The 69766-nt window shown below is 39.4% G+C and overlaps 6 protein-coding genes and 1 long non-coding RNA gene across 13 annotated transcripts; all 7 read right to left on the reverse strand.

The window, feature by feature from the left end:
* Positions 1 to 3992: 3992 nt before the first annotated feature.
* Positions 3993 to 7693, reverse strand: LOC146572171 (uncharacterized). Its single transcript, XM_085276183.1, has 8 exons — positions 7594 to 7693; positions 7286 to 7519; positions 7073 to 7177; positions 6669 to 6881; positions 6229 to 6570; positions 4489 to 4834; positions 4354 to 4411; positions 3993 to 4232 (listed from the first exon to the last, which is right to left on the reverse strand). The coding sequence occupies exons 1-8, from the start codon at positions 7655 to 7657 to the stop codon at positions 3993 to 3995; spliced, it is 1602 nt and encodes a 533-aa protein (XP_085132309.1). The 5' UTR covers positions 7658 to 7693.
* Positions 7694 to 14249: 6556 nt separating this feature from the next.
* On the reverse strand, positions 14250 to 23400 carry LOC146572172 (B-cell receptor CD22-like). 6 transcript variants are annotated; one of them, XM_085276175.1, is made up of 10 exons: positions 23332 to 23400; positions 22794 to 22936; positions 21395 to 21691; positions 21087 to 21320; positions 20893 to 20997; positions 20494 to 20706; positions 20050 to 20391; positions 15432 to 15777; positions 15297 to 15354; positions 14250 to 15197 (listed from the first exon to the last, which is right to left on the reverse strand). In XM_085276175.1, the coding sequence occupies exons 2-10, from the start codon at positions 22846 to 22848 to the stop codon at positions 14955 to 14957; spliced, it is 1893 nt and encodes a 630-aa protein (XP_085132301.1). In that variant the 5' UTR covers positions 22849 to 22936; positions 23332 to 23400; the 3' UTR covers positions 14250 to 14954. The 6 variants fall into 6 exon arrangements, with proteins under 6 accessions (XP_085132301.1, XP_085132303.1, XP_085132306.1 ...); XM_085276177.1 differs by lacking the exon at positions 23332 to 23400 and adding an exon at positions 23302 to 23323; XM_085276180.1 differs by lacking the exon at positions 23332 to 23400 and adding an exon at positions 23267 to 23298 and having other exon boundaries at positions 22819 to 22936.
* Positions 23401 to 26838: 3438 nt separating this feature from the next.
* On the reverse strand, positions 26839 to 30715 carry LOC146572173 (uncharacterized). Its single transcript, XM_085276187.1, has 8 exons — positions 30638 to 30715; positions 30330 to 30563; positions 30139 to 30243; positions 29740 to 29952; positions 29296 to 29637; positions 28326 to 28671; positions 28185 to 28242; positions 26839 to 26976 (listed from the first exon to the last, which is right to left on the reverse strand). The coding sequence occupies exons 1-8, from the start codon at positions 30699 to 30701 to the stop codon at positions 26839 to 26841; spliced, it is 1500 nt and encodes a 499-aa protein (XP_085132313.1). The 5' UTR covers positions 30702 to 30715.
* A 2453-nt stretch (positions 30716 to 33168) lies between these two features.
* On the reverse strand, positions 33169 to 36423 carry LOC146572174 (uncharacterized). 2 transcript variants are annotated; one of them, XR_014892664.1, is made up of 5 exons: positions 36166 to 36423; positions 35682 to 35717; positions 35173 to 35325; positions 34716 to 34806; positions 33169 to 34121 (listed from the first exon to the last, which is right to left on the reverse strand). It is a non-coding gene; the product is annotated as an uncharacterized LOC146572174 (long non-coding RNA). The 2 variants fall into 2 exon arrangements; XR_014892663.1 differs by having other exon boundaries at positions 35682 to 35745.
* Positions 36424 to 42148: 5725 nt separating this feature from the next.
* On the reverse strand, positions 42149 to 47363 carry LOC146572175 (B-cell receptor CD22-like). Its single transcript, XM_085276185.1, has 7 exons — positions 47309 to 47363; positions 44708 to 45013; positions 44400 to 44633; positions 44259 to 44312; positions 43802 to 44059; positions 43359 to 43697; positions 42149 to 42498 (listed from the first exon to the last, which is right to left on the reverse strand). Exons 1-7 carry the CDS (start codon positions 47361 to 47363, stop codon positions 42149 to 42151), a joined length of 1596 nt encoding a protein of 531 aa, XP_085132311.1.
* A 5320-nt stretch (positions 47364 to 52683) lies between these two features.
* LOC146572176 (B-cell receptor CD22-like) lies at positions 52684 to 57854 on the reverse strand. Its single transcript, XM_085276186.1, has 7 exons — positions 57800 to 57854; positions 55204 to 55509; positions 54896 to 55129; positions 54746 to 54808; positions 54298 to 54510; positions 53854 to 54192; positions 52684 to 53033 (listed from the first exon to the last, which is right to left on the reverse strand). Exons 1-7 carry the CDS (start codon positions 57852 to 57854, stop codon positions 52684 to 52686), a joined length of 1560 nt encoding a protein of 519 aa, XP_085132312.1.
* Positions 57855 to 63697: 5843 nt separating this feature from the next.
* Positions 63698 to 67295, reverse strand: LOC146572177 (uncharacterized). Its single transcript, XM_085276184.1, has 7 exons — positions 67069 to 67295; positions 66520 to 66810; positions 66203 to 66436; positions 66007 to 66111; positions 65682 to 65900; positions 64794 to 65132; positions 63698 to 64534 (listed from the first exon to the last, which is right to left on the reverse strand). Exons 1-7 carry the CDS (start codon positions 67121 to 67123, stop codon positions 64179 to 64181), a joined length of 1599 nt encoding a protein of 532 aa, XP_085132310.1. The 5' UTR covers positions 67124 to 67295; the 3' UTR covers positions 63698 to 64178.
* Positions 67296 to 69766: the final 2471 nt, after the last annotated feature.

Consider the following 69766-nt stretch of genomic DNA (forward strand, 5'->3'; position numbering starts at 1 on the left):
AGATATACAAACGTGTGCAGGGGTTCCCTGGCCTCCAATTCCAGGATACGCTATACAAAGGATGAGAATAAAAAAGTCTGTAATGGTGCATTTGGCACAACAGATTGTACAGTTGGAATTGTAAATAGGATTACAGTAACATGCATAAATGTAAGTGCAGTACATGGCCTAAACTTTTACAGTAAACAGAGGTACATATGCAAACATGTTTTACCTGTACATACTGGTGACGGAGCTCCATCACTCGATCACTGTTCCGTTCAAATGGTACTTTGTACAATTGCTTCATGGACATTTCATTCCATCTGAGGACTCAGTCTATGGTGGAAATTGATATTGACTGAATATTTCCGAAGATGGTGTCATCTTCTACGACAGTTCTTTGTATTTCTCTCAGTCTCAAAGCGTTGTTTGTAGCCACCATTGCACAAATTCTTTCCTCTTGCTGCGGAGTCAAAAGTGGACCTCTTCCACCTCTTCTAGGTTGTGTGGCAGTCCTTTTTGAGATGCAGATGAAAAAACACAAACATAAATAAGCGCAAACATGCTTACAGTAATTGTTACAGGACTATCATTCAAAACTCCTTTCTTTACAGCATTACTGTATTGTACCACAGCACACTATGCCACACCTGGGCCAAGTCTGCACTTCAGTTACAGTACGTCTATATGTAAAGATCTATAAGGTCATGTCCTAATGCAAGTCTCCTGTATGACTATGAAAGTGCAGAGCAAATTAGTTTGTGCTGAATAACTACATTACAGTATGCTCACCTGTTTTCCCGACGAAATGTCTGAATAATAAAACTTACAGTAGTTCTCCCAACATTTGGCTGCACCCTTCGACCAGCCTCGGCCATTGTGAGGCCATGGTTTATCACATGATCCACAAGTGTTGCCCTGATTTCGTCAGGAACGTGTCTATGTGGTTGGTCTCTTCTTACCCGGTTTTGTCCTCGTCCTCCACCGATCCTCACCCCTCTTCCACACAGCTGACGTTCCATGTTCTGCAGTTTTGTAGATTCAGTATGCACCTCATGCCAATCCTGTCTGTTGGTTTACATTATATATATACTTGTAGAGTAGGGGATACTGTAACGCGATTCACTTGTGACTGGGTAGAAGAGGCTTTTCATTGGTTGCGAGTAAGAGTAACACACACCAATTTTCATTAGTGTGAGATAAGGTTCACCTGAGAAAAGTAATTTATGGAGATTTTCATGGAAAATCCTTAAAAATAGGGTTTTCAAAATGGGTGTACAAATTGTTTGACAAGATGTTCAACAATTTTGAGTGCACTGACACAGCAATGAAATGAAAACTATTAGTTGTAAGGACAATGACTATTCAGCTGGTACAAGTATAAATAATTGTGACACTCATGATAAAAGCAAGGAGATAGTGATGAATAGCAAGTCAAAAGTGACCATTCTTTAGATATTTGTACTTACTCAACTGCTTCATGTCCAAAGGCATTTGCCTTTGGATGAAATGAACATGAAACCGCCACAAGGTTGTGCCAAAACGACTACATGTTGTGGAGGTTGAACTAACTATTGTGCAAAGTTTAATTCAGTTGTGAGAAATGCACCAAAGCAACTGAGAAAAACTGTAATGTTTCTGACCTGGAATCTACGGCTGTGTCCAAATTCAGGGGAAGGATGCTTCAAATGCTGTATTTGGAGGTAATGATGTCACAGCGACGCAACGAAGGCTGTCCAAATTCGAAGAGTCCTCCAAATGTGGCGACAAATGCATCCTTCATTTCCCCAAATTTCAAGGATGGGTTGGGTGTATCCTTCATGTCCTACAATATCCCAGGATTCATTGCAGGCCATACAGGAGATTTTTTTTTCTTCTGATGACAATAGTGGTTGAAGTGGGAGAGAAAAACACTTTCAAATGTAAGTATATGAAAATCTGGTGGTACAACAAAAATTATGCTCTTCATAAAAATATCTAATATAAATGATACAAATTCAAAACATGAACATGATGCAAAAAAACCTGGAAATATAGATAAAATTAAAAAAAAGAACAAATCATAACATTCAGTTTTCTTTGCTCTTATGCCATTTTGCCAGAGCTGGATGCTTGGCATCTTTTTTGGCAACAAGTTTGTTTAAGTTTGGTGCGAGGTCCTGTGTTGTAGAGATTCTCAGGATGGACTGCAGGTGTTCATCAGTGAGATGAGTCCTGTGTGCTGTTTTGTTAATCTCCATCACTGAAAACAGCTTCTCACACAGATATGTGCTACCAAACATACACAAGGTTCGAGCCGCATGTAGCTGGACATTGCTTCAGGAATTGAACTAATAAACTGTGCGGGCCCTTCAGTGTTGTACTTTGCCTTGAGGGTCCCATCACACTGCAGCTCAGTCAGCTCCATCTGAATCTACACAGGTGCAGTTTCCACGGCAACTGTAAATGGGTTGCGAAGCAGCCCGAAATTCTCTTTTTGTGCTTCAAAGTCACCAAAGCGCTGTGCGAACTCAGTGCGCACTGCACTCAGTTCAATTGTACAGTGAACCATTTGCTGCTTGAAGTCAGATGTTGATGTGAGCAGTGCAGATCCACTGATGAACCTTTGAGAGCACAGATCCTGGTTTCTTCTCCTATTCTGGTTTAGGTTTTGTTCTTATGCCCTCATGTTTAGTATAGGTTTAGTTGTTGTTTCTGGTTTCCTGTTTTACTTTGAAAGTTCATATCTTATGTCACTGTGTTCAGTTTTACCTCTCCCCTGTCTCATTAGCCTAATTTCTCCCAGCCGTGTCTCCCTCCTGTTGCCCATTCCCTGATTACTCCCCTGTGTATATAAGCCCTGTGTTCTCAACATGCTGTGTTTGTTATATCCAGTTTTCCTGCACCTTTGTTCTGAGTCTTGGTTCTGCTTTTGTGAGTTTTATTTTACAAGAAGGTTTTGCCACAATACATCGCAGTAGCACTGCAACACTCACCGGCCAATTTATTAGGTATGCCTGTCCAGCTGCTTGTTAAGACAAATATTTAATTAGAAAATCACATCAGTGCATTCAGACATGTAGAACACACATTGTCAAGAACTGGAACTGCTCAACCTCAGATCAAACAAAGGTTAAGAAGGTTATGAAATAATGACATCCTACAACAAAAAAGTGTTGGAAAACACACAGGGTTATTTCTTTTAACAATCCAACCACAGCCCAGTTGTTTGTCGCAACATTCTTGTGCTAGAGCACCTGAAGTGAAGCTTTTTATCCCAAACAATAATCTGTTACAGCTGAGAAGAGAAGCAGCTCTGACAAAGATGTAGGAGGCTATATATCAGGTTGAAGTAAGAGTCAGAAGAACTCAAAGAAATGAAATTCAGAGTTTGGAGGAAGGATTGTACTCATAATCAACCTTCAGATGTGTTTTTGTAGTTACACTCGCAGTCTGAAAATGGAGATAAAAGCGCTGCGGGCTGAAGCACAATATATGTGGACTAGAAAGGTAAACTGGTTCTTATATAGCGCTTTTCTACTCTTCTGAGCACTCAAAGCACTTTATACAACTTGTGCATTCACCCATTCGCACAAGCACATTTGTCTAAGTGCTTTTTTTAAGCTAAAATTTACACACATTCATACTCCGATGGATGCATCGGAGAGCAATTTTGGGTTAGTGTCTTGCCCAAGGATATGGGCAAGACCCCAGGCATGCAGACTAGGGGAAGCCAAGAATCGAACCACCAACCTTCCGATCAGTAGATGACCTGCTCCACCGCCTGACCTACAGCTACGCCATGTAAAAGAGACTATGCACACATCATTCATTGTAACAGCTGTCAACAACTGTGTTGTGTCCTGTAATGTCAGATAGTGATAGTTAAGATGGCGAACTGAACTCAGCCAACACTACAAACTAACCATTTTTTTCTGATTAGATTGTTGAGTTTCTGGTGAGCTCTTCAGGTTGTACTCTGACATGGCTGCAGGGTAATGGATATGTGGCTGTTGAACACAGCATCTCTCTCAAACTTTCACAGTAGAGTAAGTCTGTAAGTCTGTGTCTGCAGGAGTGACACCAGATGCTCCATCAGAGCTGAATCTGACAGCAGCATAATGAGAACACTCCTGTTGTCTGGGCTGATCTGACTGTACGGTGGAACAAAGATTAACCACATGTTTATTTTTAAAGTAGACTCTGCTGTAGTGGACTTCATCCTCCTGCTTTGGTTGTGTTGAGATGTCATTAACAGGACCAAGGCTGAGCTGATGGAGACAAACAGCATTAATTTATACTGTACTTTAAACTTGACTCCTTTTACTGTATGTTGAGAAAAATGAAATGACCACTGGAACGTTAAGACAATCCACAAACTCCAATCTCTACCTGTTCAATTTGGTCAGGCCTTTCAGTTGTTGGAGGCTGACCAGAAGTTCTCTGTTTCCTGGTTGAAGTGAATGAACTGAAAAATTAGTGACTTCAGAGCAGAAATTGAATCTACTGCTGTGAACCAACACTTACCTAACACACCAGCAGACAGTGAGAAGTATTAAAACCAGCAGAGCTGCAGAAACTCCTGCAGCTGCTGGTGTCCATGTTCCTGTGATACTTTGGACAGTGAGAGTCTTTGGAGCAGAGCTGATATCTTTGTTGGTTTTCACAGCACAGGAGTAGCTTCCTGCATCCTCCCTGCTGACTGGGTCTAGGATCAGATGTTTGTTCTGGTTCTCTCTCGGGGTCAGAGGTCGACTGTTCAAGTACCAAATGTAGTTTGTGTTGTCAGTCAGAGGACAGCTGGTACTGCAGGTCAGTGTGACTCTCTGACCCTCTGTCACCACTGCAGAAGGACTCATCTTCACTCTCAGCTCTGAAAGAGGAACATTGGCAGTGTTGTGTTTAATGTATTGTTGTAAACACAAAACATTTTTCAGTAACTCAGTAATGTAATGTGTTACTGTACTAAATTCACTAATCACATTACAGTTACAATTATGTCATTACTTGCATTACAAAGGTAGATAACAGAAAACTGTTATCTGCACACCGGGTGGAGAGAAAGAAGAAAAATTCCAAACAAACTTTTCCTTCCTGCCACAATCAGCTGATTTCAGTTTGTGTGCAGGATTAGGAAAAAGGTAGAGCGGTCTACAGCCTCTCCGGATTGTAGGCAAAGACATTACTTTTATCTTTATTGCACGTAAAGAACAGAGCGCGATGATAAAGTGGAAACTGCATCTAGAACAAAAAACAACTGCATTACGTTGCTAACACAACTTTGGGTCTTTGCAAACATCTGCACAGACAGCATGCTAGTGCAAAGCCAGTCAAGAACCCAGACTGATGATAAAGCTGAGTGAATGCTGACTCCAGCCCAGCAGCCTGAACTTCAATAGGTAACAAAGGCAGTGATGAACAGACAGGCTGCAGCCTCTGTTTCTACCTGTTTATGTTTCTAAAGTAGAATCACTGGGAATCGCTATAAAGTTTCTTTGTTCTGGTTTTCATCTTTGCTTTGTGTTTTTAGCTTTGTGTTCACAGAGTAACGAGCAGGTGAGCAGTGTAACAATTTACTTTATCTGGTGAGTAATCAAGTGACATACTGTATTACTTTTAAAAGGTGTAACAAATAATGTGTCATATATTCTTTTTTTGAGTAACGATACCAGCACTGATCAAAAACATTTAATCTCAGAGTAAATCTCCTCTGTGACTCACACACTAAACATGGATTTTGACTAAAGCTACAAACTGGTGCTTTAGTCCTCCTGTTCAGTGGAGAAATGTATTTATTAAAGAAGTGTATTTCACTACAAGTTATACATACATATTTGTACTTTCAGTTTTGTCAAAGTTCAATCTAAATTATCTTAAAAGAGAAAACTTTTTAGTCCACAACTTATTTCTGACGTCAACTAACACAAGTAATTTTACAGATGACAAGTTTTTCCACAGTTTTTGTCATTTTTAGTAAAGATAATATTTTGTTTCTTCTTATAGTCGATCTTTCAGTGCAGGAATTTGTGTGGAGTATTTTAACATAGTGGTAATGCTGTTTTAGATGAAGGACCTGAATATTTCTTCCACCTCTGTATCTCCGAATTGGACCGTATCTAAAATTTACCCTTGCATTTGCTATGATGGACTATTTACTCCATGGTGTAGCTATTTTCTCATAATTAAAAAATCGGAATATTTCTTCCACCTCTGCTCCTGTTCAGACATTAATGAGTAAAGTCTGCTGAGTGAAGAGTTTAGATTTACCTGTGACAATCAAAAAGACTCCAGGCAGATCAGACTGTGTCCATCTTTTATGATCTTTCTTGAATCTGAATGTGTATCCTCCTGAGTCATTCTTCTTCAGGTTGTTGATGGTCAGGATGTGTTGGTTCTTCATGTTGTCCTGATACTTCACACGACCTGCAGCCTCAATCAGCTCTTCAACTTCCACTTTATCTTTCCTCCAGTTTTTACTCCAACATTTAAACTCTGGCTTCCTGTTATCAGGATGTGAGTATTCACTTGTGATGTTGACTGAAGATCCTTCCAGAGCACAGATTCTCCTGCTGACATAATTCACTCTCCAGCAGTTTTTATCCTGAACACCTGAAATAAAGATGGAAGATTTAGAGTTGTTTGATTTTCTGTATGCTGACACTTTTATTCATAATTAACTGAAAGAAAAAATGAAATGAATTACTCACAGACTTCTGCAGACTGAAGATGCTCGTGGTCTTTTACAGCACAAGAGAACTTGTCTTTTGCAGAGATATGAATTGAAATATGTTGATTCTTGACGTTTCTGCTTCGGTTTTGGTACCACGTGTATGTAGTTTTAGGGTCGGTCAGATTACAGCTGTTGTTACAGGTCAGTGTGACATTATCTGATGTGTAGGAAGTTCTTTGAACACAAACCTCTGAAAGATGATTAATAAAGTTTTCATAACACACAATGACCTATATCATTTTATTTCTGTTTTTAGGATGTGTGCTAACAGATTTATTAACAAAGGTCATATTTAGTGTAATCTTATAAAAGGAAAATTGACATTAAACAAAAATGTGAGAGGTTAGGTGAAAGATGTGTGTTTATCTGTGGAAACTTCACCTCTGGGATATGTGATGGAGCACAGCTCATCTACTGATCTCTGCTTGTAAGAACACATGTTCCCTTTAGCATAGGTCACACTGAAGCAGGTCGCTGTGATGGAATCTGTACAACAAAAGATGTATTGAGATATACTGAGATCATTCTTACATTTATACTAATTTACTTAAATTATTCTGTTTGTTTTGTTGAACAATAAACATCATGACTCACCCACAGAGACTTCAGGGGCTCTGAGATGCTCGTAGCCTTTGACAGCACAGGAGTATGTGACTGCTTCCTCACTGCTGAGCAGCTCTTGGTACCAGGGAGACCAGTCCTCATAGAGAAACTCTCTGTTCTTGTACCAGATGTAGGCTGCAGGCTTTTCAGTCAGAGGACAGCTGCTGCTGCACATCAGTGTTACTGTCTGTCCCTCTGTGGCAGGAATCACCTTTACCTGCAGCTCTGAGAGGATGGTGGAGAACAACTTATACAATGATGTCATTTGGAAAGTTATTAATGAGTAAAAGTCACTGTACCTGTAACTACTTGAAGAGTAATATTACTGAGTGAACAGTTTCCTGCACTGTCTGTAGTCTTCATACAGCAGTAAGTATTTGCATCACTCTCTCTTAGATCATTGATGGTTAAAGTTGATTTTTTCTCTTCAGACATGTTGTACGTTACACGTTGTCCATCCACAGAGAGCTCACTCATTGATCCAGTCAAGTGTGCAGTGAACCATTTGCTGCTTGAAGTCAGATGTTGATGTGAGCAGTGCAGATCCACTGATGAACCTTTGAGAGCACAGATCCTGGTTTCTCCTCCATTAAAACCTTTAACAGGAAGTTTATTAGTAACAGATTTATTAGAGATTTGCTTATTAGATTGCTGTTATTACCTGTTTTTTTTCTTTTTTTTTTCCATTAATCATTAAATAATAATGTTATATATTTGTACTGTAAAATCTTAGATGAATTTACAAAGTGTTGCTTAAATGATGCAGTATCAATCTAAAATAATTCAAACAATACAAACAGCTCTAGCTCCATCTTGCTGGGTCAACTTCTCTCTTTGAGTGTGAATGATGAAAATGACACATTCAGCTGTCTAACACATCGTAGCAAAGTTTAACTTCCTTCTTTCCTTTTGTCTTTTCTTTGTATGTGCATGTTGTGTCTTTTTACCTGAAATATTTTGTGCAATTATTCCTCCTATAATGATGTTTTGTCTGTATTTTACTTATTATAGGTTGTCTTTAATCACAAGTTATTGTTCAAAGAGCAGAAAGCTGCAGAGGTGTTAAAACTATTGTCTGTATCTGGTTTATGATGGAAACACGTCTGTGGTGACAAAGAATCTCCAGGCTGAAGCTCAGTGATCAGCATGAACAGCTGTGATGATGTAGACCTTACTCTGCTGTCAAGCTGCAGCTGCTCTTTGTATCAATGTAAAGGATCATATTTATTATCGAGCGACCTAAAAACTAATCTAGCCTAAAAAACTCTGACATGTTTCCGCAATCAAACCTCTGTCATAGAGTTTGAAAAGTTTTTGTTGACATCACTGTTTTCTGGTTGTTTTACTAGAATAACTGTCAGGGCTCGGAGTGGACTATTCCAGTAATGATGTCGTACCAACAAAATATTTATACAGTGAGCTGAAAGGAGGCCATTTCTGATGTCTTTGTATATTGACATCATCTCAGACTCCAGCTTTCTGCTCGGTTGTTGTTCAGTTTCCCCTGAACTGCTTTAACATTCATTAGCTCACTTCAAGAGCTCATCAAAGCGGAAACTTTAAGTCCTGCTGATTAACAGTGAATCTCGTGTTTTCTAACATCCTTTAATAACTTTCCAGAGTTTTCCTACGTTTAAAACATTCATCCATGAATGCTTTAGGAGGAGAAACATTCCTACCTGAGACAAACTGAATGAATCCCCAAACCAAAAATCCATCTTCTGCCGAGATCATGACTGTCAGATTTCAGCTTCTAGTCAGAAAGTTAAGTGCATTGTTCGTCACACAGGAACTAAAGCTTAAAAACCCGAACTGACACGACTAAAGTTAGTTCAGCCAAATATAAACTGCAGCTTTAACACCATCAAACTTCCTCCTGCATGGTGTTTTTTAGAAAGAGCAGACTTCTTAAGCTTAAATTTAACTTGTGGAGTTTTTTTAAACAGCAGAAATTTCTCTACATTTGCCTGACTGAGGCTGGAGAAGTGTGAAGCTTAGTGTTTTTCTTTCTTTTAAGTAAACAGTTCCTGCCAAGCAAGGGAACAAACATGCTTTATTTGTTTTGAGAACAGCAGTAATCAGTAGTATTATTTTCATACATACACAATTTAGAAAAACAATGAATGTAAAGCTTAAAAAACACCTCATCTGATCTCAATGGGGAAAGCGTCACAGTGGATATCTATACTGATACAGACTGATGGCACATTGTTTGATGGAAATGAAAACCATCAACCTTCAGAGGGCTGAATTTGATGGAAGTCTGTTTCTAATTGTTTGGTTAATAACATTAACATCAGATGCCTACTGGAGGTCATTTTGTAGGGCTCTGGCAGTGCTTGCTTTCCTAGTTCTCTCCCACATGGTTGCCCACAAATGTGCCCACAAAATGAAACATTTCAGTGGAAATTTAATTGCTTACCACCAATTTTTCGTGGTTTCCTGGTGGTTGGCCTTTTTTTCCCTGTAGTGTGACCGAGGCCTAATCTACAGCACATCGCTGAACAATTCTGGGAATCTGGAGAAAACACTCTGGGCTAGGAACAAGACAAAGACAACACTTAAAGGCCTGTGATCTTTGGGCTTTCAGGCAGGGCTGCAATGAAAATATGCAAGATTCTGTCATGGAAATCACTGCATGGGTTTGGGAATAATTCCAAAAAACACTGTCAGTGAACAAATTTCATTCCTTTACGGTCACTCAAAGTAAAAATCAGCCATACAAACAGAAAATAGAGACCAATGTCAATTAATATGTCCGACCACCTCCTTTCACAAAATGTACTTCAGGGCAGCTGGATAGTATAATGGTAAGACCACACACCTTTAGAGCAGAGATCTCAAGTTTGATTCCCTCCTGGTATCCAGCAAGGGACCTGGCTAGGTCCCCCATACCATAACACCACGTCTGCTGCTCAGACATGATACATTTAAAGGCATGTTGTACTCTGTATGTGACCAATAAAGCTAGTTTCTTCTTATTCTCTGGGAATCACACTTTCATTCCTCACTTCTTCTCACTTATCAGTTTTTCAGGTAGATTTTCTCTGACAACAGACTTCACTTCATGCCTGTCACTGTGTGTGTGAAGGGCAGAATGGGGTGGATGTACAGTAGGCTAAACAGATTGTCTCCATCAGATTTCAGGTACAGCATCAGAGATCTCTGTACAGAAGAGCACAGTCATAGGAACGGCAATAGAAGATATTGCAGAGAACCCTCAACCTCATCAGAAAGAAGACTGTATGATGATTTTAAAGACCTGATTACTGCTGCTGCTCTCATCAGAGATTAGAAAATACCAAAAATATTAATAAATGTTAAAAAAATCAACAGCCGTCTAACATGAAAGGCTGAGAACTGACTTGTGTGAGTGTGTCTGCAGACAAACTGCATCCAGCTTTAACACCAGCACTTCCTCATTTCTATTTTCCTTAAAAGAAGAGCCCTCTAGTGTAGAATCATTGTACTGCATGAGCCAGTTCACATAATACAGAACCATTGAATGAATTGCTTCATATTTATCATCACAATTATGGGCTTTATTGTTTTAGTTTATCACAGTATCCCAGTTAAACGTGTGATACGACCACATTTTGTTATATTGTCATTAAAAAGCTGTTAGTGCTCACAGTGAGAGGAGAGAGACATGAAGCTGTCAGGGATTATTTTGAGGTTTAAAAAAAACAAAACTTAATATATGTTAAACTTGCCGACATGATGACTTTAAAGCTTTAACTTCTCGGTTAAACAGTCCTAATGTTTTACATTCAAAGCTGCAAATCACACAGAAAGTAACTCAACCCAAAGCATGTCATTTATTTTACACAACACTAACACCACATACAAACACTGGCAGACAGCTGTGGTGTCTCTGCTATGATACTGAAGTTATTTTAGACACAAAACATTTACAGGAGAAGGTCCCTTTAAATAAACATGAAGCTATTTAGTGATGATCATCCTGCTCTGCTCACTGAGCTGAGATCATTTCATGCATGAGATCAGGGTTAATCTGAGGAGATGAGACAGTTGATGCATTTATTTTGAACTTCTTCAAACATTTGGTTCATTAAAATAATGTAAATAACGGTAAATGGACTGATTTTTTATAGCCCTTTTCTACTCACCCTGAGTACTCAAAGCGCTGTATACAACATTCCTCATTCTCCCCTACTCATACAAGCACTTCTAAACTCAAGTGCAAACTAATAAACATTCACACACATTCACACTCCGATGACTGGGGAAGCCAAGGATCGAACCCAGCCCATCGTTCCTTCAGTGGGCTGGTTTCAGTCATTATGCAAATGTACTGTTTATAAGATTTGGGGAAACCTGGAGTCAGCTGAGACTGAAGAAGTCACTTGGATGAGTGACGAAACGTTTCTCACACAAAACGTTACGTCCAGATGAACAGAATCAACTTTTGGAGATATATACCTAACCATGTAGAAATGTTGCCCAATCAGAAGTCTAGAAGCCTGGGTGGGAAAGAATAAACAAAGATGGCTCATAGAAGTAGAACTGAGTCCTATGTGTGGAGGGACAGTAACTGTGTGTGTATATGTAAGTATTTAAACACTGCAGAGAGTACAATTAACAGTAACAGTATTTTTTCTAAGTCCGCCATTGTAGAAATTCATTTCACCGAAACAATAACGTGGCGCACAGTGTGATGTCAAAAAAGGCGCACACCTTTGACGCTGCATTTTCTCTGTTTTCCTCATCCACACGTAAATGCAAAAACGGAGTTTTTAAAAATCTCTGTTTTACGTGTGGACGAACGGTGCAAACGCATAGAGAAATCTGCGTTTTCAAAAATACCCGTGTATGTGTGGACGTAGCCTTAGAAACTAGGATCTGTTCTGGTTTTCATAAACTGTTCCAAATCTGAGGCCTTTAAATGAAAGTGAGGATTGACCAAGGAATGTTTTGTATTTTGCTAGTTTGCAGTCTTCATGAGCTGCTCCTCTTCTTAAACTCTGCTGCTGCTGACTTTTGAAATCATTCTCCTCCAAACATTCTCATGTCACACCTCTACTGATCTCACTGCACTGGTTCTATATTACATTTAGGCTTTGTATGGTAAAGCATCTGTGTCAATAGACTTTGCAGCCATATGTCACCAGTAGGACTCTCAGGTCATCTGATCAGGGTTTATTGTCCATTCCTACAAACTAAAGGTGACAGACCCTTTACAGATGTGGCCCCCTCTCTTTGGAATTCACTGTCCCATCAGCCTAAGACCTGTGAGTTGAGTGGATTCACTCAAAAAGCACCTACAGACTCATCGTTTTAAAGTGCCATTTGGGTAGTTTTTATTTTGTTCTGTTTATTTCTGTTGTGGTCCTTTTTGCAGGCCAAATCAGTCAATGTGAGTGTGTAGTGTGTTTGTTGCAGATGCAGAGTATTGTGGGGGTCTGCTAATCCTGGAAGACGTTCCACACCTGCACACTGTTGAGCTGATTAGGGTCCAACTGTAAGAGGCTGGTGTTTCCATTTATTCAACACCAGATTTTATTCTGCATGTGCTAAACAAGCTTGGCTCCTGCGATGCTGATGTGTATGCTGTCGTTTCTGCTTTACTCACATTTGGCTTCTTTGCTCTTGCACCTCAGAAAACCAACTTATTTGGGAGTCTAGGTCACTTTCTTTCCAAGCTCCTTAAATAAATGTGTACTTCCCATTTGGTTGTGACTCTTTGTGTGTGGTCTGAACCTGCATTTTACATCTTGCTACTATATGCTGGATAGTCTCTGGGGCACCTTTGCACAGTTTAAAGAGCATATGTTCTTGTGCCGCCAGTTCAGAGCCTCTGTGCTGTCCTTTAAGCCGGCCTTTTCTAGCCACTGGTGGGATTTCTTGATGTGAACCAGTTCCTTTATCTATCCATATATCTCATGCAGGGGCTTGGTCATCTATGACTGTTTGTCATCACTATCTGTCTTCAGCTGCCTGAGGCATTCTTTTAGCAGCTTATCTAAGAGGCCGTCTTCCTGAAGTATTCATGGACGCCTCTCAATATAGCCGATATTTACAAAACTAAAAATGGTTGGCATAGTAATGTCCTACAATTCTCAAATTAATTTGTGGGACACAACAGATTTAGAAAAGAACATTTTAAACATTTAAAAGTTAGAGAAAACCAACATAAAAACTTAGAGAGAAGTTAGAGAGATCATCTTGAATGACTGTTTATATTAACCTGCATTCTGCTGTGGTGAGCAGAGATGTTTTCATATATGGGATCTGGGTTCATCTGAAGAGAGAAGGCAAATAATATAAGCACTGGGTTATTTAAAATGATAGAATAGACGGTGCTTTACAACAATGTTTTGTTAGTGTGCGTTAAGTGGGAGTGCAGGGTTGACATAAACTATTGAGGTAAGAGATCATCATAATTCTCAGACACATGAGTTGCAAGCAAAGAGTCATTGTGTTGTGCATGAAAGGTTTCCTCTATCAGTCTTTGTGGCAGGAGCAATGTGACAGGTAGATGGAGCATGAAGATTCACACTTTAAATCTCAATTCTGTTCTGTCATTCCCCCTACAGACTCTCTTTCATGCAACCATCTTCTTCTTCATCTCCACCTCATCCAAGTCACCTCGAGTTCCATCTAAGCCTCATCTTCATCATCACCAGCATCTAGACTCTGGGTCCTATCTTAAATCCTGTCACCACTGGCTTTTTGTTCTACCGTGATGGGTCATTGGAGATTAATCGCAGAATACCTTAATTAATTCTCAATAAATTATCTTTAATTCTTCCAAATGATCGCTCCTTATAGAGGATGAATTTGTGGAGTCTGCTATATCTGCAAGACTGAGCTGAATTCTGCTTTGGTGGCAGTTTTCTCATTTGCAGCTTCATTAAAACAGTAAAACTCTCATTACTCTGTTAGATTATTGATTGTTAATGTGGAATTACACTTGTTAGTTTAAAATGTGCATCTTGGTTTATTACCACCAAATTCTTCAAAAGAACATTTCATTACCAAACACAAACACTATACTATTTCAATATTCTTTTCTAACAGGATGATCATAGTTTTTTTTTTACTTTAATGAAGTTTAAAACTCTTATCACAACAAAAGAATTGAAAATATACTTTACTAACAGTGCATCTCCTATTAGCAACTTATACAGTAATAACACTGAAGTCGTTGCTTATGAGACAACTATTAGGATAATAAGCATACAATGAAAAGCATTTTCAACAACAAATATTCAATATGGCTTAAAATCACATAATTAAGTTAGTGACAGGTATATTTATTGTGGGGTTTTTGTATGTTGTTAAAAAAGGACACAGAAGGTGTGTCCTGCGGTAGAAAAAGAAATTAGGAAATTAAACTCAGACTTCAGAGGAAGGATCAAATTTGTGTAGTTCTACTTGGTGGATTCACGCTTATCAAGATCCTTTAAATGTGTTTTTGTAGTTACTTTTATCTCTCTTCTGGCAGTGAGTATAATAAATGTACTTCTACTCTCCTAATAAATGCAGACCAGAGAAATAGCACGATGCACACATCATTCACAGTAACAGCTTTCAACAAGTAAATATTTTTCCTCTGATTAGGTTGGCTGAGTTTCTGGTGACCTCTTCAGGTTGTACTCTGCCATGACATAAGCAGTTATTGACCATGACATCTCTCTCAAACTTTCACAGTAGAGTAAGTCTGTAAGTCTGTGTCTGCTGGAGTGACACCAGATGCTCCATCAGAGCTGATGCTGACAGAAGCATAATGAGAACACTCCGGTTGTCTGGGCTGATGTGACTGTACGGTGGAACAAAGAGGAACCACATGTTTGTTTCTGAAGTGGACTCTGCTGTAGTGCACTTCATCCTCCTGTTTTGGTTGTGTTGAGACGTTTTCATACACAGGACCAGGACTGAGCTGATAAAGACAAACAGCATTACATTATAATGCACTTTAAACTTGACTCCTTTTATTGTATGTTGGCAAAAATGAGTTTTTTTAAACTCTAATCTTTACCTGTTCAATTTGATCAGACCTTTCAGTTGTTGGAGACTGACCAGAAGTTCTCTTTTTCCTGGTTGAAGTTAATAAACTGAAAAATTAGTGACTTCAGAGCAGAGATTGAATCTACTGCTGTGAACCAACACTTACCTAACACACCAGCAGACAGTGAGAAGTATTAAAACCAACAGAGCTGCAGAAACTCCTGCAGCTGCTGGTGTCCATGTTCCTGTGATACTTTGGACAGTGAGAGTCTTTGGAGCAGAGCTGATCTCTTTGTTGGTTTTCACAGCACAGGAGTAGCTTCCTGCATCCTCCCTGCTGACTGGGTCTAGGATCAGATGTTTGTTCTGGTTCTCTCTCGGGGTCAGAGGTCGACTGTTCAAGTTCCAAATGTAGTTTGTGTTGTCAGTTAGAGGACAGCTGGTCCTGCAGGTCAGTGTGACTCTCTGACCCTCTGTCACCACTGCAGAAGGACTCATCTTCACTCTCAGCTCTGAAAGAAGAACATTGGCAGTGTTGTAAAGTATTGTTGGGCAACAATGGTAAAATCCACGGTTTTTACCAAATCAAGGGCCTGTGCAACATCAGCCCAATCCTGACCTTAGAACCAATGATGGGCAGTCTCAACCACAGCCTAAACCTCACTTAATACCAAACGATGGCAGTCGTCCATATAATGACACTGATGAACTGGGTGCGCTGAGATGCCACCTGCAGGAGGCTCAGTGCATGTGCAAAACCAATCTTTACAAAATGACAGCTGCAAACCACAAAGCTGCTGCGGCTAAAACACAGAATAATTGGTGGTGTGTGAATAAGGCACGGCGAGTCCACAGGTCACAGTATTAAGCCATTATTGACTTGCATCACACCACAACACACCCCAACTCATGAGTCCCCGTGGTTTTAACTCGGCGAGCATGATTAAGGATGCTGTGCAGGTGCGTCTGCCCTCCATGCACGGCACCGCCACCACACCTCACCACAATTGGCTTCGCCTGCAGCTACAGTCCTGCAGAGAAAATGCTGAAAAAAACCATCCTTGAAGAACTGGAACAGGCTTGCAGAAACACAGATCCGAGGACACAACAACACCTGAGCTCCTGTTGAAGACAGCAACACAGCTGCAGAGCTGAGTGTGGACGCTTCAACACGAACTGCTGAAGCTCCACACACAGACTCTACAGATGTGAAAACCGATCGAGAAGCTTAGTTGGAGGTCCAGTGTAAAAAACAGCAAGAAGAGATCGAACAACTCCGTGAGCAGCTCCTCAAAACTCAAAAGAATCTTGAAGAGGAAGTTGCAAAGCGCAAAGATCAGGAACAAAGAGCCCGATGTGAGCTCGCTAAGATGAAAGACAAACTCAGCACCAGTGAGGCTCTTCGTGAAAAAAATGATTTGAAGGCGCAAAACTTAAAGAGCTGAAACCAAAGCTTCCCACCAGGAAATCATGGAGAAGCAAAACCAGGAGAACACAACAATCCGAAACCAACTCAGGCAAACAGAGTAAGAAAAGATCTCATTTCAGGAGTCTTTGCTGTCTCTGCAAGAGACAAGAAAAAAAAAAAAAGCAAGAAGACCAGTCCAACGTTGCCAATCCTGAAAATTCTCCAGCCCAAGACAAGACACTACATCAGTCAAGATCAGGAAAAGAGGCCAGTTTATCAAACCAGAAAAAGACGCAACACTTCAGGAGAATCAGCCAGAAAAAGAGGAGGCCAGCGCTACTAAACCAGAAAATCCAGAGGCCCGAGATGACCAAGTGCCAAAAGAAAAACCAAAAAAGAAAAAGAAGCACAACTGGTTTTGGAGACTATTCACTCCATCTAATAAAATATCAGCAATTTACAACTAAATAGTAACAGTTACTTCCAGTGCCTAAACATCCATTTTTAGGCATATTTACTTTAATATTTATCCATCCGCTTCTCTTTTTCAGGGTTGCGGGGAGCGCTGGAGCCTATCCCAGCTGTCATAGGGCAAGAGGCGGGGTACACCCTGGACAAGTCACCAATCGGTTGCAGGGTCAACACACAGAAACAGACAACCAGTCGCGTTCACACCTATGGGCAATCTGAATTACTCAATTAACCTATCCCCACAAACTGCATGTCTTTGGACGCTGGGAGGAAGCTGGAGTACCCGGAAGAATCCACGCAAACATGGGGGGAACATGCAAACTCCGCACAGAAAGGTGGAATTGAACTCAGGACTTTCTTGCTGTGCGGCAACAGTGATCACCACTGTGCCACCGTGCACATAATATTTGCTTTAATATTGAGTTGTGTATAACTTTGTCATCGGCTCCACCCCCCAACCGGTCGCGGCAGATGGCCGCCCCTCCCTGAGCCTGGTTCTGCCGGAGGTTTCTACCTTTTGAAAGGTAGTTTTTCCTCCCCACTGTCACCAAGTGCTTGCTCATAGGGGATTATTGGGTTTTTTCTTTAGTTCAGTTCATTTGTATGTAAATACTGTTGGATTGAATTGAACTGAATTAAAGAAGATTTTTATGAGACAGAGTAGTCACTGAGTGAACCAGGGTATTATAACATCTTACGCATAAATAATTACGATCAACCCATTAAATAAATAATTGGATTTACCAAAACATCTGAAGTGTGAACATTTAATTTTGTTTCATTTAAAACATATGAAAATGTCAAATTACATCAATATAACAGCAGAAATAAAAATGTTTACATCCTGGTTGAAAACTTTGTTCTGTGAATGATATCCACTGTGTCTGTGCTGTTGATGCCTTTTAAAAGCATTCCTAATAGCATCTATCAAGTAATATGCCTTGCTCAATGGTTCTTGGAAGTATTAACAGTTTTTGTAATTTGCTTTATAAATTCAAATTCTACAGCCTTATACTAGTAATTGCTTGTGCTACATGCGGGAGGCAGGTAGAGTCAGCTCAGTGTCCAGCCATTATTATGAAAGTTCTCTCTTTGGCATCCACAGACGCAACAGCTCATAACAAAATGGTGCAAACAGAGGTGAATCCACATAAATATACTTTTTATATCTGAAAGTCCTGAAGAGCACAGTGTTATGTAAAAAAGTAGGAAATTAGTTTTTGATTTATAATTTCTTTGTTGTAACAATTCTTTGTGGCAATAAATCTTATAAAAAAAAAAAAGCCTGTATTTTTTTCCCCTTTTTTTACCATCAAATAGTGATATGTTTGCAAGTAAAATGTTTTATTGATTTAAACAGCAGAGTTGAGTATGTGGGTTAAATGCATAAAAAAAAAAAACTTGCCCACTCTGGAATGCCCTACAGCATGGGTGTCCAAGTCCAGGCCTCAAGGGCCGGTGTCCCTGCAGGTTTTAGATGCATCCCTACTCCAACACAGCTGAGTCAAATGGTTGGATTACCTCTTCGGCATGCCATCAAGTTTGATTCAGGTGTGTCGGAACAAGGATCCATCTAAAAGCTGCAGGACAGTAGCTCTCCAGGACTGGAGTTGGACACCCACGCCCTACAGCTTATTCTGATGTTGTCTCTTGTTTTGGGCTCCTGGTATCCCAGCAGCTGACAATCGTGTGCCTGATTGGGGCCTGATTAGCTGCACCTGTTAGCATGGACGCTGCTACAGCTAACAGTCAGTGTCTGCTCTAAGCATAGCATGTTTGACTGATTCGGAAAGGGCCAGTGCCATAGGGCAACTTCAAGCTGGTGTTAGGGCTAACCCAGCCCAAGAATACGACAACACAAGAACACAGTTTCCTCGCCTCCTCAGCACATAAGACCGCTATGCTGTCTTTCACAGATTTGCAATAAAGGTTTGCACAATATGAGTCTAGATTCTGCCAATGATAGTTGAATCATAGGTTTAAAGTGTGGCAAAGCTGGCTGACTGGCTGTGGATATCATCCCACAGCAGTGTGTGATCAGTATGAGGAGGAAGTGAAAGGCTGGTTTGATTGTGTCTGGTTCTTCCATATGCTTGTCTTGTTTGTTCTTACTTCATCCAATCCAACAAAAAACATTAAAGGAGAGTCAACAGGAGAATAAACTGTTTGACAACTGCTGTTCATGGGTGTAGCCCACATACGCAACTGTTCTGCTCAACCAACAAATCCATTTTCATTACCAGTGTGGCTAGATTTCAGGAGAAATGAACAAGCTTTCCAACAGTATAAAATGTATTGTTACAGCAAAGAAACAATCAACCAAACACAAATTTCTTTACTTTGTATGTTAAGTTTACATATACATTTTCATGTGCAGAAAAAACTTGGAAGATAATCCCTTTGTCTTTTTGTATATTAGCACTTTAAATTTTGATAGTTGAAGTATGTAGATCTGTAAGGCATAAAAAAAACCCTTCTGGATTATGTGGAAAATTGCTACAATCTGAAAACAGGCAGTTTTTCTGAGTTCATTTAAAGTCTAATATTCAGAGATACATGGTTGTGAGAGGATGTCAGCATTTGAAGTGATGATCTTAAAGAATGTGATTTATGTAGATTCAACTAAAACAGTCCACAAGTAGATTATTTAAAATAAACAACCTGAAACACTGACAGCTGAGAATCGAACACATGACTGTATCACCTGTAAATATAAAACACTGACACAATGAGTACTTCAGATTCTGATAAATAAATTTCTTAAAAGGTCTGAATATTTTGACGTTTTTAAATGCAGGACTCTTACTTGTTATGGCGTTATGGCTGATATTTTCTCGCTATTAAATGACCTGAACAGTTCTTAAACCTCTAAGTAAAGTCTGCTGAGTAAGAAATTAAGATTTACCTGTGACAATCAAGAAGACTCCAGGCAGATCAGACTGTGTCCATCCTTTATGATCTTTGTTGAATCTGAATGTGTATCCTCCTGAGTCATTCTTCTTCAGGTTGTTGATGGTCAGGATGTGTTGGTTCTTCATGTTGTCCTGATACTTCACACGACCTGCAGCCTCAATCAGCTCTTCAACTTCCACTTTATCTTTTCTCCATTTTTTACTCCAACATTTAAACTTTGGCTTCATGTTATCAGGATGTGAGTATTCACATGTGATGTTGACTGAAGATCCTTCCAGAGCACAGATTCTCCTGCTGACATAATTCCTAATCCGGCATTTTTTATCCTGAACACCTGAAATATAGATGGAAGATTTAGAGTTGTTTGATTGGCCTGTATGCTGAAACTTTTATCTATAGTTAACTGACAGAAAAAAACGAGTTGTGTATTACTCACAGACTACTGCAGACTCAAGGTACTTGTGGTTTTTTACAGCACAAGAGAACTTGTATGTTGAATTGTTGTGAGTTAAACATTGTTGATTCTTGTAGTTTCCGCTTGTGTTTCTGCAGCTCATGTAGGCAGTTTGAGGGTCAAACAGCTTACAGGTGGTGTTACAGGTCAGTGTGACACTATCTGATGTGTAATTCGTTCTTTGAACACGAACCTCTGAAAGATGATTAAAAAGTTTTCATAAGACACAATAATGTACAAAATTTTATTTCTGTTTTTAGAATGCCTGCTACTAGATTTATTAACAAAGGCAATATTTAGCCTTATCTTATATAAGGAAAATGACATTAAACTAATATAGAGGTTTGATGGAAGATATTTGCTTATTTGTTGAAGCTTCACCTCTGGGATATGTGATGGAACACGGCTCATCTACTGTTGTCTTCCTGTAAGAACACATTCTCCCTTTAGCATAGGTCACACTGAAGCAGGTCTCTGTGAGGGAATCTGTACAACAAAGAAATAATATTGATTCAAATGATTCACTGTGTGACTCATTGTGTTTGTTTTGTTGCACAATAAACATCATGACTCACCCACAGAGACTTGAGGGGCTCTGAGATGCTCGTAGCCTTTGACAGCACAGGAGTATGTGACTGCTTCCTCACTGCTGAGCAGCTCTTGGTACCAGGGAGACCAGTCCTCATAGAGAAACTCTCTGTTCTTGTACCAGATGTAGGCTGCAGGCTTTTCAGTCAGAGGACAGCTGCTGCTGCACATCAGTGTTACTGTCTGTCCCTCTGTGGCAGGAATCACCTTTACCTGCAGCTCTGAGAGGATGATGGACAACAACTTATACGATGATGTCATTTAGAAAGTAATTCATGAGTAAAAGTCACTGTACCTGTAACTACTTGAAGAGTAATGTTACTGAGTGAACAGTTTCCTGGTCTGTCTGTAGTCTTCATACAGCAGTAAGTGTTTGCATCACTCTCTCTTAGATCATTGATGGTTAAAGTTGACTTTTTCTCTTCAGACATGTTGTACGTTACACGTTGTCCATCCACAGAGAGCTCACTCATTGATCCATTTAAGTGTACAGTGAACCATTTGCTGCTTGAGGTCAGATGTTGATGTGAGCAGTGCAGATCCACTGATGAACCTTTGAGAGCACAGATCCTGGTTTCTCCTCCATTAACACCTTTAACACAAACTTGCATTAGTGAGCAGATCAGCTGTGATTGTTGCTGTTTGCTGACATTTAAAGTTAAGAGTAAATGTAAAAAAACTCAGACATTAGAAAGACAAACTAACCACCTCACCTTGCTGGGTTAACTTCTCTTTATTAAAGCAAAGGATTAAAATGACGACAGAGTGACAGTTTCATATTCAGTTTAACACATTGCACAGTGAAACCTAACTTCCTGTACATGTATCTTCCTCTTCATGTACGTGTATGCTGTGTCTTTAGGCATGAAAAATTACATGCAACCATTTCCCACATTATTTACAACACAAAGTGTATTTTAGTACTTTGTGTTGTCTCTACAGCATGCTGTTGTCTTTAGTCACATGTTCAAGTTCAAGTTTATTTTTCCTTTTGTGAGAGCAGAAAGCTGCAGAGGTGTTAAAACGATTTTCTGTTTCTGGTTTATGATGGAAACACGTCTGTGGTGTCAAAGAATCTCCAGACTGATGCTTCGTGAGCATGAACAGCTGTAATGATGTAAACCTTACTCTGGTGTCAAGCTGCAGCTGCTCTTTGTATCAGTGTAAAGGATCATGATATTTCAAAGACAGCAGTACCAAGCACTGTTTCATGGGAATTTGTAGTTCTTGTGTTGTGTTTCAGGGGCTTTAAACTGATTTTAACAGCTGTTTTCTGTTGGTTTCACTCTTTTTAAACCTCCATCTGGGCTGAGAGTGGATTGTTCCATTAATGATGTTCTAATGACAAAATATTCATTCTGTGAGCTGAAAATTTTTTTTTTCTGATTTCTTTATATGTTCATGGCTTTAAGAGTTCAAGTGTGAAGAGTCCTGCATGGTTGCTGTTCAGTTTCCCTTCAGTGGATTAACACAACATTCATTACAAACATCTGTTTAGACATGTTTCTACTCTGTTCCAGTCATTCAGTGATGATATTGTCCTTTTGTGCACTTCAGGAGCTCTTCAAAGCAGAACTCCTGCTGCCTAACAGTGAATCTCATGTTTTCTAACATTCTTTAATAACCTTTGTAAGTTTTTCTAAACATTTTTATAGTCTTCAGTTATCATAAGGAGGAGAAAGAGGCATTCCTACCTGAGAGACACAGAATGAAACCCACCCCAAAGAATCCAGCTTCTGCCAAGATCATGATTGCTGTAGATTTCAGCTTCTAGTCTGAAAGTTGGTTGTTTGAATCTTGAAAAGATCTTTACAGCTGAGTGTGCTCGCAGGAAAGGCTGAAAACAGAACGGACAATTGTGAACATCACTGCACCTAAAGATAAACTCTTTGCAGCTTTAACAGCATTACATCACTTCCTCCTTTTTAGAAAGAGCACACCTCTAGTAAGAAAGTATGGATTACAACAATTTATGCAGGGACAGAGACCACAAATACACACATAGAAGGATAATTAGGGAGACAGGGAAGATATCTGGGGAGAACGAGACACAAGTGAGTGAAATCACTGCAGATTAGCCAAACAAGTAGAACTAAATACAAAGCACAAAAGACGAGACTATAAAAAACAGGAAATGACTAACACTGAGACAGAGACTCAAACATACAGACAAGACACAAGATTGAACGAGAAAACCATAACCAGCTAAATGCTATTAAACAGGCCACAGACTGATAGTCTCTTGTCCTGTATCCATTGTGTCCCCTTTCACTTGCTCTGTTTCATTATTTTTGATTTGTTCCAGCAGTGTGCCCTCCTGTTTCCAATCGCCTTGTTATCATGCAAGTATTTAACTCTTCACCGTTCCCCTGTCTCTCATCGTGTCCACCAGATTAGCACAGTGTTTAGTGAGGTGTGTGTGGTCTCTTGTTTACATCTAGTCATGAGTTCTATAGACAACAGAGTCTTTATTTGTAGTTTATCTTTTTTATGCTTTGTTTGGTGTTTCTTTGTACTTTTCCTAGTTTTTAGTTTGCTTTCTCAACCAATAAAGCTGCCACTTTCAGTTAACTATTCCATCTCTGAGTCCTGGGTTTGGGTCCTACCCCTGCTCACCACACAGCTCACCTTGGCAAAGATTCCTGTTTGGTTGCTGTTTAGTTTTCCCTGAAATGCTTTAACAGAACATTCATTAGGAAATGTGTGCAAATGTATCTTGTTTACACACCTTTCTACTCTGTGCCATCCATTCACTGATGGTAAAATTGCACCAGACTTTGATACATTTCAAGAGTTTAACATCCTCTTACTTAACAGTGAATCACATGTTTTCTTACACCCTTTAATAACTTTCCAGAAATTTTCTACTATTGAAACATTTTTTTTCAGTCTTCAGTCATCATAAGAAGAAGAAATAGTAATTCCTACCTGAGAGGTAAAGAATGAAACCCAAAAAGAAAAATCCAACTTCTGCCAACACCATGACTGACATACAATCAATCACTAATCAAAAAGTTGATTGTATGAGTCTTTACAGCTGAATATTCTCACAGGAAAGGCTGAAAACAGAACTAATGTCAGTGGGCCTAAAGATAAACCACATGCAGCTTTAACACAATTAACACTTCCTCATTCATGATGGTTTTTAGAAGGAAACCCCCTAATTAGGACTTTTATAACACAGCAGCGTAAATTCACTTCTGGATAGTTTTAACAACATTCTTATCCATTTTATAATTATTAATAACATGAAGAAACAAAAATATATTTTACATTACTTAAATATAAAGTATATTGTTGATTTTAAGAAACTGAGTGTACTGTACATTACAAACCTATATAGTAGATTACAAATGACACTAAGTATCGATATATGTAAAAGTGGCTCAGCACCTCATACAATATTTAAATCAAAACACTGCAACTACAGCCTAAAAATTAACATAGTACTACAATGTGCTACTGTACTGTAGATGTGTCAGATTACACAAACTGTTACCCACTTCAATATATTTTTAATGGTTCATTTCAAGGTTTATGAGAATTAATCATTTTTTGAAAGAAATAATTACACACTAACATATTTATGATTGTATATTTATGAGAACAATTTTCTTCCTTTTTTCTGTAAAAACAAACAAACAAACGACTGACTGCACCTTTAGAAACGTTTGCACTCGCCTGACGTAGCGGTGATGCAATATCAAGTTCCGCCAGTAGATGGCAGTAACAGATTGGATAAATGAGTGAGTAGCACAGTAATCATAGCAGAAGCAAGAAACCACCGTTGCAGGGGAGAGACGGTCAGGTGTACATGTAAAGGTAAGCTTTTGAGTTTCTTTTTATTAAGTCTGGAAACATGGGGGATCCCAGGTTTCACACTTTGATTAAAAAAAAAAAATCCCTCATCATTTCCATTGGCTCACAGCTGATCACAGACTTCAGCTTGGCCAAATTCCCCCTTAAAAAAATGTAGATAACATACATAAAAATAATTAGTATTTCTTAAATATTTTTTTTAGGAACAGTGTTGTTTATTTACTTTGATTTGGCCATCTTTAAGGTGTGTTTCTCTTTAAAGGTGTTTCTATTACACTGTGTGCAGACTGAGTCCCCAGCTGTCTCAGGAGGACCAGTCCTGGTGGACATGTTGTGGGAGACTCAAATGGATGAGAAAAAAGGAGATCCTCTAATCTCTAGCAAAAATACACGGAAACAACTGTGTAGTTTTCTTTCTTTTCTCGTACCACACAAAGGTCAGAGGGTCCGTCAGAAAACACAGGGTCAGGGATCGATCTCTTTGGCAGGAATCCCCTTTACCTGCAGCTCAGTGAAATATAAATAAATAACATTCATATATTGATTATTAAAGTCATTATTTTGTTAGTTGGTAAAACCATTGTACCTGCAACACATAAAATCTGCTTTGCTGACAGTTTTGTGATTTGTCAGCAGTTTCTCTGCAGCAGGAAAAAACTTCACTGCTCTATGTTAGACTGTTAGAGTGACGTTCCTCTCTGCTCCCATGATGCTGTACATTATAGGATCACTTTATTTCTTGCAGTGGCTTGTTGATCTGAGCAGGACAGATTCACTGATGAACCTTTCAAGGCACATATTCTGTTTTGTTTTCCCAGAACACCTTTAACACAACATTTGAATAATAAACATTACTGTTAAGGATTAGAATCTGGTACTTTAATACAGTTGAGAGAACATAGCAGGAAGAGAAACAACAGGTGAAAACAACAGTAAACTTCCTGTTTTCTAAAATAATTTCATAACTTTTGCATTTACATTGAAGATACAGAATTCCAGCAACATCATCAGGAGGAGGAGAAACAAATTATTTTTACCTGAAAGACACAGAATGAAACACAAAAACAAGCCTCCAGCTTTGGTCACCATCATGGCTGCTATATGTTTTTAGTCTAAATGAGAAAGAAGGTTGTATGTTGATTAACATTATTATGATAAATGGCTGATTACTGGTAGTACATATTTCTTAAAACTCATCAGAGATTAGAAAATATCAGAACTATGAATAAATGTCAGAAATCAACTTCTGTCTAACAGGAATGACCAACTTGTGTGAGTGTGGCTGCAGACAAACTGCATTTAGCTTTAACATCATCACTTCCTCATTTATCTTTTTTTTCTCTCGAAGATGAGCCCTCTAGTGAAGAATTGATGTATTGCAGGTGGTTTTTCCACTTCATACTGATTTTACCTCTGAGGTTTTTGTTTTGTACTACTTATCAACATTCTCTGGATTTAAACATGTGATATGACCACATTTCATTACATTTTCATCCCCCCCCCCCCCCCCAAATAAAATAAAATAAAATAAAATAATTTCCTGCAGACATGATAGCGTGTTTTCATTTCTGCCAGAAACAGTTAGTTTTACATTTAAAAGTGCAAATCAGCCAAAAGATAGTAAAAAAAGCAAGAACACACTTCTTTTTTATAAAGTTGTCCTATTTTTTTTGTCTTGAGTTATGTTTCACAGGAATGTTTAACACATGTATTTCATTATCAGACATGTTTGAATGGGAAAGCTCAGACATTTCTGTATTTCTGTTATTCCTTTCTGTATTTTATGTTCCAGTACAGAGAGTACAAACACTGACAGATGAAGCAGCTTTGGTGTCTCTGCTATGATACTGAACTCATTTTAGACACAAAAACCTTAAGGGGAAACGGTCCCTTTAAATCACCATGGTAACAACCTTTTCTTTAGTGAGCAGGCAGTGGCTCGATGGTGGAGTAGAGGTCAGCTGTGTGGTTGTCATTGAAGTGCAGTCTGCTGTAGTGATGATCATCCTGCTCTGCTGACTGAGTTGAGATGTTTCCATACATGTGGTCAGGGTTCATCTGAGGAGACGAGACAGTTATTATAAATTCATATTAAACTGCATTAAACATTTCATTGTTCTATCAGAATATTATAAAATATCTGTTTGTAGGTCTGAGCTGATAAAGGTTGGTTCATTGGCTTATTAAAAAACTATTTAAATCACAGGTTTTCATGCCATTGAATTCAGAGAGAGCTGATGTTTCCCATCAGTTATATCACTACTGTTTAATCCAGTCAGTTACAAAACCGACATATGAGACTGATATGAATCTACTGTGTTGTAAGAACTGTTAATGTAAAGTTTCTATTAAATGTGATACAATGATAAACAGGTTAGTGTAAATGTCTTGTCTTATAGTGATATATCAATGCTTAAAAAACAATCAAATAGTTGTACTTGACAGGAAAAAAAAAAATCAAAGGATAAAGTTGCATTGAAGAATCTTTGTTACTGATGCTCATCAGTAATCATGATTCTTAAAGGCACTATGACCATAACCACCTCAGGAGCAGGTTTTGTTCTTGATTAGACATCAGCAGGTATGAAGTCATCACAGGCTAAACAATCATTTGTCAAGAAAATAGCATCACTATTTTAGGACATTTCCTTTGATAGAAGTACGGTCTAAAGTTTTTAAAGAGCCTCTAAAGTCTTTGCATTTCCCTGAGAAGGATCAGTAAGAATACAGATTTTTAGAGGACTCTTTATTTTTTGACTTTTGACTGTTGGCTGCAAAAAAATTTAAGACACTTGCCAGGAATATTGACGCCTGTAATTATTTATATGTGATAATAAAACAGAGCACCTGTTTCTATTTGTAGACCTTATTTCAAATTTGCACATAGACAAAGTATTATCATTGAATTATGTTTATAAGGTAATTATTTTCTTTATATGATAGTTTCTTGATCAATTCTTAACTTTAATTGATAAGCCTGATCAATTTTTACATCTGCTTTTTTTTTTAACCAACATTTTGTTTTCCTGTCTTCAAATGCTATGCAGCAGTTCTGATCACACTGCTAAATACTGACACATTAATTGATTGGCTTTAATACTAAAATACTGTACAGTGTGATCAATACACACACACACACACACACACACACACACACACACACACACACGCGCAAACATTTTTTTCCTGATGGAGAATAAATGATCATTCAAATAAACAGTAATAGAACAGATGAGGAGTTGTTCTTGTTTGAATCCTGTTAGTACCTGCTGTTCGTTGTGTGAAGTTTCCCTTCTTGGAGGTTGACTGAAAGTCCTCTTTTTCCTGATTCATAAAAATTAATGAAAAAGTCAAGAAACATGACATTAAAAATAACAGGATCATTTTGAAAGAAAACATATGTTTACCTAACACACCAGCAGACAGTGAGAAGTATTAAAACCAGCAGAGCTGCAGAAACTCCTGCAGCTGCTGGTGTCCATGTTCCTGTGATACTTTGGACAGTGAGAGTCTTTGGAGCAGAGCTGATCTCTTTGTGGGTTTTCACAGCACAGGAGTAGTTTCCTGCATCCTCCCTGCTGACTGGGTCTAGGATCAGATGTTTGTTCTGGTTCTCTCTCGGGGTCAGAGGTCGACTGTTCAAGTACCAAATGTAGTTTGTGTTGTCAGTCAGAGGACAGCTGGTACTGCAGGTCAGTGTGACTCTCTGACCCTCTGTCACCACTGCAGAAGGACTCATCTTCACTCTCAGCTCTGGAAGAGGAACATTGGTCAAAAACAAAAAATCTCCTGTGTGGCTTAGACATGAAAGATGGTTTCATGACTTTACTACAAAACCTCCTTGGTACAAGAACCAAAAAACCTCTCGGGTTTACACAATCCTTTTCTCCAGTGATGAAAAGTATTTATTTATTAAAGCAGTGTACTTAAGTACAAATTCAAGGTACTTTTGCTTTCAGTTTTGTGTAACTTTATATTCCACCATCTCAAATGATTATACTTTTTACTCTTCAATATTTATCCATCTTGCTATGTCTGGTATTAAAACTATTGTATTAAACCTGAAAAGAGTCAAATTTAATAATGTAAATATATTTAGAAATTAACGGGTGACAGCAAAACTACAAATGATTATTATGATTTAAGGAACTCCAGTTTGAAATACCAAACAATCTGTGCATAAAACTGTCAAAATTAGCTAAGCACAGATAGGGAAAACTTTTATTTATTTAAGTTGATTTCTTGAAAACATGTAAATACTTTCAAGGTGTTACAGTGTGCTGATACTATATTCACAACATTTGAATATTTCTTCCACCTCTGCTCCTGTTCAGACATTAATGAGTAAAGTCTGCTGAGGGAGGAGTTTAGATTTACCTGTGACAATCAAAAAGACTCCAGGCAGATCAGACTGTGTCCATCCTTTATGATCTTTGTTGAATCTGAATGTGTATCCTCCTGAGTCATTCTTCTTCAGGTTGTTGATGGTCAGGATGTGTTGGTTCTTCATGTTGTCCTGATACTCCACACGACCTGCAGCCTCAATCAGCTCTTCAACTTCCACTTTATCTTTTCTCCATTTTTTACTCCAATACTTAAACTCTGCCTTCATGTTATCAGGATGTGAGTATTCACTTGTGATGTTGACTGAAGATCCTTCCAGAGCACAGATTCTCCTGCTGACATAATTCCTGATCCGGCAGTTTTTATCCTGAACACCTGAAATATAGATGGATGATTTAGAGTTGTTTGAATGGTCTGTATGCTGAAACTTTTGTCTATAGTTAACTGACAGAAAAAAACGAGTTGTGTATTACTCACAGACTACTGCAGACTCAAGGTACTTGTGGTTTTTTACAGCACAAGAGAACTTGTATGTTGAATTGTTGCGAGTTAAACATTGTTGATTCTTGTAGTTTCCGCTTGTGTTTCTGCAGCTCATGTAGGCAGTTTGAGGGTCAAACAGCTTACAGGTGGTGTTACAGGTCAGTGTGACACTATCTGATGTGTAGGAGGTTTTTTGAACACGAACCTCTGAAAGATGATTAAAAAGTTTTCATAAGACACAATAATGTATAAAATTTTATTTCTGTTTTTAGAATGCCTGCTACTAGATTTATTAACAAAGGCAATATTTAGCCTTATCTTATATAAGGAAAATGACATTAAACTAATATAGAGGTTTGATGGAAGATATTTGCTTATTTGTTGAAGCTTCACCTCTGGGATATGTGATGGAGCACGGCTCATCTACTGTTGTCTTCCTGTAAGAACACATTCTCCCTTTAGCATAGGTCACACTGAAGCAGGTCTCTGTGAGGGAATCTGTACAACAAAGAAATAATATTGATTCAAATGATTCACTGTGTGACTCGTGTTTGTTTTGTTGCACAATAAACATCATGACTCACCCACAGAGACTTGAGGGGCTCTGAGATGCTCGTAGCCTTTGACAGCACAGGAGTATGTGACTGCTTCCTCACTGCTGAGCAGCTCTTGGTACCAGGGAGACCAGTCCTCATAGAGAAACTCTCTGTTCTTGTACCAGATGTAGGCTGCAGGCTTTTCAGTCAGAGGACAGCTGCTGCTGCACATCAGTGTTACTGTCTGTCCCTCTGTGGCAGGAATCACCTTTACCTGCAGCTCTGAGAGGATGATGGAGAACAACTTATACAATGATGTCATTTGGAAAGTAAGTAATAAGTAAAAGTCACTGTACCTGTAACTACTTGAAGAGTAATATTACTGAGTGAACAGTTTCCTGGTCTGTCTGTAGTCTTCATACAGCAGTAAGCGTTTGCATCACTCTCTCTTAGATCATTGATGGTTAAAGTTGACTTTTTCTCTTCAGGCATGTTGTACGTTACACGTTGTCCATCCACAGAGAGCTCACTCATTGATCCATTTAAGTGTACAGTGAACCATTTGCTGCTTGAAGTCAGATGTTGATGTGAGCAGTGCAGATCCACTGATGAACCTTTGAGAGCACAGATCCTGGTTTCTCCTCCATTAACACCTTTAATGGAAACTTTCATTAGTGAACAGATTTATTATTTTTGTTACTCTCTGTTTTTATATCATGAATTTTAAAATAATGTTATAACTGCAGTGTAAGAAATAACTTGAGTATTTTAAGTTATAGACAGCTTATATAATTTATAATATATTTATAATAATATAATCCTTTTTATTCATGTTTAGTGACTCCTAAATAATTACTCATATCTTAGAGGCAAAGCACAAATTGAACACGGTATCAGACACCCATCATTTGTTCTTGTTGTAACTTTTACATGTAAAGTTGAGAGAATCAATACAACAGCTTGAATATTAAAAAGACAATCTAAGTGCACCAGCTAACAGGACAGTTTCGTATTTAGTTGTCTGACACATCGAACACACAAAACACGACTTCTTTCTTTCATTTGAGTCTGTTTTGTTCATCATATTATAAATGACGTGTTCTTTGAGGTTGTTTTTGCAAGAGCAGGAAGCTGCAGTGGTGAAAACTGTTGTCTGTGTCTGGTTTATAATGGTAACACCTCTGCAGTGAAACAGAATCTCCAGGCTGAAGATCAGCGATCAACATGAACAGCTGTGATGATGAACTCTGCTTACTCTGCTGTTTTTAACAGCAGAGTAAGCAGAGGTAATTGGAAGTAATTGGAATCACAAACAGCTTTAACATTCACACAGCATGTGTGTTCTAGAAAACCCCCACAAACAATGACATGGGATAGGAATTTTATAAGGTGGCCTTCAGAGGTCAGATGCACTGCAACATGGAAAAAAGAAACAAAAAGCTGCAAAAACATGCAAAACACAATGGAAGTGTTGTTGGGGCGACAACAATATGATTTCCTGCATGTTTTTGTGTCTCACAACATCAACGAATACTCATCTTCTTATGAGCATGTCTCAGTGCAATCCTTTGTATCAGCAGCTGTTCTGTCACACTTTATTTTTATTATTTTATATTATTTATTTTTTATTACACAGGAAGATGTAATAAAAAAAATCGCCTACAAATAGAAATGCATGTGTAAAGAAGAAACAGAATAGCTTCAACACAAAATAAAAAATGCACAGGTACATAAATCAACAATATTCTTATGGGGTGTGAATGTGTGTATCTTTGTCACAAAATGTACTAAAAAATGACATGGGATGCCACAATAACGCTCCCATGAGACAGAGGCAAACGGAGATGGATCCGGGAGAACCGGGCCATCTGCAGCCCTGTAGAGCAGCGGTCCCAAAAGTTTTTTGCGCCACCTGTTTAATGTCAGACAATATTTTCACAGACCGGCCTTAAAGGTGTTGCGGATAAATACAACAAAATAAAATGATACAACCAAGACAAAAACTGTGTAATTTTATAAATATAATAATAAATGTGAATTCACTGTGTAATTGTGTAACATTATCAGCAACATCCTCCTGAAATGCACCAAAAACATCCCCCTCTCTGCCCCTTAATGCTCTCTGGTTGCTATGGTAACTTGGAAATATTTCTCTCAAAATAAGACACAGAACTACAACACGGGAAAAGACCCAGGTAAGCCAATTTAACAATAAAAATCCTGAAAACCATAAATTTCACACCTGAGCCTCAACTCTCGTGGCATGGTACCAAACGACACATGGACCGGTACTGGTCTTTTGCCCGGGGGTTGGGGACCACTGCCGTAAAGTACACTGAAAAAAATATGTTGTTGGATTTACTTAATTCAATGGTGGACATTTGTTGCACACAGATGTTTTGCTTTGGCAGCAACTTAAACAATTGAATTAAATTAACACAATTTATTCATGTTCAATAAACTTGTGCAATTTGTGTTGATAAAATGTGACTTAAACATGTTTTGATGAAGTAATTTGAGCTCTTGGAATATTTTAATCCTTCACAATTTTCTCACGTTATCCCAACACGATTCAATAACTTTTACCCAATACTACTTGGTCACTTAAATACTACATGTTATCTTCAAATTACATTTTGCTATTATATTCTAGTATCAAATACACAATTTTCAAATGGAGGCCTTATAACAGATTGTATTGTTCTCTTCCAAGATGGTTGCTGGCATCCACCAGTAACCTTTCAAAACAACATGTCTAATTTCACTGCAGTAGGTAAAGAATTAAACTGACATTACTCCTCTACTGAATCTATATAAATCAACAGTTAAATAATGTCAGTTCTTCCGTGTTCTCTGGAATCAATCACAGCAAAGAAATTGGACTGTTTCTTTTGAAAAATGTTGGGAAAGAACAATACAAAACATTCTATTTAAGGCCTCTGACGTCAAGATTCAGTTAAACAACAATTATAACTAAACAATTTGAGGTAATGTTAGTTTCCATTAACATTAAATTAGGTTACTGAATTGGCAAACACCTTCCTATTAACACTACCCATTTTACCCCAATAACTAAAGAAATTAGCACTTGCAGGTCAAAACCTTTATTCAAGAGACGCAAAAATAACATTGATACAGTGACTGTCAAAAATTACAGCACTGATCATACTGTGACATCTTGGTTCAAAACAGCACACTTAGAAATATTCAACGTTCTTTACTTCAACTGAATGAAACTGAAAATACCATTTCACACGACCCATATGGGATATTTAGACTGTATAACTGTTCACGCTACTTTTCTTCACTAGTAAAAGAAAGAAAAAATACAAAGAGAAATTTAAAAATGCTGCCAAACAGACAAACAGAACTTGTACAGAGCAAAAGGAAAAACAAACAACAACAAAAAACGGCTCGTCCTCATGGGAGTTGCAGAGTATATAAAAATGAACCCTGCGATCCGTTCCTGGAATTGAGCTTCAAAAATGCAGCAGAACAAGTGTGAGATTTAAATGTCCTCTCACCTAGAGCTGGTCACCTCACATGCATAACAGTGAGCTTCGTTGCAGGAGCAGTTTTGTCTTAGTTGTGAGCTTTTCTTGAGAGCTGAGTTGCATCCAACTCCATTACCACCCATTGAATCACCTCAAAAGTGTAGCAGAGTTGTGATGGGTAACTCATGTTGAAGGAATAAAAAAGGTCCAAACAGCATGGCTACTGCAAAGGTCACGTTATCCAGATCTTGAAGAACAACATCAGAAAAGTCATTGCCTGCCGCATCCTCTGGAGACAGATGTTCATTGTGGTTTTCTCAATCTGTGCAGTGGCCTCAGTCAAGTCCTGGTTAAACACAAAACATTTCTTTAAGATTCCTTTTTAAACTCATCTCTTTTGAATCTACCAGTTCTAATGTTAGAGTAATTTAAACCAATGCAAGCAACATAGTAAATAGCTATAGCCAAAGAGTGGCCTGCCATGCTGCCATTCATGGTCTAACAGAGTTTCTAAGAGAGGGTGAAAAACATAATAATTTCAAATGCTTTACATTAGTTTTTGTTAGAAAGACACCGGCCCATCAGAAATCCAGGCTATGTCACTCAGAAGATGTTAGAATTTAGACTTTCAGCCCCACAATTTGGTTAGCTGTTGGTCAGTTGGTCATTTTTTCAAACAAAAGCTAATATAAATATTGGTGGGATTTTCCTTTGTTCATTAGAATGACAAATTTAAAGTTTTTTCACACTGATGTGACCCCTAATACAGGGGTGAGGATGGGGCCTCAAGGGCCGGTGGCCGAGTTCACTACCAGGCCTCATGTGAACTTCAAATTATTAAAGAGGACTACTGGTCCTAACCAGTCCAATGAGGATCAAGTGGATAACTAAATGCATTTTTAAATGTTGCAAAGCCACAATCTACTCATAAAACACTCACCATGAACTCCTGCACCAAGATGTTGCAATTGTCTTTCACACAGATGCGGAGCACTTTGATGAGGGACTCCGAGCATTAATGTCATCCTTGACTATTATAACAAAGAAAACAGAGATTTGTGAACTTTTCAGTAGCACAGAAGAAAATGATCCCAGACAAAAACTCTTGACTTTTTAAACCAGTCAACATGCAACACCAGCATCTACAAAGCAATATCAAAAGTTCCTGTTTGACATCAACTTTATGGATATATAGTTTCCAGAACATTTATTTTTAAAAAAAGATAATTTTTTCTCAGTGGGCCAGTAAATGCATGACGAAAATTATGGCATCCTTTTAGTGGAATCATTACTCACAGGTAATAGTTGACTGTTTCAATGGATGTAGCATAAAAATCTTTTACTGACCTAATGCAATACATATACACTTTGTAGTTAAAGAATTTTAAAGTTCTTACTGTCATTATGGCAGCTACATCCTTTAGCTTTGTGCCCTGTTCCCCTGATCACTTTGCAAACACTTTCAGCAGACTGTCAGAGAAAAACTCAGCTCCGTCAGAAACCTTGACTGTAAAGGCATGGTTGGGATGCACTGGAATGCTGCATTTTATCTGAAATGACAAAATTATTTTGAAATAACAGCAGGCACTGTGCTTGGTTAATCAGTAATGTTTTGTTGAATAAAAACTGTGTTTCCAGATCTTATGGGATTAAAAAAAATCCAAAGATGTTTGTTTCTGATTTGCAACCCAACAACCCACAAGTTACAACCTCATTTCAGTTCAAGTGTGCATTAATGCGAGTCCAGTAATCACCTTTCTGGCAATACATACAGGTATAAGTTAAACCTATGGCAGATTTTGGATCTCTCAGTTGTATTAATAGGGTGAGTATGCATGCACCTAATAATTATAAAAAACCTATTATAATTAAGTTACAGAAACGAAAATAGAATATACTTTCTTACCATAACACCTTGAACCCACAATCCATCAGCTGACTCCTGGTGAAATGCAGAATAGAGGTCATCTCTCAATGTGCATCAACAAAAACAAAAACAAAAACAAAAGGACAGCAGGTGAGGGCAGGAGGGGTAGGGATGTAAGCTAGCATAATGCCGCTGATGATATTAGCTAAAGCTGTTCAATGTCCAAAATCTCACTAACACCACGGTGCAGTAAATACACAATGTAACTGAAGAGTCAGTTGGCAAATCTATTCACACAGAAAACCAAATTATGTTATGAGTGCCTCGTAATTAGGTTTAATGTGATATTACGGCTCTTGTGCCAAAGACAAATTCAAATGAAAAAGCGCCAATTCTTTGACAACAGATAAAACAGCAAATAAGCTAACGGCTCTTTTTTAGCATGTTACATGGCGACACTCTAGACGTTTAACTACATTTGGCTGAAATATGGTAAAAATGAATTCAAAAAATCAAGACATACCAAAAACGTAGAGTTGGCTGCTCGACTTGACTGAGATGGATGCCTTTTTTAAACCACGATCCAAAGCCCGCGAGATGAAATCACGCGTGGTTTCACGAGATTTAACGTTGCTATCTTATTGACTTACTTCACCTGAACATGATATGAACAATTTAATACACCCTTTCTGCATATCATGTAGTTTTTACACTATATAGTTACATTTAACTTTAAAACATGAGGCAATTGTGTTAAATGCATGCAAGATGCTTACATAAATCCAAGAGCTGGCCAGTCCCTTTTTTTCAGTGTACTGAAGACCTAAGGCCACACATCTTGGCAATATCTGCACATACATCCCAGCAGGAGAGGAAGGGAGGCCTTAATTGGGCCAAGGTTCATGGCCAAAAGGGTTTGAGTTCCAGCGGACCAGATGATCTGTCATAGGCCGCCCCTGGGCTCCAGGCACCAAGAACTGCCCAGTTTGCCTGCACACGCATACCTGCTCAAGATCAGGTTATGTGTTCAACAAAGGTTACGCTGGAGATCTGACATTGTACTAAGACAGCCACCTCTGTGATACTGACTGGACTTTAATCTTAACACACCTCATAATAATTATCTCAGTCTGGGGATTGTTGTTCCAGTAATGATGTTATACTTCTTATACTATCAACATATTCATACTGTGAGCTGACAGGAGACCATTTTTGATCTTTTTATATGTTGAAACACAACAGAAGATTCATTATCAAATGTGTGCAGATTTAAGTTTACACGTCTTTCTACTCTGTGCCAGTCATTTAATGATGATATTATTGTACCATAAAAGATTATAATCTTGCACTTTCGGACTCTTCAAGAGCTCATCAAAGCTAAAACGCTAAGACCTGTAAGGAGGAAGGAGGAGAAAGAGTCATTCCTACCTGAGAGACACAGAATGAAACCCAAAAACAAAAATCCAGCTTCTGCCACGATCATGGCTGCTGTAGATTTCAGCTTCTGGTCAGAAAGTTGATTGTATGAATCTTTAAAAGATCTTTAGAGCTGAACGTGCTCCCGGGAAAGGCTGACAACAGAACTGACAGGTATGAACACCACTACATCTAAAAATAAACTGTGTGAAGGTTTAACACCTTTTAATCACTTCCTCCATCATCATGAGTTTTAAAAGGAATTGCGTAATGCAGTATTTTTGTCTCTGTATGTTTTTCATCACCTTACAACAAAAAAACCCCAAACATTTTTAATGTTTTTAGTGTGGAAAAAAATGTCATTCTACATTTCTACATTGATATGGACTGGGTAATGTGTTAGGAGTGAAAGGACACCACTACTCTGATCAACCAATGAGCAACCAACAGAGAGCAGAATTCAAACACACTCTGAAAATCAAAGTGGAAATATGATACAAAATTTTGTTTTTGTAAATAAAAATGATTCTTAGTAGTTTGTACTGCCCCCACATGCTTTTATGCATGCCTGACAACATCAGCACATCCTCCTGAAGTCACAACAGATGCTATCCTGGGGGTCAGGCGAGTGTTGGGGTCAGTCAATGCTATTAATTCTTTCATCCTCCAATAACTGCCTGCATACTCTCACCACATGAAGTTAGGCATCGTCGTGCACCAAGAGGAAACCAGGATCCTACACTGCACGAGGTCCGACAGTAGGTTCAAAGATTTCATCCTGGTACCATGTCAGTCAGGGTCCAACACAATCAGAGTGCTTGTGGGCAAGAGCTCATGTGCAAGTGGGGTTGGGGCAGTCAGTGAAAAAGCGATGGTGGAGGTTCAGAGTTTTGCATGTCTCGGGGGTGGAGGGAGGAGGAAGGAGGAGGAGAATGTAGGTCTGGAGTTCATGTGTGAGAGAGTCGAGAGGTAATGTAATGCAAAGGGCTTTTCCCGTGAGATAGTAAATGTCCTGGAGAGAGGGAAGGGAAGTACCCATGATCTCTCTGCTGCTCTCACTACTCGTTGTAACTTTTTCCGGAAGGACCCAGTGCAGGAGCCATACTACCCAGTGATGGAGCTGGTGAGGATACTCAATGGTGCCTTTGTAAAAGGTGCTCATGATGGGGGTTGAGGCTCTTGCTCTCCTCATCTGCGGGGTGGGGGGTTCAGAAATGAGGGGGTGAAGTTACTGGGAGGTCTCAGCCTACACAACAAAATCTCCAGTGTTAAATTAACACTGGAGAGTGTCTATATGGGTCCACACCTCTGAGTGTTAAATACAACACTGTTGAGTGTTAAATTAACACTTTTGACAGTGTTATATGTTTAAAAGTAACCTAGTCAGTTTTGAAGATTAACAATGGCTAACACTGAGCAGTGCTGATTTTCTAACACTGGAAAATAACTCAAAATGTTAGAAATATTCCAGTATTGTGAGTACAAGAAAACAATTATTACAATATGATGTGTTAAATTTGCTTAGATGAGAGGGTCCAGCAGTAGATCAGAGGAATAGGTCTGTGTGTTTTAGTTTGGCTTAGCTGTAGGCCTGAGAGTGTGTGTAATTGTGTAGAGGGAAAGGAATTTATTGACACTGGCGATCTGCCTGTCATAAAAGGAGACAGGAAGCTACAGTTGGGGGGATGCTGATGCTGATGTTTTTACCTGAATTTAATAAAAGCTCATAATTGTCACAAGTTAGAAGTAGGTTTGCAGGAGACTCTCCACTTGCTTACCTGTAAATGTAAGACAACAAGAGGCCAATGGCCCAGTGGATGCAGAGTGGGGGTCTCAGTGCTTGTAATCTGTTAACTCTGTTTTGTATGTTGTGTAGAGGAATTTGGTGTAGCTTGGGAGAGGGGAGATTACTTTTTTGACCGGCAGGAAGTCACACACACACACACACACACACACACACACACACACACACACACACACACACACACACACACACAGTCACTAACGTGTACTCACATAAACACACGGGTACATGCACACACAGGCACTCACGTGTTTGCACATACATACACAAACACAGAGTTTGCAACACACCATGGGGGTTTTACAATGGGGTTGCTTCTATAAAACTGGTTGTAACAAACAAAGAAGTGAAGATCTGCAGAGGGACACCGGCCTTGCACATCTCCCCTTCTAGAAGATGCATGCGTAACTGGATGAATAAAGGTTTTGTAAAATGACTACTGAGTCCGGTGCCATCTCTGGATGCCCGAGGAATAAAAAAGAACAGGGGCGAAACTGCTTTACTTAACAGTAAACAGTTTGTATTTGCTAATGTTTGTTGAGTTGATAGAAATGTAGAATCGTTATGTTATGCTACTCCCTTTAAGCTGATTCCTGTTCTGTAGTGCTAGCTAGATGCTGGCTACAACTTACAGACACCAGAACTAATTCGGGCCCATTTTAACCCCCTGAGTAACCAGTATAAATGTTATAAATGAAAGATGTTCTTCTGTGTTTATTCTCCTTCCCTACATGTAGGATGGTGGGGGAGGCTATAGCTATAGTGTTTAACTGCAGGCACATTCCATGTAAAGATTCTGGTTTCCTTATTTAGTTAGGAATGTTCCCTTCCTGCCCTTTATGGGCTCACCTGTACTTAGAGATGGGTACCGGTAATGGCACCGGTTCTGACATAAACGGTAGTAACCAGACCGAAAAGCAGCGCACATTTTGGTGCTTTATTTTGGTGTTTTTTTTTTCCTGAGATGTCATACATTTTGGATTCTAGCCAATCATTTTACCTTTCCGAGGATAGTAGGTGGGCCCAGGTACGTACGTTCTTTTAGAACAGAGCTACAGAATAAAAAGTCTGGCTGTACTTCACAGCAAAAGATGCAAACTCAGCAGCCTGCAACAAGTGCTTTAAGGTGATGCTGTGCAAAGGAGGTAACTCCTCGAATATGATGAAACACCTGGCGACGTATAGCATTTTGTTAAAAGCCGAGAAATGCACCGTATTTGATAGCTTGCTGCGGGACCTCACACCGTGCACATCTATTGCGGGTGGGTTGCCTGTTATCGGACCCGGAGTTAGCAACATCCCCCAAAAACCCCAAGAGGAGAGTCCTGGCCCCTAGCCCTGCCAGTGTAGCAGAAATGATGACGGATGATGATGCAGCAGCAGCCGTTCTTCTCTGCGTGAGTAGCTTAATGTTGTTTGTGTGTAATTTACATTGAGTAGGCTAACCATGTTATTACATTAATGCATGTAAGGTGAACTAGCAAACATCATCATAGCTACATGCGGCTGTCTTCTTGTTTGATGACAGATACTCCCTTCACCCTGGCCAAAAAGGCTAAAATGACCAAAGAAAAAGAGGGAAACAGCTAAACATGAGAGGTTTTTGGACAAAGTTTGTTTTTTCCATTGATTAAGCACTGCTTCCAGCCAAGAGTGATACCATAAATCCCCTATAGCTGCAGAAAAGGCTAACATTGTTATCTTTTTACAAAAAAACAGCTGAACATGAGAGGTTTTGGACAAAGTTTGTGTTCTTGATTCTTTAAGCACCGGTTCGAGCACCGTTTAAGCACCGGCACCATTTCAAAAGTACCGGTTTGGTGCTGGTATCGGATAAAACCTAAACGATACCTATCCCTACCTGTACTTGTATATGGTGGACCATTAAAGGGGTTAAGCCCTATACGGGGTGTGAGGGGAGATGACCCTTCTATGAACAGAGATGTTGTTAAAACGATTGTAACCAGGAAGTCACGTATACAGGCACACACACACACACACACACACACACACACACACACACACACACACACACACACACACACACACACATTCACTCACATACTCGCACGTGCATATACACACATAGCCTTAGCTTCTACGACACACCATATGGGGTTTACAGTGGGGGGTTGTGTTACTGTTTTCATTCAATAAACCTGCGAAGGGAAGCTGGGGCTTTGGAGCAGAACTTGCAACTCTGAGAATCTGACTGGGCTTCCCTTGCACAAGTAAAACCAATTGAGCTCTGATTGTCTTGCTTTGTTCATGGTGAGTCTCTGAGTTAGCGAGACCTAACAGAAGGGAGTAAAAGTAAAAAGTTGTCAGAAAAATACTCAAGAAATGCAGAGATACCTGAAAATTGGACTTAAGTACAGCAACTGTCCCAAACACAATCCAAGACGAGATTTAAGTTGTGGAGGAAGCTTTATTTGCTGAGATGCAGAACTTAAAATGAAGTATAAAAAACACTAAAAGAAACAATCGAAAGCTAAACTAGAAACTAAGACTCTTTCAACTAGGAACTTACAACTTGGCATAAACAAGGACCACACACGAACGAGATTCAGGACTTAAATACACACACACAATAACGAGAGGATGGACAGCAGGTGGCAACACAGGGGGAACAAATCCGACATAACTATACAGGGGCAGCAAAACTGAACACAATGAACACAGGATGAAAGACTAATAAAATAAAACAGCAAGTACAAAAAATACAACTCATTAAATCACAAAGAACTGAAGACTGACTGAAACAAACTTAATAGAAGATGTAAAAATAACCATGAACCTAAGAAGCACAGAATATTCCAAAAATAAAAAGCATAATGTCCACAAACTAGAAAACACTGGGTTACAGGCACTGACAACAGCATCATGGAAATGCTCCTGTTTTCAGGGCTGAACCGACTGTAAGGTGGAATAAAGAGGTACCACGTGTTTGTTTGTGAAGTGCACTCTGCTGTAGTGGACTTCATCCTCCTGCTTCAGTTGTGTTGAGATGTTTTCATACACAGGACCAGGGCTGACCTGATGGAGAAAAACAGCATTACATTATATTGCACTTTAAACTTGACTCCTTCTACTATATGATGGCAAAAATGAAATGGCCACTGGAAAGATTAGACAATCTACAACCCTAATCTTTACCTGTTCAATGTGGTCAGAACTTGTTGTTGTTGGAGACTGAGCAGAAGTTCTCTTTTTCCTGGTTGAAGTGAATAAACTGAAAATAAGTGACTTCAGAGCAGAGATTGAATCTACTGCTGTGAACCAACACTTACCTAACACACCAGCAGACAGTGAGAAGTATTAAAACCAGCAGAGCAGCAGAAACTCCTGCAGCTGCTGGTGTCCATGTTCCTGTGATACTTTGGACAGTGAGAGTCTTTGGAGCAGAGCTGATATCTTTGTTGGTTTTCACAGCACAGGAGTAGCTTCCTGCATCCTCCCTGCTGACTGGGTCTAGGATCAGATGTTTGTTCTGGTTCTCTCTCGGGGTCAGAGGTCGATTGTTCAAGTACCAAATGTAGTTTGTGTTGTCAGTCAGAGGACAGCTGGTACTGCAGGTCAGTGTGACTCTCTGACCCTCTGTCACCACTGCAGAAGGACTCATCTTCACTCTCAGCTCTGGAAGAGGAACATTGGTCAAAAACAAAAAATTTCCTGTGCGGCTTAGACATGAAAGATGGTTTCATGACTTTACTACAAAATGATCCTTTAGTCCTGTTCAGCGGTGAAAGGTATTTACCAAAGAAGTGTGCAAATTCAAGGTATTTGTAACTTCAGATTTGTGTAACTTCAATCTAAATCCTCTTACACAAAAGTATTGTAATTATTACTCCACAACATTTTTTCCATTTTGTAAATTAGTGTTTTCTCCATTTTTTTTTTACTATGATTTGGAATCATTTTCCTAATAAAATAAAATACCTACATTTTCATATGATTCATACCTATGATTTATTTCACTGAAGGCACTGAAGGCTGATCTAGCCAACAGTGTACATGTAGAGTTGTTAAGAACTGTGTAAATCTTACACAAGCACAACTATAAAAATACTTCATATACCTTCATGCATTTTTTACAGAAGGAAAAAAACTTGAAGGATGTGAAGCCTAAAACCCGTCTACATTACATGTAACAGTTATTTTTACAGTCAGAAACAGGCAGGTTGTCTGAGTCCTTTTAAAGTCGACTATTCAGAGATACATTGATCTGACAGAATGACAACATTTGAAATGGTGATCTTACAGATAGAGTTTTATTACTGTAGATTAATCTAATCAACAGTATACATGTAAGGTAGTTAAAATGAACTGATCCTTAAACAGCCACAGCTGCAAATCAAACACATGAATGTATCGATACACTTTTCTTTTTTCATCAGCAAGCCGAAATCAATTTCTTGTAAAGGGGTTTTGTGGGACTACAGATTAACAACCTGTGAATGGCACTGACAGATACAATGAATTTACCTAAGATTTACCTGTAACAATCAAAAAGACTCCAGGCAGATCAGACTGTGTCCATCCTTCATGATCTCTCTTGAATCTGAATGTGTATCCTCCTGAGTCATTCTTCTTCAGGTTGTTGATGGTCAGGATGTGTTGGTTCTTCATGGTGTCCTGATACTCCACACCACCTGCAGCCTCAATCAGCTCTTCAACTTCCACTTTATCTTTTCTCCATTTTTTACTCCATTTGAACTCTGGCTTCTTATTATCAGGATGTGAGTATTCACATGTGATGTTCACTGAAGATCCTTCCAGAGCACAGATTCTCCTGGTGACATAATTCCTAATTCGGCAGTTTTTACCCTGAACACCTGAAATATAGATGGAAGATTTATAGTTATATGGATGGCCTGTATGCTGACATTTGTATTTATAGTTAACTAGAAGAAAAAAAAAAGACTTCTTTATTACTCACAGACTTCTGCAGAGTGAAGGTACTTGTGGTCTTTCACAGCACAAGAGAACCTGTATGTTGAATTGTTGTGAGTTAAACATTGTTGATTCTTGTAGTTTCCGCTTGTGTTTTTGCAGCTCATGTAGGCAGTTTGAGGGTCAAACAGCTTACAGGTGGTGTTACAGGTCAGTGTGACACTATCTGATGTGTAATTCGTTCTTTGAACATGAACCTCTGAAAGATAATAAATACAGTTTTCATCAGTAACCGTAGCATAATGTTTATAATTCTAATTTTGTTTTTAAGATGCTAACAAAAAAATTATCAGGTCAATTAAGCTAAATATGACCTTTGTTAAAAAAATTAACAAAGGTCATATTTAGCTTAATTTTTTATAAGGAAAATGACAATGAACAAATATATATTAGAGGTTTGATGGAAGATATTTGATAATTTGTTGAAACGTCACCTCTGGGATATGTGATTCTCCCTTTAGCATAGGTCACACTGAAGCAGGTTTCTGTGATGGAATCTGAAACAAAGACATAATACTGATTAAAATGATTCACTGTGTGACTCATTGTGTTTGTTTTGTAGAACAATAAACATCATGACTCACCCACAGAGACTTGAGGGGCTCTGAGATGCTCGTAGCCTTTGACAGCACAGGAGTATGTGACTGCTTCCTCACTGCTGAGCAGCTCTTGGTACCAGGGAGACCAGTCCTCATAGAGAAACTCTCTGTTCTTGTACCAGATGTAGGCTGCAGGCTTTTCAGTCAGAGGACAGCTGCTGCTGCACATCAGTGTTACTGTCTGTCCCTCTGTGGCAGGAATCACCTTTACCTGCAGCTCTGAGAGGATGATGGAGAACAACTTATACAATGATGTCATTTGGAAAGTAAGTAATAAGTAAAAGTCACTGTACCTGCAACAACCTGAAGAGTAATATTACTGAGTGAACAGTTTCCTGGACTGTCTGTAGTCTTCATACAGCAGTAAGTGTTTGCATCACTCTCTCTTAGATCATTGATGGTTAAAGTTGGGTTTTTCTCTTCAGACATGTTGTACGTTACACGTTGTCCATCCACAGAGAGCTCACTCTGAACATACTTGTAACCATCCCAGTCTATAGTGAACCATTTGCTGCTTGAGGTCAGATGTTGATGTGAGCAGTGCAGATCCACTGATGAACCTTTGAGAGCACAGATCCTGGTTTCTCCTCCATTAACACCTTTAATAGAAACTTTTATTAGTGAACAGATACATTATTTTTGTTACTCTCTGTTTTTATATCATGAATTTTAAAATAATGTTATAACTGCACTGTAAGAAATAACTTGAGTATTTTAAGTTATAGACAGCTTATATAATTTATAATATATTTATAATAATATAATCCTTTTTATTCATGTTTAGTGACTCCTAAATAATTACTCATATCTTAGAGGCAAAGCTCAAATTGAACACGGTATCAGACACCCATCATTTGTTATTGTTGTAACTTTTACATGTAAAGTTGAGAGAATCAATACAACAGCTTGAATATTAAAAAGACAATCTAAGTGCATCAGCTAACAGGACAGTTTCGTATTTAGTTGTCTGACACATCGAACACACAAAACACAACTTCTTTCTTTCATTTGAGTCTGTTTTGTTCATCATATTATAAATGACGTGTTCTTTGAGGTTGTTTTTGCAAGAGCAGGAAGCTGCAGTGGTGAAAACTGTTGTCTGTGTCTGGTTTATAATGGTAACACCTCTGCGGTGAAACAGAATCTCCAGGCTGAAGATCAGCGATCAACATGAACAGCTGTGATGATGAACTCTGCTTACTCTGCTGTTTTTAACAGCAGAGTAAGCAGAGGTAATTGGAAGTAATTGGAATCACAAACAGCTTTAACATTCACACAGCATGTGTGTTCTAGAAAACCCCCACAAACAATGACATGGGATAGGAATTTTATAAGGTGGCCCTGAGAGGTCAGATGCACTGCAACATGGAAAAAAAAGAAACAAAAAGCTGCAAAAACATGCAAAACACAATGGAAGTGTTGTTGGGGCGACAACAATATGATTTCCTGCATGTTTTTGTGTCTCACAACATCAACGAATACTCATCTTCTTATGAGCATGTCTCAGTGCAATCCTTTGTATCAGCAGCTGTTCTGTCACATTTTATTTTTATTATTTTATATTATTTATTTTTTATTACACAGGAAGATGTAATAAAAAAGATCGCCTACAAATAGAAATGCACGTGTAAAGAAGAAACAGAACAGCTTCAACACAAAATAAAAAATGCACAGGTACATAAATCAACAATATTCTTATGGGGTGTGAATGTGTGTATCTTTGTCACAAAATGTACTTGAAAATGACATGGGATGCCACAATAACGCTCCCATGAGACAGAGGCAAACGGAGATGGATCCGGGAGAACCGGGCCATCTGCAGCCCTGTAGAGCAGCGGTCCCAAAAGTTTTTTGCGCCACCTGTTTAATGTCAGACAATATTTTTACAGACCAGCCTTTAAGGTGTTTCGGATAAATACAACAAAATAAAATGATACAACCAAGACAAAAACTGTGTAATTTTATAAATATAATAATAAATGTGAATTCACTGTGTAATTGTGTAACATTATCAGCAACATCCTCCTGAAATGCACCAAAAACATCCCCCTCTCTGCCCCTTAATGCTCTCTGGTTGCTATGGTAACTCGGAAATATTTCTCTCAAAATAAGACACACAACTACAACACGGGAAAAGACCCAGGTAAGCCAATTTAACAATAAAAATCCTGAAAACCATAAATTTCACACCTGAGCCTCAACTCTCGTGGCATGGTACCAAACGACTCACGGACCGGTACTGGTCTTTTGCCCGGGTGTTGGGGACCACTGCCGTAAAGTACTGAAGACCTAAGGCCACACATCTTGGCAATATCTGCACATACATCCCAGCAGGAGAGGAAGGGAGGCCTTAATTGGGCCAAGGTTCATAGCCAAAAGGGCTTGAGTTCCAGCGGACCAGATGATCTGTCATAGGCCGCCCCTGGGCTCCAGGTGCCAAGAACTGCCCAGTTTGCCTGCACACGCATACCTGCTCAAGATCAGGTTATGTGTTCAACAAAGGTTACGGTGGAGATCTGACATTGTACTAAGACAGCCACCTCTGTGATACTGACTGCACTTTAATCTTAACACACCTCATAATAATTATCTCAGTCTGGGGATTGTTGTTCCAGTAATGATGTTATACTTCTTATACTATCAACATATTCATACTGTGAGCTGACAGGAGACCATTTTTGATCTTTTTATATGTTGAAACACAACAGAAGATTCATTATCAAATGTGTGCAGATTTAAGTTTACACGTCTTTCTACTCTGTGCCAGTCATTTAATGATGATATTATTGTACCATAAAAGATTATAATCTTGCACTTTCGGACTCTTCAAGAGCTCATCAAAGCTAAAACGCTAAGACCTGTAAGGAGGAAGGAGGAGAAAGAGTCATTCCTACCTGAGAGACACAGAATGAAACCCAAAAACAAAAATCCAGCTTCTGCCACGATCATGGCTGCTGTAGATTTCAGCTTTAGTCAGAAAGTTGATTGTATGAATCTTTAAAAGATCTTTAGAGCTGAACGTGCTCCCGGGAAAGGCTGAAAACAGAACTGACAGGTATGAACACCACTACGTCTAAAAATAAACTGTGTGAAGGTTTAACACCTTTTAATCACTTCCTCCATCATCATGAGTTTTAAAAGGAATTGCGTAATGCAGTATTTTTGTCTCTGTATGTTTTTCATCACCTTACAACAAAAAAACCCCAAACATTTTTAATGTTTTTAGTGTGGAAAAAAATGTCATTCTACATTTCTACATTGATATGGACTGGGTAATGTGTTAGGAGTGAAAGGACACCACTACTCTGATCAACCAATGAGCAACCAACAGAGAGCAGAATTCAAACACACTCTGAAAATCAAAGTGGAAATATGATACAAAGTTTTGTTTTTGTAAATAAAAATGATTCTTAGTAGTTTGTACTGCCCCCACATGCTTTTATGCATGCCTGACAACATCAGCACATCCTCCTGAAGTCACAACAGATGCTATCCTCGGGGTCAGGCGAGTGTTGGGGTCAGTCAATGCTATTAATTCTTTCATCCTCCAATAACTGCCTGCATACTCTCACCACATGAAGTTAGGCATCGTCGTGCACCAAGAGGAAACCAGGATCCTACACTGCACGAGGTCCGACAGTAGGTTCAAAGATTTCATCCTGGTACCATGTCAGTCAGGGTCCAACACAATCAGAGTGCTTGTGGGCAAGAGTTTGTGTGCAAGTGGGGTTGGGGCAGTCAGTGAAAAAGCGATGGTGGAGGTTCAGAGTTTTGCATGTCTCGGGGGTGGAGGGAGGAGGAAGGAGGAGGAGAATGTAGGTCTGGAGTTCATGTGTGAGAGAGTCGAGAGGTAATGTAATGCAAAGGGCTTTTCCCGTGAGATAGTAGATGTCCTGGAGAGAGGGAAGGGAAGTACCCATGATCTCTCTGCTGCTCTCACTACTCGTTGTAACTTTTTCCGGAAGGACCCAGTGCAGGAGCCATACTACCCAGTGATGGAGCTGGTGAGGATACTCAATGGTGCCTTTGTAAAAGGTGCTCATGATGGGGGTTGAGGCTCTTGCTCTCCTCATCTGCGGGGTGGGGGGTTCAGAAATGAGGGGGTGAAGTTACTGGGAGGTCTCAGCCTACACAACAAAATCTCCAGTGTTAAATTAACACTGGAGAGTGTCTATATGGGTCCACACCTCTGAGTGTTAAATACAACACTGTTGAGTGTTAAATTAACACTTTTGACAGTGTTATATGTTTAAAAGTAACCTAGTCAGTTTTGAAGATTAACAATGGCTAACACTGAGCAGTGCTGATTTTCTAACACTGGAAAATAACTCAAAATGTTAGAAATATTCCAGTATTGTGAGTACAAGAAAACAATTATTACAATATGATGTGTTAAATTTGCTTAGATGAGAGGGTCCAGCAGTAGATCAGAGGAATAGGTCTGTGTGTTTTAGTTTGGCTTAGCTGTAGGCCTGAGAGTGTGTGTAATTGTGTAGAGGGAAAGGAATTTATTGACACTGGCGATCTGCCTGTCATAAAAGGAGACAGGAAGCTACAGTTGGGGGGATGCTGATGCTGATGTTTTTACCTGAATTTAATAAAAGCTCATAATTGTCACAAGTTAGAAGTAGGTTTGCAGGAGACTCTCCACTTGCTTACCTGTAAATGTAAGACAACAAGAGGCCAATGGCCCAGTGGGTGCAGAGTGGGGGTCTCAGTGCTTGTAATCTGTTAACTCTGTTTTGTATGTTGTGTAGAGGAATTTGGTGTAGCTTGGGAGAGGGGAGATGCTGCTACAACTACACATGTTTCTTTTCCAAATATTTATTTATAAGTGACTTATGTATGTATGTATGTATATATATGTATATATTGTACTATTCTTAGTTAGCGTATTGTCTGTCTTGTCTTAATGTTGGTTTAAAATGGAGCACTGTAACAAAAAATAATTTCCCCCAGGGATCAATAAAGTATTCTGATTCTGATTCTGATTCTGATTACTTTTTTGACCGGCAGGAAGTCACACACACACACACACACACACACACACACACACACACACACACACACACACACACACACACACACACACACACAGTGCTTTGATGGTTACGCTCACACACCCACATGCACAGTCACTAACGTGTACTCACATAAACACACGGGTACATGCACACACAGGCACTCACGTGTTTGCACATACATACACAAACACAGAGTTTGCAACACACCATGGGGGTTTTACAATGGGGTTGCTTCTATAAAACTGGTTGTAACAAACAAAGAAGTGAAGATCTGCAGAGGGACACCGGCCTTGCACATCTCCCCTTCTAGAAGATGCATGCGTAACTGGATGAATAAAGGTTTTGTAAAATGACTACTGAGTCCGGTGCCATCTCTGGATGCCCGAGGAATAAAAAAGAACAGGGGCGAAACTGCTTTACTTAACAGTAAACAGTTTGTATTTGCTAATGTTTGTTGAGTTGATAGAAATGTAGAATCGTTATGTTATGCTACTCCCTTTAAGCTGATTCCTGTTCTGTAGTGCTAGCTAGATGCTGGCTACAACTTACAGACACCAGAACTAATTCGGGCCCATTTTAACCCCCTGAGTAACCAGTATAAATGTTATAAATGAAAGATGTTCTTCTGTGTTTATTCTCCTTCCCTACATGTAGGATGGTGGGGGAGGCTATAGCTATAGTGTTTAACTGCAGGCACATTCCATGTAAAGATTCTGGTTTCCTTATTTAGTTAGGAATGTTCCCTTCCTGCCCTTTATGGGCTCACCTGTACTTAGAGATGGGTACCGGTAATGGCACCGGTTCTGACATAAACGGTAGTAACCAGACCGAAAAGCAGCGCACATTTTGGTGCTTTATTTTGGTGTTTTTTTTTTCCTGAGATGTCATACATTTTGGATTCTAGCCAATCATTTTACCTTTCCGAGGATAGTAGGTGGGCCCAGGTACGTACGTTCTTTTAGAGCAGAGCTACAGAATAAAAAGTCTGGCTGTACTTCACAGCAAAAGATGCAAACTCAGCAGCCTGCAACAAGTGCTTTAAGGTGATGCTGTGCAAAGGAGGTAACTCCTCGAATATGATGAAACACCTGGCGACGTATAGCATTTTGTTAAAAGCCGAGAAATGCACCGTATTTGATAGCTTGCTGCGGGACCTCACACCGTGCACATCTATTGCGGGTGGGTTGCCTGTTATCGGACCCGGAGTTAGCAACATCCCCCAAAAACCCCAAGAGGAGAGTCCTGGCCCCTAGCCCTGCCAGTGTAGCAGAAATGATGACGGATGATGCAGCAGCAGCAGCCGTTCTTCTCTGCGTGAGTAGCTTAATGTTGTTTGTGTGTAATTTACATTGAGTAGGCTAACCATGTTATTACATTAATGCATGTAAGGTGAACTAGCAAACATCATCATAGCTACATGCGGCTGTCTTCTTGTTTGATGACAGATACTCCCTTCACCCTGGCCAAAAAGGCTAAAATGACCAAAGAAAAAGAGGGAAACAGCTAAACATGAGAGGTTTTTGGACAAAGTTTGTTTTTTCCATTGTTTAAGCACTGCTTCCAGCCAAGAGTGATACCATAAATCCCCTATAGCTGCAGAAAAGGCTAACATTGTTATCTTTTTACAAAAAAACAGCTGAACATGAGAGGTTTTTGGACCAATTTTGTGTTCTCCATTCTTTAAGCACCGGTTCGAGCACCGTTTAAGCACCTTTAAGCACCAGCACCATCTCAAAAGTACCGGTTTGGTGCTGGTATCGGATAAAACCTAAACGATACCTATCCCTACCTGTACTTGTATATGGTGGACCATTAAAGGGGTTAAGCCCTATACGGGGTGTGAGGGGAGATGACCCTTCTATGAACAGAGATGTTGTTAAAACGATTGTAACCAGGAAGTCACGTATACAGGCACACACACACACACACACACACACACACACACACACACACACACCCACATTCACACACATTCACTCACATACTCGCACGTGCATATACACACATAGCCTTAGCTTCTACGACACACCATATGGGGTTTACAGTGGGGGGTTGTGTTACTGTTTTCATTCAATAAACCTGCGAAGGGAAGCTGGGGCTTTGGAGCAGAACTTGCAACTCTGAGAATCTGACTGGGCTTCCCTTGCACAAGTAAAACCAATTAAGCTCTGATTATCTTGCTTTGTTCATGGTGAGTCTCTGAGTTAGCAAGGCCTGCGAGTGCAGACCTAACAGAAGGGAGTAAAAGTAAAAAGTTGTCAGAAAAATACTCAAGAAATGCAGAGATACCTGAAAATTGGACTTAAGTACAGCAACTGTCCCAAACACAATCCAAGACAAGAGATTTAAGTTGTGGAGGAAGCTTTATTTGCTGAGATGCAGAACTTAAAATGAAGTATAAAAAACACTAAAAGAAACAATCGAAAGCTAAACTAGAAACTAAGACTCTTTCAACTAGGAACTCACAACTTAACATAAACATACTTAGCATAAACAACGGAACGTGGACCACACACGAACGAGATTCAGGACTTAAATACACACACACAATAACGAGAGGATGGACAGCAGGTGGCAACACAGGGGGAACAAATCCGACATAACTATACAGGGGCAGCAAAACTGAACACAATGAACACAGGATGAAAGACTAATAAAATAAAACAGCAAGTACAAAAAATACAACTCATTAAATCACAAAGAACTGAAGACTGACTGAAACAAACTTAATAGAAGATGTAAAAATAACCATGAACCTAAGAAGCACAGAATATTCCAAAAATAAAAAGCATAATGTCCACAAACTAGAAAACACTGGGTTACAGGCACTGACAACAGCATCATGGAAATGCTCCTGTTTTCAGGGCTGAACCGACTGTAAGGTGGAATAAAGAGGTACCACGTGTTTGTTTGTGAAGTGCACTCTGCTGTAGTGGACTTCATCCTCCTGCTTCAGTTGTGTTGAGATGTTTTCATACACAGGACCAGGGATGACCTGATGGAGAAAAACAGCATTACATTATATTGCACTTTAAACTTGACTCCTTCTACTATATGATGGCAAAAATGAAATGGCCACTGGAAAGATTAGACAATCTACAACCCTAATCTTTACCTGTTCAATGTGGTCAGAACTTGTTGTTGTTGGAGACTGAGCAGAAGTTCTCTTTTTCCTGGTTGAAGTGAATAAACTGAAAATAAGTGACTTCAGAGCAGAGATTGAATCTACTGCTGTGAACCAACACTTACCTAACACACCAGCAGACAGTGAGAAGTATTAAAACCAGCAGAGCTGCAGAAACTCCTGCAGCTGCTGGTGTCCATGTTCCTGTGATACTTTGGACAGTGAGAGTCTTTGGAGCAGAGCTGATATCTTTGTTGGTTTTCACAGCACAGGAGTAGCTTCCTGCATCCTCCCTGCTGACTGGGTCTAGGATCAGATGTTTGTTCTGGTTCTCTCTCGGGGTCAGAGGTCGACTGTTCAAGTACCAAATGTAGTTTGTGTTGTCAGTCAGAGGACAGCTGGTACTGCAGGTCAGTGTGACTCTCTGACCCTCTGTCACCACTGCAGAAGGACTCATCTTCACTCTCAGCTCTGGAAGAGGAACATTGGTCAAAAACAAAAAATTTCCTGTGCGGCTTAGACATGAAAGATGGTTTCATGACTTTACTACAAAATGATCCTTTAGTCCTGTTCAAGGTATTTGTAACTTCAGATTTGTGTAACTTCAATCTAAATCCTCTTACACAAAAGTATTGTAATTATTATTCCACAACATTTTTTCCATTTTGTAAATTAGTGTTTTCTCCATTTTTTTTACTATGATTTGGAATCATTTTCCTAATAAAATAAAATACCTATATTTTCATATGATTCATACCTATGATTTATTTCACTGAAGGCACTGAAGGCTGATCTAGCCAACAGTGTACATGTAGAGTTGTTAAGAACTGTGTAAATCTTACACAAGCACAACTATAAAAATACAAAATATACCTTCATGCATTTTTTACAGAAGGAAAAAAACTTGAAGGATGTGAAGCCTAAAACCCTTCTACATTACATGTAACAGTTATTTTTACAGTCAGAAACAGGCAGGTTGTCTGAGTCCTTTTAAAGTCGACTATTCAGAGATACATTGATCTGACAGAATGACAACATTTGAAATGGTGATCTTACAGATAGAGTTTCATTACTGTAGATTAATCTAATCAACAGTATACATGTAAGGTAGTTAAAATGAACTGATCCTTAAACAGCCACAGCTGCAAATCAAACACATGAATGTATCGATACACTTTTCTTTTTTCATCAGCAAGCCGAAATCAATTTCTTGTAAAGGGGTTTTGTGGGACTACAGATTAACAACCTGTGAATGGCACTGACAGATACAATGAATTTACCTAAGATTTACCTGTAACAATCAAAAAGACTCCAGGCAGATCAGACTGTGTCCATCCTTCATGATCTCTCTTGAATCTGAATGTGTATCCTCCTGAGTCATTCTTCTTCAGGTTGTTGATGGTCAGGATGTGTTGGTTCTTCATGTTGTCCTGATACTCCACACGACCTGCAGCCTGAAGCAGCTCTTCAACTTCCACTTTATCTTTTCTCCATTTTTTACTCCATTTGAACTCTGGCTTCTTATTATCAGGATGTGAGTATTCACATGTGATGTTCACTGAAGATCCTTCCAGAGCACAGATTCTCCTGGTGACATAATTCCTAATTCGGCAGTTTTTACCCTGAACACCTGAAATATAGATGGAAGATTTATAGTTATATGGATGGCCTGTATGCTGACATTTGTATTTATAGTTAACTAGAAGAAAAAAAAAAAGACTTCTTTATTACTCACAGACTTCTGCAGACTGAAGGTACTTGTGGTCTTTCACAGCACAAGAGAACCTGTATGTTGAATTGCTGTGAGTTAAACATTGTTGATTCTTGTAGTTTCCGCTTGTGTTTTTGCAGCTCATGTAGGCAGTTTGAGGGTCAAACAGCTTACAGGTGGTGTTACAGGTCAGTGTGACACTATCTGATGTGTAATTCGTTCTTTGAACATGAACCTCTGAAAGATAATAAATACAGTTTTCATCAGTAACCGTAGCATAATGTTTATAATTCTAATTTTGTTTTTAAGATGCTAACAAAAAAATTATCAGGTCAATTAAGCTAAATATGACCTTTGTTAAAAAAATTAACAAAGGTCATATTTAGCTTAATTTTTTATAAGGAAAATGACAATGAACAAATATATATTAGAGGTTTGATGGAAGATATTTGATAATTTGTTGAAACGTCACCTCTGGGATATGTGATTCTCCCTTTAGCATAGGTCACACTGAAGCAGGTTTCTGTGATGGAATCTGAAACAAAGACATAATACTGATTAAAATGATTCACTGTGTGACTCATTGTGTTTGTTTTGTAGAACAATAAACATCATGACTCACCCACAGAGACTTCAGGGGCTCTGAGATGCTCGTAGCCTTTGACAGCACAGGAGTATGTGACTGCTTCCTCACTGCTGAGCAGCTCTTGGTACCAGGGAGACCAGTCCTCATAGAGAAACTCTCTGTTCTTGTACCAGATGTAGGCTGCAGGCTTTTCAGTCAGAGGACAGCTGCTGCTGCACATCAGTGTTACTGTCTGTCCCTCTGTGGCAGGAATCACCTTTACCTGCAGCTCTGAGAGGATGATGGAGAACAACTTATACAATGATGTCATTTGGAAAGTAAGTAATAAGTAAAAGTCACTGTACCTGCAACAACCTGAAGAGTAATATTACTGAGTGAACAGTTTCCTGGACTGTCTGTAGTCTTCATACAGCAGTAAGTGTTTGCATCACTCTCTCTTAGATCATTGATGGTTAAAGTTGGGTTTTTCTCTTCAGACATGTTGTACGTTACACGTTGTCCATCCACAGAGAGCTCACTCTGAACATACTTGTAACCATCCCAGTCTATAGTGAACCATTTGCTGCTTGAAGTCAGATGTTGATGTGAGCAGTGCAGATCCACTGATGAACCTTTGAGAGCACAGATCCTGGTTTCTCCTCCATTAACACCTTTAATAGAAACTTTTATTAGTGAACAGATACATTATTTTTGTTACTCTCTGTTTTTATATCATTAATTTTAAAATAATGTTATAACTGCACTGTAAGAAATAACTTGAGTATTTTAAGTTATAGACAGCTTATATAATTTATAATATATTTATAATAATATAATCCTTTTTATTCATGTTTAGTGACTCCTAAATAATTACTCATATCTTAGAGCCAAAGCTCAAATTGAACACGGTATCAGACACCCATCATTTGTTCTTGTTGTAACTTTTACATGTAAAGTTGAGAGAATAAATACAACAGCTTGAATATTAAAAAGACAATCTAAGTGCATCAGCTAACAGGACAGTTTCGTACTTAGTTGTCTAACACATCGAACACACAAAACACGACTTCTTTCTTTCATTTGAGTCTGTTTTGTTCATCATATTATAAATGACGTGTTCTTTGAGGTTGTTTTTGCAAGAGCAGGAAGCTGCAGTGGTTAAAACTGTTGTCTGTGTCTGGTTTATAATGGTAACACCTCTGCAGTGAAACAGAATCTCCAGGCTGAAGATCAGCGATCAACATGAACAGCTGTGATGATGAACTCTGCTTACTCTGCTGTAAACAGCAGAGTAAGCAGAGGTAATTGGAAGTAATTAGAATCACAAACAGCTTTAACATTCACACAGCATGTGTGTTCTAGAAAACCCCCACAAACAATGACATGGGATAGGAATTTTATAAGGTGGCCTTCAGAGGTCAGATGCACTGCAACATGGAAAAAAGAAACAAAAAGCTGCAAAAACATGCAAAACACAATGGAAGTGTTGTTGGGGCGACAACAATATGATTTCCTGCATGTTTTTGTGTCTCACAACATCAACGAATACTCATCTTCTTATGAGCATGTCTCAGTGCAATCCTTTGTATCAGCAGCTGTTCTGTCACATTTTATTTTTATTATTTTATATTATTTATTTTTTATTACACAGGAAGATGTAATAAAAAAGATCGCCTACAAATAGAAATGCACGTGTAAAGAAGAAACAGAACAGCTTCAACACAAAATAATAAAAAATGCACAGGTACATAAATCAACAATATTCTTATGGGGTGTGAATGTGTGTATCTTTGTCACAAAATGTACTTAAAAATGACATGGGATGCCACAATAACGCTCCCATGAGACAGAGGCAAACGGAGATGGATCCGGGAGAACCGGGCCATCTGCAGCCCTGTAGAGCAGCGGTCCCAAAAGTTTTTTGCGCCACCTGTTTAATGTCAGACAATATTTTCACAGACCGGCCTTAAAGGTGTTGCGGATAAATACAACAAAATAAAATGATACAACCAAGACAAAAACTGTGTAATTTTATAAATATAATAATAAATGTGAATTCACTGTGTAATTGTGTAACATTATCAGCAACATCCTCCTGAAATGCACCAAAAACATCCCCCTCTCTGCCCCTTAATGCTCTCTGGTTGCTATGGTAACTCGGAAATATTTCTCTCAAAATAAGACACACAACTACAACACGGGAAAAGACCCAGGTAAGCCAATTTAACAATAAAAATCCTGAAAACCATAAATTTCCCACCTGAGCCTCAACTCTCGTGGCATGGTACCAAACGACTCACGGACCGGTACTGGTCTTTTGCCCGGGTGTTGGGGACCACTGCCGTAAAGTACTGAAGACCTAAGGCCACACATCTTGGCAATATCTGCACATACATCCCAGCAGGAGAGGAAGGGAGGCCTTAATTGGGCCAAGGTTCATGGCCAAAAGGGCTTGAGTTCCAGCGGACCAGATGATCTGTCATAGGCCGCCCCTGGGCTCCAGGCGCCAAGAACTGCCCAGTTTGCCTGCACACGCATACCTGCTCAAGATCAGGTTATGTGTTCAACAAAGGTTACGCTGGAGATCTGACATTGTACTAAGACAGCCACCTCTGTGATACTGACTGCACTTTAATCTTAACACACCTCATAATAATCTCAGTCTGGGGATTGTTGTTCCAGTAATGATGTTATACTTCTTATACTATCAACATATTCATACTGTGAGCTGACAGGAGACCATTTTTGATCTTTTTATATGTTGAAACACAACAGAAGATTCATTATCAAATGTGTGCAGATTTAAGTTTACACGTCTTTCTACTCTGTGCCAGTCATTTAATGATGATATTATTGTACCATAAAAGATTATAATCTTGCACTTTCAGACTCTTCAAGAGCTCATCAAAGCTAAAACGCTAAGACCTGTAAGGAGGAAGGAGGAGAAAGAGTCATTCCTACCTGAGAGACACAGAATGAAACCCAAAACCAAAAATCCAGCTTCTGCTACGATCATGGCTGCTGTAGATTTCAGCTTCTGGTCAGAAAGTTGATTGTATGAATCTTTAAAAGATCTTTAGAGCTGAACATTCTCACAGGAAAGGCTGACAACAGAACTGACAGTTATGAACACCACTACATCTAAAAATAAACTGTATGAAGGTTTAACACCAGTTAATCACTTCCTCCATCATCATGAGTTTTAAAACGAATTGCATAATGCAGCAGTTTTTCTCTGTATGTTTTTCATCACCTTACTTAGTAATATTATAGTTTTTATTTTCTTTTAAACAAGTGCCTGACTTTATTTTTTTCAGCAAAAAAAACCCCAAACCCCAAATTTTTAGTGTGGAAAAGAAAATGTCATTTCTACACTGATGTGGACTGGGTACTGTGTAAGGAATTAAAGGACGCCACTACTCTGGGCCATGTGTGATGGAAATGAGAATGACCAAGCAACAGAGGGCAGAATTCAAACACACCCTAAAAATCAAAGTGGAAATATGATACAGCAGGCTTTTTTGCCAAAATTTTGTTTTTGTAACTCAAAATGATACTTAGTAGTTTGTACTGCCCCCACATGCTTTTATGCCTGACAACATCAGCACATCCTCCTGAAGTCACGACAAATGCTATCCTGGGTGTCAGGCGAGTGTTGGGGTCAGTCAATGCTATTAATTCTTTCATCCTCTAATAACTGCCTGCATACTCTCACCACATGAGGTTAGGCATCGTTGTGCACCAGGAGGAAACCAGGACCCACTGCACCAGTGTAGGGTCTGACAGTGGGTCCAAAGATTTCATCCTGATACCTAATGGCAGTCAGGGTGCTGTTACCTAGCCTGTAAGGTCTGTGCATCCCTGCTTGGATATAACTCCCCGATGTTACAGACAGCATAACATCCTCCACAGCTTCTCCAGATTCTTTCACATCTGTCTCATGTCAAAGTCAAAGTCAGCTTTTATGACAAAAACCCAATCTACAGGTCATACACAGGAATTTGAAATTGCAATGCTCCCATGACCCTCCTGTACACTAAAACAGTATAAAGATTAAAAAATAAAATAAAAGTCTTAAGTACAACACAATACAATACAATACAATCTTACATAAATAACAGTGTCCAACACAATCAGAATGCTTGTGGGCAAGAGCTCATGTGCAAGTGGGGTTGGGGCAGTCAGTGAAAAGGCGATGGTGGAGGTTCAGAGTTTTGCATGTCTCGGGGGTGGGGGGGTTCAGCGGGAAGCGGCAGGAATGCAGGTCTGGAGTTGGTGTGTGAGAGAGTCGAGAGGGACAGAGCAGGGAGAGAATTCAGCACAGCCTGATGGATGAAGCTATCTCTCAGTCTGCTGGTTCTGGCCTGGAGGCTCTTCAGTCTCCTTCTGGATGGAGGAAACACTGCAAAGTGTGACATAAGATAAAGAAAAAAGTGCACAAGCAGCCATATCTGAGTCGTGTTGGGTCCTTTCTACAAAATGATATTGATTGAAGCGTTTCACTGTATGACCCACTGTGTTTTTTCCTGTCATATCTTTAAGACTTCTTCCTCTAAAGCAGTGGTGGGGGAATTTCAGTCCTCAAGGGCCAGTGTCCCACTGGTTTTCAACACAGCTGATTTAAATGGTTAAATTATCTCTTCAACATGTCTTGTAGTTCTCCAGAGGCCCAGTAATGAACTAATCATTTGGTTCAGGTGTATTGACCCAGGATGATATCTAAAACCTGCAGGACACAGGCCCTTGAGGCCTGGAGTTCCCCAACCCTGCTCTAAAGTGATATGGCAGTAATATTCAGTTTTGTCAGTAGATGGCAGTGTGGCTTAAACAACTGTTGCTAAAACCAGTTGAGATATTCATGCATAAATTTAACAGAAGCTTTTAGCCCCAAATGGGCAGCATGGACACAAAGTTTGTGAATGTGATAACTCAAGAATGAAGCAACATAGGATTTTGGCATTCATGTCGTAGGTGCATCTACCAAAAACATGAGTTTAAATCATTTACTGGTGACTGGTCAAGGTGTGAGTTTTCACCTCAAAAAAAAAAAAAAAAAACTAATAAAGATGTTATACAGCTTATTCTTCTGTGATTTGTGAGTACAGAGGAAATGTATACTGACTGTGACAGCGTCATTTGGCTGTTGCATTCCTTCTCTTTTCTTTTTGTCTCGTTCCTCATTCTCACTCCAGCAGTTTCAAAAGGCATCCAAGTCACTGAAATTTTCCCTTAAGCTGCGCAGTAAAAAGAACCTTTAATACAACCAGACCATCAAGAATATATTAGGTGCAGCTGAGATGATGGTGATGATGAACCAGTTCTGAGTCCTCTGAGTCTGGGATCAAGATTTTTACCTTTTGTTCCATCCACAATAATGTACAAAGTCATAATACCTAAAATAGCACATTTATTAGAACAAGTTCAAATATGGTTTGTGTTCAATGAAAAGTTCCTGGATTTTAGTAGGCCTGATTTCAGACAATTTACTGGTTTGCTTGCCTTTATATGAAGCTAAATCTGATTAGGTTTCACAATGAACACACCCGAAACTCTGGCTGATTGGGACCCACGCCCAGTTTCCCACCTTGGCTCAGGCGATTAGAGGATCATCAGGGGGTCCTTTTGTCCCTCTGTGGGGGGTCACTCCCACTAGATTTATATCTGGGACTCTCCACCATTTGACCTTAGAACTGAAGAAGCTTCTCGGATGAGAGGTGAAACGTCTTCAAGCAACTTAAAGAGGTCCAGACGCTTTTCTTTGCAAGCTCCTTTGATTAGGTTTTGGGGCTTCCTCTTATTTGGTGTGAGAGAGCCTGACAGAGACAGAGTGTCTCAAGTTCAAGAGCTGCTAAGTCTTTAAATATCTTACTTTCAGTTCCTATAAGAAACTGCATCATTTCAGAAGAATTTTGGCCAACCCTTCTTTACAGCATTGCTTCATTTCATGGAGGTTTGCACATCCCTCTTAATGACTCAACACAGTATTTCTATCAGGCTAAGGTCTGGAAAGACTGGACTGGACCATTGCAACACTTTGATTCTTTTCTTTTTAAGCCATTCTGTTGAAGATTTGCTGCTGAGCTTGGGTTCACTGTCCTTTGTATCACTCATTTTAGTCTAGGATTTAGCTGTCACACAGATGGCCTTAACTTAATAATTAATAATAACTTACAGTAATAAGTCCGTGAAGGTTCTCAGTCATCCAGGTCATCGTAGTCAAAGGAGCTTGCAAAGAAAAGCGTCTGGACTTCTTTAAGTTGCTTGAAGACGTTTCACCTCTCATCCGAGAAGCTTCTTCAGTTCTAAGGTCAAATGGTGGAGAGTCCCAGATATAAACCTAGTGGGAGTTTTCCCCCACAGAGGGACAAAAGGACCCCCTGATGATCCTCTAATCGCCTGAGCCAAGGTGTGAAACTGGGTGTGGGTCCCAATCAGCCAGAGTTTCGGGTGTGTTCATTGTGAAACCTGGCCCCACCTTATCATGTGAATTCCTGAGATCAGATGGCCCAGGATGTGAGTGGGCGTTAAGGCGTCTGGGAAGGGATCTCAAAACTGGATTATAGATGGCAGAGAGTTGGTGTCATAAACCACCGCCTCTGTTCAAAGATGGTCGCTCACAGTGGACATAAATGGCTTATTTCACTTCATCTGTCCTCTCTGTCCAAAATGTGAACACTGGCATCCTCGAAAGAGTGTCCTTTATCCTTAAGATGCAGATGGACTGCTGAGTCTTGTCCTGTGGAGGTGGCTCTTCTGTGTTGTGCCATGCGTTTGTGAAGTGGCTGTTTGGTCTCTCCAATGTAGAGGTCTGGGCATTCCTCGCTGCACTGTACAGCATACACCACATTGTTAAGTCTGTGTTTTGGCGTTTTGTCTTTCGGGTGAACCAGTTTCTGTCTGAGCGTGTTGCTGGGTCTGAAATTCACCGGGATGTCGTGCTTGGAGAAAACTCTCCTGAGTTTTTCTGATACACCGGCTACATAGGGGATGACAATGTTGTTGCGTCTGTCCTTCTTATCCTCCCTCGCTGGTGTCTGGTCTTCTTTTCTGTGCCTCTTTGCTGACTTTAAGAACGCCCATTTAGGATAGCCGCACGTTTTGAGTGCTTCCTTTACATGTGTGTGTTCCTTCTTTTTCCCTTCAGGCTTAGAGGGAACATGTTCTGCCCGGTGGTGTAGGGTCCTGATTACTCCAAGTTTGTGTTCCAGAGGGTGATGGGAGTCAAACAGGAGGTACTGGTCTGTGTGTGTGGGCTTCCGGTAAACTTCGATGTTGAGGTTGCCGTTTTCTTCAATGTGCACAGCGCAGTCCAGGAAAGGCAAACAGTCGTCCTTTGTGTCTTCCCTGGTGAACTTGATGTTTTTATCCACAGTGTTAATGTGCGCAGTGAAGGATTCCACTTCTTGTGTCTTGATTTTGACCCAGGTGTCGTCCACATATCCGTACCAGTGGCTGGGTACTCTTTCTTTGAAAGAGCCAAGAGCCTTCCTTTCCACTTCCTCCATGTAAAGGTTGGCTACAATAGGTGACACGGGGGAGCCCATGGCACAGCCATGTTTTTGTCTGTAAAAGCCTTCGTTGTACTTGAAATATGTAGTGGTGAGGCAGAGGTCTAACAGTGTGCAGATCTGATCGGGTGTGAAGTTGGTCCTGTCTTCCAAGGAGCTGTCTTCTTGTAGTCGTTTTCTGACAGTCTCCACGGCCTCCGTGGTGGGTATGCAAGTGAAGAGAGAGACTACATCAAAGGACACCATGGTTTCATCTGGATCCAGGGTAAGTTTCTGGACCTTGTCGATGAAGTCGGTGGAGTTCTTGATGTGGTGTGGGGTGTTCCCCACGAGAGGAGCAAGGATGGTAGCAAGGTGTTTAGCAATGTTATAAGTGGCTGAGTTTATGCTACTGACTATGGGTCTGAGTGGGACAGCTTCCTTGTGGATTTTAGGAAGTCCGTAAATGCAGGGTATGGCATCCCCTGGGTAAAGGCAAATTACTGTAATAACTTACAGTAATTTGTGAGGGCCATGGCCACCTCAGTCACTGGAAGGTTACTGAACCCCGTTACACATATTATGTATATACTTCATTTTGTTTGATCATTGTATTTGAAATAAGCTTGAATCAGGTTGGTACAGTTGTTGGTAGGTTAGGACATCTTAGTTGCACTGCACAGCAGCATGTTATAGTCAGAAGCCAGTTTTGAATGTTTTTCACTTGTCGATAATCTTTCTCACTGTAGAATGATGGACTTCATGTGTGAAGAAAGCACGTTAGTGTTAAGGATGCAAATCTGGTACTTTAATACAATTCAGAGGTCATACAGATCAAATCAAATTATAAACTTAAATAAATTAATGAGTAAAATTATGCATAATTTCTACATTCCAGAAACATCATTTTCATTACTCCTACCTGAAAGGCTGAAAAGAGATTTGATTTTTCTGAGTCTTTCTCCAGACAAACTACATTCAAACAGCTCAGTTAAACATGTGACATGGCTACATATTATTATATGTTCATCTAAAACCTGACAGTGCTGACAGTGAGAGCAGAGACATGTGACACTGTTAGTGGTTATTTTGTGGTACAGACAAAAACCTAACAGAAGAGAAACCTGCAGACACAATGACTTTGATGTTTTCATTAATGGCATCAGAAGCACACAAAATAAAGTGCTTAAGATTAGAGCTTTTCAATCTCAATTGGATTTCAATTTCAACTTATTTCTCCTGTAATTTATATTCCAATAAAGTGAGCGTAATCCACTGATGGATCAAGAAGCTGCAGTGTCTTTGCTGTGATGGTAAACGTTTATCATTGGAGAAAAAAATCACCATATTAACAAACGTTTCTTTATTGAGCACACAGTGGCTCGATGGTGGAGTAGAGGTCAGCTGTGTGGTTTTCACTGAAGTGCAGTCTGCTGTAGTGATGATCATCCTGCCCTGCTGACTGAGCTGAGATGTTTTCATAAATGAGATCAAGGGTCATCTGATGAGACGAGACAGTGATCATAAATTCATGTTAAAGAGAAGACCCTTGGGCCCCCACCCCAGCAGGCCCTGGACACAGCCAGGGGGACCAGGCCACACCAAGCAGCAGCTGGCGGGTGGGGCACCAGCCACCAGCAGGGAGCATGGTAGGGTGAAATAGGCCCCCACACCTGGAGCAGCATGAGATGTTCTGAGAAAGGTGGAGTCTAAGACACAACCTGACACACACACATACATTCATATTGCTGCAATGTCTCTGAAATTCTGTAAAGTTTATGGATTGGAAGTCCTGTTGTACAAAAACAAATAAAGTTTAAACGTGACTGGTCTTAGAGATAACACAATAATGTTCACCTAATACACAAGAAGACAGTGATAGGGAGAAGTATTAAACCCAGCAGAGCTGCAGAAACTCCTGCAGCTGCTCGTATCCGTGTTCCTGTAGTACTTTGGACAGTGAGAGTCTTTGGAGCAGAGCTGATATCTTTGTTGGTTTTCACAGCACAGGAGTAGCTTCCTGCATCCTCCCTGCTGACTGGGTCTAGGATCAGATGTTTGGTTTGGTTCTCTCTCGGGGTCAGAGGTCGACTGTTCAAGTACCAAATGTAGTTTGTGTTGTCAGTCAGAGGACAGCTGGTGCTGCAGGTCAGTGTGACTCTCTGACCCTCTGTCACCACTGCAGAAGGACTCATCTTCACTCTCAGCTCTGAAAAACACTCAGACTGGTCAGTAACTGTAACGGTTTCTCATTAAAGAGACAACAGGATTTGGTGCTTTGGATTTTCACTAACTTCTGAAGAGTGCAAGAAGCATTAAAAACTCTTTGTAGCTTTTTGACTAAATAAAACATCATCATCACCTGAGGAAAATTCCTGCATCTTTTTCTTGTCAATTCAGTTGAAAGCATTGCAGAGGATATTGTGTTGACAGCTGTTTTTACATATATAATGACAAACCATGATTACCTGTGACAATCAGAGTAACTCCAAGAAAATCAGACTCTATCACTTCTTCAGCTTCTGTTGTGATGGTGAACCTGTATTCTGCTGAGTCATCTCTCTTCAACTTCTTTAATCTGAGGATGTGTTGGTTCTTCATGCTGTCATCATACTCCACATGATCTGCATCCTCAGTCAGCTGTTCAGCTTCCTCCTCAGCATTTCCCTTAAATTTATACCAACATTTAGACTGTATCTGCTCGTAGTCAGGATGTGAGTATTTACTGGAGATGTTCACTGAAGATCCTTCCAGAGCACAGATTCTGCTGTGGACATAATTCAAACTCCAGCAGGAATCACTGAAACCTGAAATATGGATGAAACAGAAATATAACATACATAAACAGAAATAATTAACAAATCATTTCTGTTTATGTATGCTCTTGTATCACATATGTAAATGATTTCCCTTGATCATAAATTTTTAATCAATTGCTATGCAAATATTTTATCAGAACCTATAAGATATACAGTAAATTATTGATTCAAAAAAACTGTTTTCAGAAAAAAAACCCTCAGTGAATTATTACAAAATCATTACAAAATATATAAAATTATTGCAAAATAAGCACTGACAATTGCCAATAGCTATAACAGAGACTCACACCTCATACAATAATGAGTCAAAACAGCATAAAAATGCAAAAGAACAACATCTGTGACTGTTCCAACAAAATAAAACATTATCAGATCTTAAAAATGGTGTTTACCACATTATTATTGTAGCATTAAAATTTACAGTGTTTCTGTTATTGTGGTCAGATATTCTAACAACAACACAGAACAATCAACTGTACCATACCATAACTGTTCTATTTTGTAAGTTTACAGACAATAAGTAATAAGTTTACTCACAGACGTCAGCAGAGCGCACATCCTCAAGACCTTTTACAGCACAAGACAAACTGTCTGGCTGAGAGATGGAAACTAGAATCTGTTTTCCCTTCTGCACTGTAGGCTTTCTGTTTTCATACCACACAAAGGAAATCAGAGGGTCAGTCAGAAAACAGCTGCTGTTACAGGTCAGTCTGATGTGATCTCTGTGTTCAGCAGGAGTCCTCTGGACATGAATTTCTGTTGGGAGATGATGAACACATTTTCCACCAGTTCATCTCTGTCATGTCAAATAAATTAAGAAATAAAAATGAAATTTCAAAGTGCAGTTTGTCCAGAACTTCACCTCTGGGATATGTGATGGAGCAGGACTCGTCCACTGATGTCTGCTGAGAAGAACACATTCTCCCTTTAGCATAGGTCACACTGAAGCAGGTCGGAGTTACAGAATCTGAAAAACACCACTGATGTTTAAACAGTGAAATTATTCATGTCTGTCAGACATCTCATAACATGATGAGGAGGCGTCCATCATGACTCACCCACAGAGACTTCAGGGGCTCTGAGATGCTCGTAGCCTTTGACAGCACAGGAGTATGTGACTGCTTCCTCACTGCTGAGCAGCTCTTGGTACCAGGGAGACCAGTCCTCATAGAGAAACTCTCTGTTCTTGTACCAGATGTAGGCTGCAGGCTTTTCAGTCAGAGGACAGCTGCTGCTGCACATCAGTGTTACTGTCTGTCCCTCTGTGGCAGGAATCACCTTTACCTGCAGCTCTGAGAGGTCACATGACCAACATGAATACACTGATCATTCATAAACTCATTCATTTGTGATGCATTTGTAAAAAGAACTGTACCTGTAACATGGAAATTAATTCCACTTTGTTGGCACGTTGATCTGTCAGCAGTTTTAATGCAGCAGTAAAAATTTCCATCACTCTCTGTCAGATTATTGATTGTTAGAGTGAAATTACTCTCTGCTGACATGCTGTACTTTACATGTGTTTCATCTGTAGTGAACAATATCTTGGAGATACTCAAGTATCCAGTGTACCAGCTATTTCTTGCAGTGGGATGTTGATGTGAGCAGGGCAGATTCACTGATGAACCTTTCAAGGCACAGATGCTGTTTGCTTTTCCCTGAACACCTTTAACACAACATGTGATTAGAAAACATGGTGAACATTTATGCTAACTTTCTTTTCTGTGCTAATCTGTGATGACAGCATGTTACTGTGAAGGATCACAATCTGGTGCTTTGATATATTTCAGATTTCAGAACAGCAGAACAAGTAACTGAGACTTTTCTCATTTCTTAAATAAACTTGTAACTCTCTGCGTTTTTTTTCTACATTCCTGACACATATTCCTTACAGTTATCATGAAGAGAAACAAATTATTCTTACCTGAGAGGCACAGAATGAAACCCAGAAACAAACATCCAGCTTCTGCCAATAACATGGCTGTTATTAAATTTAACTTCTAATGAGAAAAAGTTGGCTGTATGAATATTTTAAAGGCCTAGTTACTGCCGCTGTTTATTTTAAACTTGAAAAAATATCAGAAACCAGAATCAATCAAAAGCCATCTAAGAGGATAGACTGAATGCAGAGCTGATTTAAGTGTTTCTCCAAGCTGCATTCAGTTTTAATACCGTCGCTTCCTTGTTTATCAATCATTTCTTTTACTACAAAGAGACCTCTAGTGTAGAACTGATATACTGCAGCAGAAATTAAAAATCATATTGGATTCATGTTAATGTAATTCTCATTAACGTGACAGGTAAGACCTGAGTCTGGGAACCACCTCTGGTAGGCGGGGCTGTTTTTCCTCTTTATAATCACAGGAATCTGGGGCTGTGTGAATGCCTGGTCTAAGCAGTGCTATTTGGCCTTCTAAACCTTCTAAGACAGCTTGATTTAGGTTTTATACAGTGTTGGGGAGTAACAGAATACATGTACTGCTGTTACATATTTAAAATACAAAATATATGTGTGTTTTATTTTTAATTAACAATACTTTTATGATGTATAAGCAAAGTCCAACATCCTAAACTCTCACAGGAGCCATTTTATAGTGACTTCATTTCTGTTTAAATTGTTGAAATCATCACATCACACTGGCTTTAATACTAATCTTCATATCTACTTGTTATCCAGTTATTTAACAATGGATGCTCAACATCTTTAACAGCACAAGAGAAGCTTTCTGAAGAGTCTGAACAGTAAAGTATTAGTGTTTAGCATCTCATAATATGATGAGAACTTGAACTAAGCTTTTCAAAAGCTAAATGTGGCCTTGGAGAGGTACCTATTTCAATAGGAATTATCCTTAGTGGCAATGGACTCAGTAAACTTGGAGAACACATCAGTAAGAATCAATACATTTATATGACCATCAACAGAGGGTTCAAGGCATTAGAAATTAATTGCTAGAATCTGATTAGGCCTCCCAGCCATGAGGTGACCCATGGTTGTTTTAGGTCTGGAATAAACTGCCTTAGTCTGAACACAGTGTTGCTGACAATGATCTTCAACCTCTAAACACACCTGGACTATAACATCTCTTCTGTATCAAGTTTTCAATTCTGTCTATCCCCTGGTGACTATGCCCATTATGTAAGTCATGCAAAACCTCATTCCTGAAGCTCTGAATGAGCTAGGGAGGCAAAACTTGGGACAAAGCGGTGATAATAGCTAGCAAACCCTAAGAATGATCTTAACACAGCAACAGAGCAACATTCAAGGACTCCTCAATTCAAGGCAGGTGAAAAGCATCCTGCCTAGTCCTTGAATTCAACAGACGGTAATCCACACAAAGCCTCAGTTGCCATGGTAACACATTTTTACTGGTTGATCTACGTTCCTACCCTCACCTATGGTTACAAGCTTTTGCTAGTTCCAGGCATGTCCCACTGAGAGGATGCCCCAGGGCAGACCCAAGACATGCTGGAGAGATTATATCTCTCTGTTGGCCTCTGAAGCCTTGGTTTTCCCCTGGATAAGATGGAGGAGGTGGCTGGTGAGAGGGAGGTCTTGGTCTTTGCTTTGGCTGCTGCCCGTGGTACTAGTTTACTTTACTAGTTTACTATATTTATAATCCACATATACCATAATGGTTTCCTAAATGTTGCCAATACAAACAAAGTAGTAAACCTAAGTAAGTCACATTTTAAGCACAGTTTAAAAAAAATAAAATAAAAAAATAAAGCCTTAATGTCAATTCAAACAATGGCAGTGAGAAACAAAGTTTAAAATAGCACAGGGTGGGCCATTTATATGGATACAATGTAATAACATGGGAATGGTTGGTGATATTAAAGCCCTGTTTGTGGCACATTAGTATATGTGAGGGGGAAAACTCCTCAAGATGGGTGGTGACCATGGTGGCCATTTGGAAGTCGGCCATCTTGGATACAACTTTTGTTTTTTCAATAGGAAGAGGGTCATGTGACACATCAAACTTATTGGTAATGTCACAAGAAAAACAATGGTGTGCTTGGTTTCAATGTAACTTTATTCTTTCATGAGTTATTAAGTTTCTCTTTGTTCACAGCCATTGACATGTCGAACAGGTTAACACGTGAGCAGCGGATCGAAATTGTGTTGATATCTGGTGAACGCAGTAACCGGGTCATTGCAGCAGATTTCAATGCAAGACACCCTACGAGACCACCCATCTCCCATGCTACAGTTAGCAAACTGCTTGCTAAGTTTCGTGAAACTGGTTCAGTGTTGGATTTTCCAAAATGTGGACGCAAGAAAACTGTCACTAATGAAGAAACATCAGTGGCTGTCCTAGCTTCATTCAGCAAGAGCCCACAGCGTAGCACTCGCCGCATGTCACTGGAGAGTGGCATCAGTCGAACATTCCTTGACTGAGTGACATCCTATTTTAGATCTTTAGCCAAAGCAACCCAACTTTATTTATAAAGCACTTTAAAAACAGCAACCACTGACCAAAGTGAATGATATGGAAATAAAAATAAAATTTTAATAAATTTAAATAAATAAAAACAAATAAAGGGCAGCACGGTGGCACGGTGGTTAGCACTGTTGCCGCACAGCAAGAAGGTCCTGAGTTCAATTCCAACATCAGGCCGGG

Source organism: Mchenga conophoros, linkage group LG6, assembly GCF_057382185.1.
Source record: "Mchenga conophoros isolate Kocher_MC1m ecotype Shallow Benthic linkage group LG6, M_conophoros_male_GT1.1, whole genome shotgun sequence".
Lineage (NCBI taxonomy): Eukaryota > Metazoa > Chordata > Actinopteri > Cichliformes > Cichlidae > Mchenga > Mchenga conophoros.

What these genes read in the sequence shown, in the direction of transcription:
- LOC146572171 (XM_085276183.1), bottom strand. Translation starts at nt 7,657, where the DNA reads ATGAAGACTACAGACAGTGCAGGAAACTGTTCACTCAGTAATATTACT. An exon ending in AGCCCCTGAAGTCTCTGTGG is followed by an intron (nt 7,178 to 7,285) that starts GTGAGTCATGAT and finishes TTTGTTGTACAG; the next exon opens with ATTCCATCACAGCGACCTGC. An exon ending in GGCCTGACCAAATTGAACAG is followed by an intron (nt 4,233 to 4,353) that starts GTAGAGATTGGA and finishes TGTCTCCATCAG; the next exon opens with CTCAGCCTTGGTCCTGTTAA.
- LOC146572172 (XM_085276175.1), bottom strand. Translation starts at nt 22,848, where the DNA reads ATGATCTTGGCAGAAGCTGGATTCTTTGGGGTGGGTTTCATTCTGTGT. An exon ending in TTCCATCACATATCCCAGAG is followed by an intron (nt 20,707 to 20,892) that starts GTGAAGCTTCAA and finishes ATCATCTTTCAG; the next exon opens with AGGTTCGTGTTCAAAGAACG. An exon ending in CCTTGAGTCTGCAGTAGTCT is followed by an intron (nt 20,392 to 20,493) that starts GTGAGTAATACA and finishes TCTATATTTCAG; the next exon opens with GTGTTCAGGATAAAAAATGC.
- LOC146572173 (XM_085276187.1), bottom strand. Translation starts at nt 30,701, where the DNA reads ATGAAGACTACAGACAGACCAGGAAACTGTTCACTCAGTAATATTACT. An exon ending in CTCCATCACATATCCCAGAG is followed by an intron (nt 29,953 to 30,138) that starts GTGAAGCTTCAA and finishes ATCATCTTTCAG; the next exon opens with AGGTTCGTGTTCAAAAAACC. An exon ending in CTTCACACAACGAACAGCAG is followed by an intron (nt 26,977 to 28,184) that starts GTACTAACAGGA and finishes TCGTCTCCTCAG; the next exon opens with ATGAACCCTGACCACATGTA.
- LOC146572175 (XM_085276185.1), bottom strand. Translation starts at nt 47,363, where the DNA reads ATGATCGTGGCAGAAGCTGGATTTTTGTTTTTGGGTTTCATTCTGTGT. An exon ending in TACTCTTCAGGTTGTTGCAG is followed by an intron (nt 44,634 to 44,707) that starts GTACAGTGACTT and finishes TCATCCTCTCAG; the next exon opens with AGCTGCAGGTAAAGGTGATT. An exon ending in CCTTCACTCTGCAGAAGTCT is followed by an intron (nt 43,698 to 43,801) that starts GTGAGTAATAAA and finishes TCTATATTTCAG; the next exon opens with GTGTTCAGGGTAAAAACTGC.
- LOC146572176 (XM_085276186.1), bottom strand. Translation starts at nt 57,854, where the DNA reads ATGATCGTAGCAGAAGCTGGATTTTTGGTTTTGGGTTTCATTCTGTGT. An exon ending in TACTCTTCAGGTTGTTGCAG is followed by an intron (nt 55,130 to 55,203) that starts GTACAGTGACTT and finishes TCATCCTCTCAG; the next exon opens with AGCTGCAGGTAAAGGTGATT. An exon ending in AGCCCCTGAAGTCTCTGTGG is followed by an intron (nt 54,809 to 54,895) that starts GTGAGTCATGAT and finishes TCTTTGTTTCAG; the next exon opens with ATTCCATCACAGAAACCTGC.
- LOC146572177 (XM_085276184.1), bottom strand. Translation starts at nt 67,123, where the DNA reads ATGTTATTGGCAGAAGCTGGATGTTTGTTTCTGGGTTTCATTCTGTGC. An exon ending in AATTAATTTCCATGTTACAG is followed by an intron (nt 66,437 to 66,519) that starts GTACAGTTCTTT and finishes GTGACCTCTCAG; the next exon opens with AGCTGCAGGTAAAGGTGATT. An exon ending in TGTGCGCTCTGCTGACGTCT is followed by an intron (nt 65,133 to 65,681) that starts GTGAGTAAACTT and finishes TCCATATTTCAG; the next exon opens with GTTTCAGTGATTCCTGCTGG.